General features: G+C 44.0%; 3 protein-coding genes and 1 pseudogene across 5 annotated transcripts in view; all 4 read right to left on the bottom strand.

Moving 5' to 3' along the window:
- LOC139658576 (microtubule-associated serine/threonine-protein kinase 1-like) overlaps nucleotides 1-24,294 on the bottom strand; it is a 45,935-nt gene extending 21,641 nt beyond the window's left edge. Inside the window, exons 1-7 of the mRNA XM_071536703.1 lie at nucleotides 24,256-24,294; nucleotides 23,628-23,659; nucleotides 7,169-7,257; nucleotides 6,551-6,626; nucleotides 5,563-5,635; nucleotides 2,732-2,892; nucleotides 1,091-1,166 (exon numbers count right to left, since the gene is read on the bottom strand). Coding sequence (XP_071392804.1) covers nucleotides 1,091-1,166; nucleotides 2,732-2,892; nucleotides 5,563-5,635; nucleotides 6,551-6,626; nucleotides 7,169-7,257; nucleotides 23,628-23,659; nucleotides 24,256-24,294 — 546 coding nt within the window. The remainder of the gene's footprint in view (nucleotides 1-1,090; nucleotides 1,167-2,731; nucleotides 2,893-5,562; nucleotides 5,636-6,550; nucleotides 6,627-7,168; nucleotides 7,258-23,627; nucleotides 23,660-24,255) is intronic.
- Nucleotides 24,295-44,679: 20,385 nt separating this feature from the next.
- On the bottom strand, nucleotides 44,680-49,119 carry rnaseh2a (ribonuclease H2, subunit A). Of its 3 annotated transcripts, none has more exons than XM_071536705.1 (9): nucleotides 49,067-49,119; nucleotides 48,536-48,672; nucleotides 47,819-47,890; nucleotides 47,484-47,610; nucleotides 47,292-47,379; nucleotides 47,005-47,142; nucleotides 45,837-45,924; nucleotides 45,409-45,532; nucleotides 44,680-45,081 (listed from the first exon to the last, which is right to left on the bottom strand). In XM_071536705.1, exons 2-9 carry the CDS (start codon nucleotides 48,660-48,662, stop codon nucleotides 44,919-44,921), a joined length of 927 nt encoding a protein of 308 aa, XP_071392806.1. In that variant the 5' UTR covers nucleotides 48,663-48,672; nucleotides 49,067-49,119; the 3' UTR covers nucleotides 44,680-44,918. The 3 variants fall into 3 exon arrangements, with proteins under 3 accessions (XP_071392806.1, XP_071392807.1, XP_071392808.1); XM_071536706.1 differs by having other exon boundaries at nucleotides 48,536-48,667; nucleotides 49,067-49,101; XM_071536707.1 differs by lacking the exon at nucleotides 49,067-49,119 and adding an exon at nucleotides 48,860-49,017.
- A 2,563-nt stretch (nucleotides 49,120-51,682) lies between these two features.
- LOC139658581 (transcription factor SOX-10-like) lies at nucleotides 51,683-53,780 on the bottom strand. Its single transcript, XM_071536709.1, has 4 exons — nucleotides 53,605-53,780; nucleotides 52,813-53,084; nucleotides 52,389-52,470; nucleotides 51,683-52,316 (listed from the first exon to the last, which is right to left on the bottom strand). Exons 1-4 carry the CDS (start codon nucleotides 53,763-53,765, stop codon nucleotides 51,683-51,685), a joined length of 1,149 nt encoding a protein of 382 aa, XP_071392810.1. The 5' UTR covers nucleotides 53,766-53,780.
- Nucleotides 53,781-67,422: 13,642 nt separating this feature from the next.
- Nucleotides 67,423-69,352, bottom strand: LOC139658552 (ATP-sensitive inward rectifier potassium channel 12-like; annotated as a pseudogene).
- Between the last annotated feature and the right edge of the window lie 2,737 nt (nucleotides 69,353-72,089).

Here is a 72,089-nt window from a genome sequence, read left to right as displayed (position 1 = left end):
ATGTACACAAACAGCTCGCTCCTCTATACACTGAGTTGAATAGCTGAAACAACACACCTCCAGGCATTTTCACACACTACAGTGTCCGGAGTTTACCAAAAACGGTGCAGAAAACAAAATAAATCCAGACGATGGCAGCCCTGTGAGCGAAAATGGCTTGTCGATAAGAGAGGTTAGAGGAGAATGGCGAGACTCATTCAAGCTAACAGGAGGGCCAGAAGTATATAAATGACATATTAGTACAACAGTGGTGTGCAGAACACACAACTCATCAAACCTTTGAGTTGATGGGCTACAGCAGCAGAAGACCATGCTGAGTTTCCCTCATGTCAGATAAGAAGAGGAAGATGAGGCCACAGTGGGCACTTGATCACCAAACCTGAACTACTGACGAGTGGAAAAATGTTGCCTGTCCCGACAAATCACGGTTTCTATTTCCACGTGCTGATTTACAGTCAGAATTTTGTGGAAACTGCATGAGTCTGTGGATCCATCCTGCCTGATGTCAACAGCACAGATTGGCGGCGGTGGTGTAATGATGTGTGGGAGGTTTTCTTTGCACACATTCGGCCGCTTATGGAGCGTCATTTGAATGCCACAACGAACCTAAACATTGTTGCTGACCAGCTGCATCCCCTCATCGCCATAGTCGACCTTTTTTCAAATGGATGCATCCATAGGGAAAATGTACAAACATCTCAACATGGCTCCAGGAACATGACAGTGACTTTAGTTTACTCCAATGGCCTGCACAGTCCCCAGAACTCAACCCAATAGAGCACCTTAGGGATGTTCGCAGTATGGAAGTGCTGCCAAAAAAATCAGCAGGAACTGTATAAAGCTATTGAGTCAGCAGACGATCCCGAGAACCCGGTGGAACATTTCCAGGATGTCGCCGAATCCAGGCCTTGAATAATTTACACTCTTCTGGCGGCAAGAGGGGGTCCGACCTGGTACTAGCAAGGTGTGCCTAAAAAGGTCATTGTGTGTTTGGATGTGTGTGTGTGTGTGTGTGTGTGTGTGTGTGTGTGTGTGTGTGTGTGTACAGACGCACAGTGTACACCTGTGCGTTTGTTTGTGCGAGGCTGACCTTGGGGAAGCGCTCTTTGTAGACATGGTTCATCATCACTATTTCATTGTCATAGCAGGATGGAGAGCGCCCCGGGCTGCAGAGAGACAAACACAGGAGAGAAGGAGCGTAAGATATAAGACTGGCAGAGAAAATGAAAGAAAAGCAAAACAGACAGGGAAGGGAGGAAAGAGAGAGAGAGAGAGAAAGAGAGATTCAATTCTGCATTTTTCACTTGAATGCAGGAATAATTCGCAGCTTCCCCGCATCTGTCCATCCTGTCTGTGCATTATGCTAATCGTCCAATCAGAAATTCAGTGCGCTCCGTCTCTCTAATGGATCCAGTGGCGTCTCTGCTCCTCAATCACAAGTATGGGTGCAGACATCAGAAACAAGCACACACATGAGCAGAGTCACACACACACACACACACACACACACAGACACAAAGCAGAGGCAAAAGCTATTTGCAGCCACGAAAAAGGGCCAAATAATATAAATACACCTATTTTACATAACAGAGCAGAGAGAACCCACACTAGGCTGGCTTGGTTTGACATTCAGAAAAGGAGAGGATATTATTAAACAATGTTTTCTGGGTGAAAGCATTACAGTTTAGCTTGGTAGTACAATGCGATGTGAATAGCGATAAGGAGGCAGGTCACAGGCCATTCTGTATGTTGAAGCGCCACTATATAGGAGCAGTGACATAGGGTATTATCTAGGCCAGCAAACGCTGAGGAGCTTAATATGAAAGAATGAATGCTGATGAGTGTAGTGTGTGGTTAGTGAGGGCACGCTGCATCCAGAAGGGAGGCTGTAATAGGTGCTGTTGAAGGGGCTGTGTGGGGAGCCGAGCCCCCCGGAGGCCCCGGCTAATGGAGAAACAGTCGCACTCTGGAGACGCCCAGAGCACCGGAGGGTGGAGGGCAGCGATAATAACACCGAGGGTAACTCCAGAAGCATTAACAACACGTAGCACACCAGCAGAAGATGAGACACTTGAAGAAAATGGTATGCAGCATTGGGAAGATTTACATAAGCAAGAAATATCTTTTGAACTCTGTGGGCTCAATCTGATATTTTGAGGTAGAAACCCCACAGCAACTGATTGGCCCTGTTTAGAAATCCTTGAAAAAAATACTTTTTTAAAAAAAAGGGCTGACAATCTGATTTTCTGTTCTTGTTTAAACGCAGCCATAGAGAATTGAGAATCATAGAAGTCAATCAACGCTCCAAAAATTTTGAATTGTAGTCTGTTTATTTTTCTTCACCAGACACTGGGGGAAAATCTCCACCTTGGCAGTTCAGTTATACTATGTATGGCAGTACTTACTGTATACAACAACCCTTTTAGCAATGTTAGCATCACTTATGACAATCATTCGGCACCAGTAGCCACAAACAAACCCGCCTAAATCACTGGTCTGAATGATGAATCATGACTGTGTTTTACTTAACAAGCAAAATGTCACAGTATCCCTTCAACTGTTATTAAGTGACGAAATTCTGCTAGGTCAGAGGTTAAGTGTCGCTTCCTGCTAATATACAGATACAGTCATAACAATAGTCCTTTAATATGGCTGCTGCTCTCAGGTAGCTGTCACTGTCCTTCCCCCCCACACTCCCTCATCTCTCCCCCTGGCCTCCGTGCGCTCTGACCTGAGGCTCCGGGAGCGAGGGCGCACGTGCGGCGAGCGGCGGCCCCCGTCGTCATCGGTGATGCTCTCGGTGCTGCCGAAGTGCTTGGAGAGGAAGTGCAACTCGTCCATGGTTGGCTGGAAGGGCAGCTGGTGCAGACGCTCCTGAGACGAGCTGGACGACTGGAGAGAGGCCAGAGACAGAGGGGAGAGACGAGGTTAGAAAGTGAAACTGAACTGCTCTCCATTTGGGGGGTTTTAACAAGCCTCGGCTGTACTTGCAACATCAATAGTCCATTTTATAATAGGCAGTGATAGAAAAAAGATAGGACAACAAAAACAACAGAGTAAGAATATGCAACTGATATGGTAACCGTCATACAGAGAAGAGAAGAGAAGAGAAGAGAAGAGAAGAGAGGAGAGGAGAGGAGAGGAGAGGAGAGGAGAGGAGAAGAGAAGAGAAGAGAAGAGAAGAGAAGAGAAGAGAAGAGAAGAGAAGAGAAGAGAAGAGAAGAGAAGAGATTAGAGGGAGAGCAAAAGGTGCACTACAGTGTGAGTGGGCGGAAGGAGGAGAAACAAAGAGAAAGTAAGTTAAAAGGATAAGCAAGGAAAAAGGAGAGATGAGAGGGAGAGAAACAAGGCAAATATCCAAAAGGAAGGAGTGTGGGAGTGCAAACCAGAATAATGCAGATTGAAAAACAATCAGAGGGAAAAAGACCTGCAGGGAATGAGAAAAGTCACACCGAGTAAAAGTCGACTCCGGGCTTAAGTGTTCGCTGCCTCGAGGGGTTAACGGCACCGCTCTTAAACAACAGACTTTTCTGCAGCGCGGCGGGGAAAAACCAGCCGAGATCAATGGGAGGATTAATGAACACATCTCCCAGTGGGACAGCAGGGTTGGCTTTGGCCACACAATGATTTCTGCTATGGAAATCCATTAGAAAACTCAGTTCAGCTCAGAGCCACTCGTGGGCTGCAGGACGCGCTGAAATGATGAAGTCCAGTCAACAGAATCAATTAAGAACGTCTTCCCCCGGAGACAGAGGGAGACGGGATGTGTCATTGTTGGTTTTCACTGATGAGGAAAATCCCTTCATATTCAATAATCTCCTTTCATGCAATCACTATGAGCAGTTTTGTTTCCCTGTACGGTTTTCTCCTTCCCACTTCCTCTCTTCCCTCCATTTTCACCCCTTTCTGTTTTCTGCTCATATCTGCTTTTTTGCATAAATATTTGCCTCACATCTAGGTAACCCCTCCACACACACAAACACACACACACACACACACATCTCCTTTCATCTGTTCTGTTCAGTATGCGAGGGTCCTGCTGTAACTAATCAAGCGAGTAATGGCCCGTGTAAGAACCAGGGGAGCGCTGGAACCTGACGTCTGTACGGAGGGGAGGGAAGAGGAGGAAAAAAAGGGAGGAGAGGAGGAAAGGGGCAGTGATGGAGACGGGGGGAAGAGAGCGTCGACCTCATCCGCCGGCGTGTGAGATCGATGAGTGTGCGCCTCGATATGTGCCGCCGGGAGGAGGCGGCGGCACGGGGGGTGCATGGGAAATGGTTGGCGAAAGAGACAAACTGTGAGAAGCGGGGGAAAAATGGCAGAGGAAAGGAAGGAAGAGAAGAGAAGGGATGGTGTTCAGTGCGGCACAACGGAGTGCATTAAGAGTCAAAATCTCTCCTCCACCTGAGCTTCCCTACAAATCCAGGTCCATCTCTCAAATGAACTATTTACCAAATGGCCCATGGCAAAGTGTTCATTTCTCTGGATAGTCTCGGTCTTCAAAAACATCTCTCTGTCAGACACAAGTGAACAATTCTGCCGTTTCTCCATCTGCTTCACAACACCGCTTTACTTCCTCCCACACTCTTTGTATTTGTCTGTGTTCCTCCCTCTTTCTTTTATCATCCATCTCCCTCTCTCTGGGGAGACAGTGATGGATAGAGGAATAGATCCTGTAACAGTTTGTGACTGCGAGGCAGCATTACAGATTGGTTACATATCTTCTCCACTGCCCATCCTCCCTTTTTTTTCAGAAAGGCCAACTCATCAGCAGCAGATAAATCCGGTTGATAATATCTTAGCAACCGATTAGTTATTTTTAGTCCTGCTTTCCATGGGATAGATGTTCACTTGCGCTAAGGTACTTTCAAGTATTCTGTTGAGACAGTGTGGAGTACAAAGTCAGAGGAACAAAAGGGTATGTTTGTGCGTGCGTACGCATGTGTGCGCATGGCATTTTGCTGCTAACGTGGCATGTAATCATTTCAAAGCCGAACGAAACAAAAGTAGAACATCCAACTTCACAGAACATGAATTTACAAGCAGCATGGCACATACTGATTTTATGCATGCTAATGTATGAAAATTAATTCTTCAAATGAGATACATATTCATGCACAGGATACAAAATTAAATTTAAATTTTTATCTACTTAGCGATGGGTGAAAAATCTAAAATGCACCAAAAATAAGTTGTTGGTGTTTTATTTTCATGACTTATGCAGCTAGATTAAAGAGAAAAGATTAAAAAGAAAAAACTGATTCCAAACTGTATTACTTTTCTCCTGTCCCTCAAGAAAAATAAAGGACCTGGAAGATAGCAAAGCATTCCATCATTATGAGTTTTCACTTGTCAGGTCATAGTGTGGAAAACATGAGAGAAGTTTATCTATGAAAATAATATAACCATGAAAGAAGTCCCACTTTAATTTAGCTGATGCAAGTTTTGTGTTACAAAAACAAACCTAGTCAGCTCTAAAGAACAGGCTACAGTGGCTGCTGCAGTACTTAACGCAAGAGAGACACAGGAAAGATGCACTGTGGTGCGGACATGTGTGTTTACCGTTGAACTGGGAGTATTGGTGCCATATCCCGAGGACGGCAGAGAGGCCAGGGACCATCTCCGGCCATCAGCCCTGGAGAAAGAAATCGAAAACAAAAGTGGAGGAAAAAAAGGAGAACAAATGTTAGAATCACAACCGATGAAAGTTATTTCTCTCCATCACTTTCCACAGCCAGAACTCCAATTTCAGACTCTATTTTAGTCTTTCCGGACAACACAACTAGTAGTTACGCTGAAGCAATCCCACCACCTTTACACCCTTTCAATCTAGCCAATTACACTCTCGCTCCTTTCATTCCTCCCCTTCCCCCAGGCCTTTTTCCAGCCACCCCAGTGTCTGACACGTCGTCGGAGTGAGTGATGAGGGATACGGGTTTGGGCAAAATCCTGGCACCTCGCCATCCATCCATCTCAGCCTAATGTCACACCGCTGTCGCGCGGGCGCTGCTGCTGCCGGGCGGGAGCAGCACAGGACAAAGGCAGGGGGACGACTTTACACTGATCGCTGGTGTAAATAACTCACTTTCACTTTTAGAATTTCACTCTGGGTATGTGGAAAAATTATATCACTAATTATACTTCTGTAATACTTCTGTGTAATGATGTGTGGTGTCTTCCCTTGCAAATAAGAGTCACGTGTGAAAAACTAAATATGAATTCAAAGCACATGTGCTCTCTGGACACATGTTGGTTTTCACATGTGAACAGTTTTTTATCACATTTTACTTCAGATGTAACAATTTCAAGGGTTTTTTTTCCACATGTGATTTTTTTTTCACATTTTCACCTGACATTATATATGTCAATATTTTTTTCACACATTTCACATGCAAAGAGACTATTCACAGGTGAAAATGTCAATGGGAAATTTCATATTTTCACATATGAAAACCAACATGTGTCCACAAAGCACGTGTTTTTCACATGTGGATTTTCACATGTACCCTTTTTGTAAGGGTTAGTGTGTAAATAAAGGAGGGATGCCAACCTTCTAGAAGAGGCGAAGGAGAAGTGGGCGGGTCCACTGGGTGAGAAGTTGCGCGGGCTGTCCAATGGACTGCTTCCTGTTAAAATACATACAGACATGAGAAGAAAACAGAAAAAACACTTTGCGGATTACTGGGTAGGATAATCAAAATTCATTGCGTTTTAGGTAGCAATTTTAGTCGGCCCCGCGGTATTCAGCCAATCTCACACTGAAGGGAACATTATATTCCTAGTAGCCAACGTTCAGAATAATTTTAGGGCCCATGGTAATCTTCCTGCAAGCAGTCGGTAATCCAGCCTTTGAAAAGCACTGCTATGCATTATAATGAAAGCGACACCACTGCATATATTCACTCTTACACCTACAGTATTTCCAAGACACTTACACTAAGCACTGTGTGTTGGGCGCCTCATCCTTGACATGTAAGGCCCTTTACTTTTCCTATAATACAATATAATCTTTTATTCTATTTATCTCAATACAATTTCTATAGTTCAATGAAGAAAAATGGGAAAACGATCCCAGACCGCAGGCACTCATGAAGGTTTTAACTTAAGAAAGCCTTTATTAAAACGTTTTAAAAAACACCTTTCGCCTTCTAGCACTCTCTGTACTCACCTATGTGTCCGGGCAGTGGAGAGTGCGGTCGTGGCAGAGTGGGGGACGTACTGGTCAGGATGAGGCTTTTCCGGTTGCTGGTTCGGCAGCTGCAACACACACACAACACAAACAGCACATCAACATCTGTCTACCTTTAAAACACAATCGATACCGGGCAGATGACAGCTGCCAGACACCGCTCTCAGGTCATCAGGTATACTGTGTGTGCACTTAATGTATTTATGTGTGTGTGTGTGTGTGTGTGTGTGTCAGGCCATAATACAGGGCTTTATTGAAGTCAGCCCACCCACGGGGGAAGAGCAACGGCAACAAAGACTTTTAATTTCCTCCAGGTCCGGCTCCGCGACACCCGCTGTCATGCGAGATAATGGCAGGAGCATTGAAGAGACGGAGGGATGGAGAGACAGAAGGAGAGGGAGAGGGAGAGAGAGCCGGAGAGAGGACAGGTAGAGACCATAATGACGGGTTGGGATTATTCCACCATAAAGGCTTAACCCTCCCTGTCAATGCCACCGCTGGATACACATACACATACCCACACACACACACACGCACACACAGATGCACGCAGGTTATTGTCTTACATTATGTGATACAAACAGTTTGCCAAGTGGGAAGTGGATTCTTCAGGTGTTATTTTCATGTGTGGATTGGGGTTTGCTCATAGGCCTTTCGTGAATGTCTTCTGTGTGTGTGTGTGTGTGTGTGTGTGTGTGTGTGTGAGTGTGTGTGTGTGTGTGCTTGTGTGTGTGTGTGTCTTAATAGCGCAGAGCAGCACCATGTCTGATAAACAGTGCTGCAAAGCTTACTCCACATTGCATCAGCTAGCATGCTGCTCTATTTCTATGCAGGTACAGCAAATCACAGGCATACACACACACACACAAAAATAAAAACACACACACACACACACACACATACACTAACATGTGTTCCACAGTGCAGAGGCCATTTTCATAATGCAGCCATGCATTTCAAATAAAAGGCAAAGCCACACTATCTATAATCTATATCCTCCTCTTCCACTCCTCCCACACCCTCCCTCCTTTATCTCTCCCTTTCTCTCTCTCTTTTTTCATGTCAGACTTCAGCAGTTGTTCCTAACACTGTGAGACATCAAACCCCTGGCAGGATTCTATCAGTGGCTGCCGTGCCTCTGTGGGCGCCAGCCGAGGAGAGGCTGTACTCAGACTTGCAGAACAGAAAGAGGAGCATATTGAAATATTTAAGGGAAATGCATTAGGTTTGGACGGGGGGGGGGGGGAGTGGCTAAACACCATCCCTTGCTACCGCTCTCAGAAGATGAGAGGAGACGGGAGAGAGGGGGAGAGGGGGAGAGGGGGAGAGGGGGAGAGGGGGAGAGGGGGAGAGGGGAAGGGCAGAGGGAAAGAGAAAGACAGATGAGAGTCCAACAAAAGAGAGAAAAGAGGAGAAGAAAGAGACAGAGAGGTAGAAAAGAAACGGGCTGGAGGTGCACACAGCCGTCACATCCCTCCTCTCTCTGTGTCATGCTCTGTCACTTCTCTTCTTCTCGAACCTGTTTGAAATCTTCCTTCATTTCACTCGCCTCTCTCTCTCTCTCTCAAATCCATGTTTTCATTTCTGCAATTTCGCCATCAGCCGAATCACTTGAGCATATTATTCAAGCTTGATAATCTTCCCTCTGGAACATATGCTTGCTTTTTGATTCACGATTCATCACATCTAGCCTTGACAGTGACTCGTCTAATCACAGCCATTCACTTTTTTTTTTTTTCCGACAGTGTCTAATGTAGCATGTAGCAGCAAAACACATATTAAGAAGGACTCCATCCTCCCTGCATTGTTTCTCTGTCTTTCTCTCCTTATCCTCAGTCTCAATAAACCCCTTCTCCATCTCCATCTCTCGATAACTTATCACTCGCTTCTCTTTCTCCCTCCTTCCCTCTATTCTTCCCCATCTCTGTCTCAGTATCCGCCGTCATTCTCCTCCTCTTCCCCTTCTTCCAAATTAACTCCATGAACCATCCTGACTTCACACTACTTCTTTCACTTATTCGTCATTCATTCTACCTCTCTCTCTCTCTCTCTCTCCCCTCTGCCCTTTATTGGGGTTAGAGAGTTGATTAAACCATTAAAGACAGTCACATGCAGAATAAAAGACCCACTAGGGGAAAACAATCTAATCTTCCCATAAAGCCAGAAGCCTCTTACAACCACCATGCTTTATAACATTATTATCTTGAATGAATGCTGAATCAGGGCATCTTGCCCGAAGCCTTTGCTCAGTAATAAAAAGTTATATATGAGTGCAGTTCTTTACTCTATACTCCTGCAGGCAGCTCATATTTATCATCAGTAAAGGTCACATTAAGAGTCCTGCTACTTGTATTCTTGCCAATAAGCTACAGCTATGAGGAGCAAATAGAGTAGCACTTCAAATTCAAACATATAAGCAGCAGGGTGGAGAGTCAAAGGTAAAATCCGCCCTGATACACTGTTATACTGTAATACATCAAGCTGTGATGTTCAATGTTATTTTGCGATGAAGTGTTGCAATTTAACTTTTTGGTGTAGCCACTTTCCCTAAACCTGCCTCGTCTACTTCCACTTTTAGTGATTTCCGACATTTCCCAGAATGCCTTCCATCGGTCCCCAGAGAACAGGCATGAACTTGTTGCATTTTAGCTGTGGGTTTTATGTACAGGTGGAGAGAATAGTGATAGCTATAGCATAGTAAGAGCAAGAGAGTGAGTTCTTCTGGTCTAGAAAAAGCAAGTCATGCCCCTTATGCAAAAAGCTACATGTATTTTAACAGTGTTTAAGTGTTTTGAGGTGGATTTTTCCTTTAAAGCCTTATTTTCCCTCTCTTCTCTCTTAAACCTTTACTTAGCAAAAGGGGAGGACTACATATTCAGGAAGGGTTTCACATAGCCCATCCCCCTTTTTATCCCCCATCCGCCCCTCAAATCACTTCCGAGTGATTAGGAGAAAGTCATGGTAGTAGCAGCCAGTGGAGGTTACCAGGACAGGAGCTGTAGGGCTGTAAGGGCTTACGGCAAACACAGATTCACTTGACTGGGAGAGGAAAGAGGATAAGAGAGGTGGGAACGTGTTGCTGGGAGAGGGCAGAGTGTGTGTGTAAAAGTGAGTGACAGTTTAAATCACTCTGTCATGGTTATGGTCATGCAGCCTGGGCTCATCCTCTCAATCTGGTTCAGAAGGTGTGTGTGGGTGTGTGTGTGTGCTGTGCATTGCCATCTTAGGATCGTAAATCTAAGACTGGCTCTAGTTTCGCGGTCAAATACACACACTGACAGTTCGCAGCCGAGCATTTGTGCGTTATATCATGCAGCACCTCTTCCTTTTTCACGCAGACGGTGACACTGGGGCCGAGCCTCATTCCATCTCATTCATTTATGCATAAACGAATGAGATGGAATGCTGAACCTAAAACTGAAGCTGCGGAGAAAATGAGACATTTTCCAAACCTATTCTGATCCAATTAGATTAATCAAGAAGAAATTCTTCCCACCCATAATGAATTGACCGAGAGCAAAGATGAAGCGGGACGGGAGGAGGAGAAGGAGGAGGGAAGTGAAGGGGAATGTACAATGTTACCATAGCAACACATTTAAAGTCACATTCAAAAGGAGCAAACACTGCAACATCTCCAACTGGTTTTTCTTTTTCACCAGAGCCCCCAGTGAAACACACACAACCTCTGTTAATAAAACAGTAGAGATGTGTGAGCATCAGACTGGATCAGCTCTGATCTATGGACACTGAAACTAAAAAAATATGATTTCACCCTGCAGTGCAATAGACAGAGAACCGAGGTATTGCGCGCCAGTGTCTGCTCATACGGGTGAGCCAAAGGGTGATTTTGTGACACAGAGAGGTTGTGTGTGTTTATGCGAGTGCCAGTGTATGTGTGTGTCTCATAATCCATCATAATCCATTGTGTAATCCATCATGCAGGCTCAATCTGTGTGTGACAGCGGAGTAGTGGTGAGGCGCGTAACGCTGTCAGTCAGATAGAGTGTGATTCATTGGGGTCAATAGCGCATGCTGCTACTGTGTGGGCCACTGCTGACGGCCGCCAGGGCCGAGGAGAAAGCTGCGAGCGTGGCCGGAGAAACAACTTTCTATATGTGAGAGGGAGAGGGAGAGAGAGAGAGAGAAAGAGAGAGAGAGAGAGAGAGAGAGAGAGAGAGAGAGAGAGAGAGAAGAGAGATGTCTGGGTGTTATGTTAGTCAGTGTCAAAAGGTGCTGAGCAAATCAATGTTTTTTGGAGTTTGGAGTTTTTCAGCATAGTGCAGGCTGTTCTTCATCCAGTTCTTTTGTTTGAGTCTCACTAAAAACCTCCAGAGAGAGGGAGCGAGGGAGGGAGAAAAAGAAAGAAAGAAAGAAAAAAGAAAAAAGAAAAAAGAAAAAAGAAAAAAGAAAGAAAGAAAGAAAAAAGAAAGAAAGAAAGAAAGAAAGGTGTGAAAGTGGAGTCAAGGGAGAGACTGTTGACACAGTGACACAGCAATAGTAAGAGAAAAGAGAAAAGATAACATAAACAGACAATGTCAAAGGTAACCGAGAGAGAGAGAAAAAGTGAGAGGCACAACACACACACACACACACACACATACACACACACACACACACTGATGTGACAGCCCAAGAGCCCCTGCCTGTGTCTCTGCTCCCAATAAGAAACCCAGGACTGTCATTGGCTGCGAGGCTCCGGCTGCCCGCTGTGGGAGGGTCAGAGGTTAAATCTGTGGTAATGACTCGTGCAGAAGCTTTGACGAGCAATTATCCCCCTGCAGGTCCTTGGCTGGCACCGGGCCATTAGTCTCACACACTCACACACACACACACACACACATACAGTTGCACCCATATTGCCCCCCCAAAAAGTCTCAAACTGTCTACACACTACAGCAATACAAGTAATACAAACAATAACCCTTTCACCCAGGTCGTAAAAACTCTATGACCGATGCATCCCTGACACTAATAATTTTGGATGTCATGTCTATAACTGAAGTTGCAGGTTAGGATCTAACAAATAGTCTAAGTCTAAGTGTCTATTAAACAAGTGGACCCATTACAAAAGATGCCAAGACTATTGTTTGTTCTTCCTAAAAAGAAGAAAATATAAATTTCAATATTATTTCATATACTAGTGCACACAATGAAGCATTGTCTTGAATTGAATGTGGACAGAATCACTGTATTCTGTTCTGGGAGCTTTGACCGGTACATCAGTACAAAGAGTGAATAAGGGACAGATGACTGGAGTGAAAAAAAAATCTCACAGATTTAGTTTCACAGGTATTCATTAGGCCGAACCCTCGATTAAAATTACAACGGAAAGTTTAATTGAAAACAGTATTTATTATTTATTTCTAAGAATAAACTGAATCTTTGTCAGTGAAAGCAGAACTCTTATTGCACCAGTGTCATTTTGCTGGTATTTTTACTACCTCGTCCTTTCTTATAATTTCCTTTTTAAATGAAATTTCAATTACCCGGCTCCACATCTTCCATTATCTCCGTTCACGTCATTAGATACATTTACAAGCCAAGGACAGAACGCTCTCTCATCTAAGCACACACACACCACATCCCCCCACCACCGCCCGACACACACATACACACACACTCAAATCAGACAGTGTTCAGACAGTGTTTAACTTCATTATGTTTCCATGGCCCTTCTTAATTATTTCCTAAATGACTTCTCATCAGGGGCCTGTCTTCTCCCCTGCTCCCGCGAAGCTGGGTCCACAAACAAAAAAGGCTTCTGACGGTTTCTATTATGGCCCAGCAGCTGAGTGGATTCATCATAACGGCTGGCCACTGATAAGAACGCAGCAGTGCGGGCGACGAGGCGTTTACCAGCTCCATATTACACACTATCGATTAAAGGAATGACCGATACACAGGGAAGAACCGGTGCTTGACAGCACAATGAGCCACTCAACTACCTGACCATGTAATAAGGATATGATGGAAGTAGGGAACATGTGTGCTTCCCAGTCATTATCCATTTTACATGCACATCTCCGCCTGTGACAGGTGTGAGTGAGTGCTTCTGCATGCATAATGTGTTTTAACTGGATTATTAACTAAGTGAGTGAGACAGAGAGGGACTGTGTGTGTGTGTGTGTGTGTGTGTGTGTTGTGTCTGTCAGCCAGCAGTGTCATCTTCTGCTCTAAGTGCTGACTCACAGGGCACACAGGACACCAGACCAGACCTTTCTGATCGTTACACCATCGATCCGCCCAGCCTCACTTCCCATCAGGTGACATCGCCCCGTCATTCCCCCCCAGACCTCTTAAAGGTCTGGAGCGAGTGCGTGTTTACGGCTGTGTGAAATAGTATGGAAATGGAAGGGAAAAAAAAAACGCTGGCCCTTTAAAAAGCTCCACGGGCTAACGGGCTGGTCGCTGAAAGTGCACGCTGTTACGCAACATCCTCGGTGCCTCCTGCCAGGGTCCGACCATCCGTCGGGATTTAGATGTAACGCGGCGTTGTATCCCCAACTTGGGGAAGCGGCCAAATGGAGCCGTGGGCAGATTTAGCTGTTACCATGCAATGAGACATTCGGATAGAAAAGCAGGAGATTGAGAGGATGATTGAGAGATGCTGACAGGCGGCAGATGAGAGGCAGAGAGGTAGATAGGTGATGGAAATGAGAAAGGAGAGGATGGGGGGGGGGGGAAAGAGTGACAGGATGAAGCTAGGATGAGGAAGGAATACAGCACCCTCTTGGCATCAGGGGTTGCTGGGGGCGTTAGTCACATGGCTTTCTTGTTGCTATGCAATGGAATACAGAGAGACATAAATAGAGGTTTTGGCTGTTATTTCCTAAGAAAGAGAGGTTAACCATGGACAATGCTTAGAGATGAGAAAAAAAATGTAACAACCGTAGCTTCGCAGTGGGTGACAAGACTAAGTGAACAAGGGTGAAAAAAATAGTTGAAGAGTGAAGATAAAAAAAACAGTGAGGCAGAGGAAGGAGGCCGTGGAAGAAAGATGGAAAACTAAGTCACCCAGTTGTCTCACCCAATTCAGCTGATTATTGAAAAACAACAATAATTTTGATGAATCATGCTGTGGCTGAGGGGCAATACTTAAGTCACAGTGGGAGCTTTTGTTTTGATCCCTAGCTAACTGGGTGATTAGGTGATGGACTGGCCGGTATGCTCGCTATGTGACTGATTGCAAAGTTGGCTGGCAAACAAGTTAGCGAACTGCCTAAATTACTGATTGGTTGACAAATTGGCTGGATGATTGGCTTGCTGGCTGATGGAGAGCTTGACTGTCTGGCTGGCAGACTGACAGCCTGACAAAGCCAACTAGCTCACCGGATGGTTAACTGGTTTAATAGCTGACTGGCTGAATAGCTGACTGACTGACTGACTGACTGGCTAGCTGATGGAATAACAAAGTGACACTGAAGTCTGTCAGGGCCTGGAGCTGTTGTCTAATCCACTCACAGGGGAGCCCAGCTCAGAAGGACACCCCACTGACAGGCTTCACATCTGGGGTGCCGTCCCTTAACTTGACATGCACCATTTCAGCTAGGATGAGGAATTTAAAAACCTACACCATCTATTTCTCATTAGTTTGTGTGTGATGTACTTTGGTGTAATGTGTTGCTCGAACACACCAGGTCGGTTAGCAACAACAATAAAAGCAAATTGTAATAGAGAATTCTATCTTTTGAGAACTGTTTTTTAGAATCGCAGAGGTCAAGGTGTGAAAATGACCATGACCTAAAACAAGTAACAAAATACCAAAGTTCCCTCGTTATCATTACAGATAATGAGAAAATGCAGTTTGTGTTCACTAACATGACATGCAAACATTTTACTGGTCTCAAAACACGATGCCAACACAGCACAGCGCTGAACAGAACACAATAAATATCTAGAGCTCTATTTTAGTCACCTCTCTTCTGTTCAATCGAAGGTGTTGTCAGATGTCCTCTAAAGGTGTGAAAGTGTATCCTGAGGCAGAGTGACACAGCAAGAAGGACCTGTCTGGATCTGCTATACGTGTCCCTATGTGTCTCTCTTCTGCCGCTTCCCTGTTTGTCTGTGCCAGAGTCTGCGTCTCGGTGTGTTTGTCTACCGGTGGCCGTTGCTATCTCAATTCTCTGCCGTGATGAGGAGACCTGTGAAGTGCTATGAATCACCTCGATCACGACATTTCACTTTGTTCCCACAGTGACCTTATTCACAGCAAATGATCCGGAGCCGCCACCTCATAAAGAATGAAACATGTACTTCAGCGAGCAGTATTCATTTGCATCAGTGGAGAGTCTCGCAGCATGTCTAATAGACATTAAAATGATTTAATCTGATTATGGCTAATGCATATGGATAAACCAGCGAGGCCGCAGCTTCCATCTCTTAGACGCACGTTAGAATGGAGATGCCAGTAGGAAGCTTAACTCAATAGAACGTCTGGCGTAATACTCCTAGACTCCCACTTCAAACTATGAGCGTAATGTGTTTAAACAAGCTTCACGGACTACCGACATGATCCGACTGTAAATGAAAGAGTCTTGCAGTTTTGTGACTAGAAGGTTCTTTACTGTGTGGCTTTTTCATACCAAACACCTTCACCTATGTGTGCAGGGAATGTGTGCCAGCACAGATAAGACATAGGCATGGGTAAGATAAAATATCCCCACAAGCATTTGATGGACAGCGATGTGTAAAAAATTGTCCAAGTTCAACATCAACTCAAATGACCACAAATTTTTCAAAATATGATATTATGGCACAGTAAGCTGTTTTGAACTGATATCAGAAAGACATTTATGTCCTGATTTCACAAAATGATGCGGGGAACAGCTACGGATGCCATCTCAACTTTCATTTTGGTATGATATTTACAACATTGGTGCAGGCCGTCATATCAACATCTATTCAACATCAAAATGTTTGCTGGGATAGGATGCGGCTAGCGCTCTGCTTCGCCTCCCTATTACTTCTTTCAATAGTAATGTGAAGCACTGTGTTAGGAATTAACATTCAAACAGAACATTACACCACTTTGTTTCTCAATGCTCCCATTAGCAATATGGGACTACAATAACTGTGTTATATCACTATTTCACATTAACAGTTTGACAAACAAATCCAAATGCAATAAGGTCTTTTGGTAATCACATAACCCTAAATGCACAGCATAAACAGCAGGTCTAATGAGGGTAATATTTACTGTATCTGGCAAATGAACAAGGCATTTCTAGTGATTAAATTGCACTCATTCACATGTCGCCAGGTTGGCATCAAACCAATGGCTATATATGAGAAGTTGTGTTATCATGTCATCCTAACATCAAAGACAAACCGCAAACAGTCTGTATCTTTTGGTTAGGGCCGGCCTGAACACCAGCCAATAACAGATGGCACTGTCATGGTACACAACAGGAGTAGAGCCTTGAGGGGCACATCCATGTTTAATTCTGGGCTTTCCTATACTGTACTCCACTGTACTGTTTCTTCATACATGTACATCCAGCCAAGCAACACAGCTGGTCAAAGAAGTGTTCCAAGTGTGTTTTATAAGCCCATGAAGTACTGCTTTATGAATTGGGTGCTAAGCTAATTAGCGGTAACCAAGGAGCTAGAAAACGCCTTTTAACTTCCTTCTGTTTCGACCTCATGTATGAACACTATAACACTAAAACATCAGAATACACAAAGCCATAATATTGTATATAATATGTTATAGCACCACTGCTTTACTGTGCCTATGGTTCATTTGTTGATGCTAGATAATTGTGGTTCATCATAATAACGTCTGCTGTACTACAGCTTAAAATACCCTGCTCACTGATCACAGCACCTTTAATAGATACTAGAGGTGTACTAGTTACAACTGGTGCAGTGAGCTTAGTGTTCTCATTTTCTAATTATTTCATATCTAATATACTGTTCCTACAGAGAGAAGGATCAGCAAGAAAACCGTCCATCAGCTTGATGAAGTTGGCATATAGGCTAATACTACTGAAATAGTATTATGATATAATGTAGAGCTGCTATGACTCATAAAGAGACTAAACAGTGTTAATCTGATGCCCCTCCTGAATTAGAGGCTTTTCGCTTTGCTTCACATCTGCAAAAATGGGCAAAGATATTATTTTTGATATTATGAGTGGGATAATGTGTACTGTGTACTGTGTATGAGTGGGATAATGTGTACTGTGTACTGTGTATGAGTGGGATAATGTGTACTCTCATGTTCTTGGCAAGAAAACCATACAGGCATCCACCACTTGTTTGCCATCCAGTTCCAGTGCCTTCATGTTTCTCTCTGTCTCTCTCCATCTACCTTTCATGTTCTCAAAAGTCAAAACAACAAAAATAAAATTGGAGTGCAGTTCAAAGTGGAGAGTAATAGTAAGAGAGAGAGAGAGAGAGAGAGAGAGAGAGAGAGAGAGTGCTGTATCGTCATGGGCTCAGTTAACCCCAGTGGGCTCCTCTTAAATGTAGGCTGAGACACTTCCTGAGGCTCTGCCTTTCATCCCACCCCACTCCCTCTCTCTCTGTTTCTCTCCCTCTAAAGTCTTGTGTCTCTTGCTCTCTGTCTTTTAGTGTCTCTCTCTCGCTCTCTTACTCTCTCTCTTTTATACTCCTCCCATAGCTGGATCTATTTGGGAGTGGGCTCAAAGCATCATCTCTTTAATTGCCAAAGGATCAGCCAGCCAGGGAAGCACAGCTTGGAAACACACATGCACAAACGCTGGCATAAACACATGCACAAATGCACACACACACACAAACACACACACATATGCAATACAGAGAGAGGGAGAGAGAGAGGTAAAAATAATAGCGAGAGAGATCCAAATGAGAGATAAATAACCTGATGCAAATTTAGAACTCAGAATTGATACAAGCAGATGCACACACACACACACACACACACACACACACACACACTGCTGTGCATATTAATACCAACACGGTGATAATCTCTACACACAAGCTGAGTACATCAGAATAGATGAACATTGTGTCACACTGGGCGCACATGCACGGAAAATACACACACTTCTGTAGCACACATATCACAAACAAACAATTTGAAGACACACAGAATACACACACATGTAAACACGCTAAGCCCGGACATACACACCCAAGCAAACAACACTCTGTACGGCAAACACACATGTACAGCCTCATAAGCCTCATAAGCAAACACACCTTTAAACAAACATGCCCACGCTCACACACGTGCTCACTCGTTCTGTCACTTTGTCTTTCCCTCTCACACACACACATTCACACGCCGTGTGGAGGCAGACAGGTTGTGTGAAGGAGGCATTATCCTTGTTCATATATAGCCTGCTGCTTCCCCCTAAGTCACTCCCTCCACAGTGAGAACAACGGTGAAGACTCAGACTCAGACTAATCCCCATGTGAGCAGATGAGATCAAGCCAGCGAGAATGAGGCACCGCAGGAGGGACTAAAGGGTCTGTGGACTGTACATGGAGGGCAGAGAGAGAGAGAGAGAGATGGAGATGGAGGCAGGGGTAGAGGAGGGATGAAAGAGAGAGAGAGTGAGAGGAAGATAGCGAGAGAGAGAGAGAGAGATGAAAAGAGACACAGGGAATAATTCAGGAAGCCGTTGAAGGGACGAAGTGAGTGAGGAGAGAGAGATGAAGGCAGATAGGGATGGGTGGATGGAGGGAGGGAGGGGAAATAATGGCAAGAGAGTGTGCGGAAGAGAAGGAAAGAGAGGAGCAAGAGTGACCGGCAAAAGAGCAAAGGTAGATGAGCAGAGGAGCGAATGAAAGGAGGGGAGAAAAAGAGAGAGAGAGAGAGAGGACGGCGCTACAGCACAGCCCAGCATTGGCTCTCCCCTACACAAGCACTCCCTTGACACTGACAATAATGCCTTCACTTCATAATGCTATCTCTGACACACAGGCCACTGGCCAAGCACACACACCTTCCAATGTGTGTGTGTGTGTGTGTGTGTTTGTGTGTGTTGGGATTGGTGAGAGAAGGTGAGGGGTGTATGCTTGCATCAAAACACGTGTCATGTCAATGTGTGTGCGCGTGCATGTGTGTGTGTGTGTGTGTGTGTGACAATCCATAATCTAGAACGGACTAAATCCTCATGACATGTGCGCCATCAGCATAAAGCTCAAACAGGAGATATAAACATATACATCCAACAAGACCACGGCCTATTGGAAAACACACACACACACACACACACACACACACACACACACACACACAGCTTAAACATACACACGCATATACAAACAAATATACCAAGCCTTAGTGCACATTCAAAACCAAAGCCGTGCATGCACATACTCATATCACAGGTACTAGGAGCACACGCTACACACACATACATATATACACACATACATACCCACATACATACAATGAATGCACTCAAGACTTGCACACACATGCAAACACACACCATATTGCTGGAGCCAAATGGAGACAGAGGGACAACTGTGAGACGGCATGATAGCTGGCAGGGACAACGGAAACATCAGAGAAACACACACACACACACACCGTCACACACACCACACAGCAACGCCTCCAAGGAACGACACACACAACAGTTACTAACAATAGCATCGGTCGCAAAGATTAACACAGACAGACACTGTTGTCGTTACCTTTTGGTGCGTCGAAACATGTTGCTAGCAGCAGAGGCTGTTTTGGCAGATGCACATGAGAGCGGCTGAGCCTCCACACACACACAAACACACACACACACACACAAACACACACAGAGGCAGTCAAGAGGCAGCGATTGCACTCCACACCAGCATGGCAGCCTCCTCTGGCTAGTTAAACACACACATACATACTCTCCGATGCCTCGCTGTTTCTCTGTACGCGCGAGTACGTGCGCTGGAGTGTGTGTAAGAGAAGAAGAAAGAGAAATGATGATAAAGGTTTGGAAATGTCAGCTGTGTCACAGACGGAGGAATTGAGAGAATTAAAGAGAGAGGGAGAAAGAGAGAGAGAGAGAGGAGGATAGAAGAGAGAGAGAGAGGGAACAGACTGCCTAGCATCCCTCTCGGAAGGAGAGAGGATTGTGGGGCTGCTCTCAAGGGTATCGTGCCAAGCCAGGAAGTGTAGCGCGACAGAGGAAGGGGAGGGAGGGAGGGAGAGAGAGAGAGAGAGAGAGAGAGAGAGACAGAGAGAGAGACAGAGAGAGGGAGAGAGAGATGCAAGTATATATGCATGTGAGAGGGAGAGAGGGGGGAAAAGAGAGAAGTGGCAAGTGAGAGAAAGCAAGTGAGAATGCAAGGGAGAGAGAGAGAGAAACAGGGAGAGAGAGAGAGCGAGGGACTGAAAGCCTATCTGAGGAGGAGAGATGAGAGAGCAGTGAACTGTAGACTAATGTAAATGTGAATGACAGGACAGAGGAACAGAGAAAAGGAGAGACAGGAGACAGGAGGAGAAGGGAGGGGAGGGGCAATGCCGGTTGGTCTGTGCGTGTGTGTGTGTGTGTGTGTGTGTGTGTGTGTTATAGCATACACATGAGCATGATGACACTTAACACAGGGGGAGGGTGGGTGACACTATCAAAAACATGGCCATTACATCTCCTCTCTCTCTCTCTGTCTCTCTCTCTCTCTGTCTCTCTCTCTTTCTATAATATGCCATACTGAATGAGCTCTGGCATCATCTATTTGCCCTAGATATCACAGGAGCTGTGCAATGCCGCCATACGCAGCCAAGGGAGATGTCATATCTTTGTGTGTGTGTGTCTGTGTGTGTGCGTGTGTGTGTGTGTGTGTGTGTGTGTGCACGCTCCCCTCTTCCTCCCCTTCCCTTTGAAACAAATCCACCAAATGTTAAAGCTGACGTGGGGTGACAGTTGCACAGCAGTGCTGAGGGGAGTAATTCAATAATGGATGCTGTCTCTAATGTGGGAGTCTGGATGGATGAAATATACATGGGAGGGAGGGGACAGAGGGAGGGGGGAGAGGGGAGGGGGGGGTTGGGTTGGGTTAGGGGCATATCACTGAGACACCGTGGGGGGTCATGGACAAGGACGGGTGGCATGATATGATGGAGGACGATGCAGTGTGTGTGTGTGTGTGTGTGTGTAAATATGTGTAAGAATAGTGTTTTTTTCCTCTCTGTCTGTCTGGCTTTTCTGAGCAGTATTTACCCCATAGGGACACAATATGTGATACCCCAGTTGTCCTTCCAGACCTTTCATTCTCATTCTGCTGCGAACGCCCACAGCGCACAAGACTCCAGCTCCACCCACAGGAGGAATGGTGTGGAAAAATCCTACAGCGCTAATGACATGCAGGGTGGAGGGGTGGAGAGAGGAGGAGTGTGAGGGAAAAGTGTGACAGAGCCGAGAGTGGGCTTCCCAGCTCCCAGACTGTCCTGCTGTCACATCTGCTGCCCCGCAGTACAGGTCAGAGGTCATGGACAAAACACACCGGGGACAGTGGCCTCACAGCGAACAGGGACACACACACACACACACACGTGCACACACACACTCGCAAGTTAAAGTGCACTCATACACAGTGCTAATTCAAGAAAAGGACACACACGGATATATGCACGCATGTACACACACACACACACACACAAGCAGGTGTAATTGAACACCATCAGGCTATCATTGCCAGACAGCAGCCCTACTCACATTAAAATGTATATAGAATACTGAATAGACAATCACACACACACACACACACACACTATACAGGGAATTATGCAAATGTGTCATATTTACTGCATCCTACAGGCAATTACCAGCACCCTCTGTGCAACAATAACAGTTTACACGATAAACAGACACACAACAGACTTAGGTGCTTCACATTCTGCTCACATAGAACAAAAAGTGGCAAGCCAAAAGCAGAATGAAGTAGTGTGGCTCTGGTCTACAGCCATTTCAGAAAGATTTCAAGGATTTCAACACTCCACATGATGACAGCAAAGTGTAAGCATTTTGTGGAAAATTACACCTCCCTCTAACTCTCAAAGGCAATTCAGGCTGCAGTTTTCGCTGACGTAAGACACTTTTCCGAGCTCTGCCTGATTTTTTGAAGAGCTTTTAGCGGCAACGGCCCAAATCCAACTTTAAGAATAGATGAGGAAATGCACTATTCATTTCGATAAAGGAACGCGTACAGACAAGAACTGAGCAGCAATTAAGATGCAGAAGAGACGCGGTGCCAGAGACACTTCAAACGAAGGTCACTCCGACTTGTTTTTCATGCCTGTTTCTAATAATGAGATCCATGCAGGTGTTAGCAAACTCATAGCACAGGTGTCAGTCATATTTCCGTGATACAAAGAGAGCGAGTGAAAGAGCGAGAGAGAGAGAGAGGAATGTAGAGATGTGAGTAAAAGAAAGTGTGGAAGTGCAGTTCAGCACCACGGACAGCGACACATACACTGAAAGATGCAGCAAATCATTACACAAGCGTTGGCATGCTGCATTAAGACACAAAAGAGACAGTTTCTCTTCCAAGTTATCTTCTCTAGTGCCTCAACGCTCCTGTCATTCCCCACTATTTAATGCCTTAATAAAGCAGAAACACCATAAAACTGTGTATAACTCAGTCATTCACTATCTTCTCTTAACATCTGACGGCTTAACTTGTTTCCGCGACACATCATGCACTCCCTTGCTCTCCTTTCTCTGCCCCCCCCCCTCCCCTCCACTCACAGAACCATGCGGGGCGTTGAGGTCACGGCTCTGCATTCCTGCAGCTAAACTTCCATTGCACAGCTCACTGGCGCAACAGATTGGGCCGACAGAGAGGCTCCGAGGGTGAAAGGGCTCACGCAAGGCTGAAGCGTGCTACAACACGATGACACGGCTCCCACCGCGGCCCTGATGTAAAACACCATGACTGCCCCATGACTTTCCATGATAAGGTTGGAGAGCTTCCATGATCGGGACATTTTATTCCTTCCTGGTTTGTTAATGTTGTTTTCCAGTTCAGATAACAGTCTGGTTTCCATTAGAGCTGTGCCTGCTGTCACCATACAATGTAGAGAAACAGCTGAAAGCCACCATCTAATGCAATATGTGAAACAAGTTGTAGAATACATTCTGGTATATTCATGTAATGTGACCTATTTGCAAAATTCCCTGCTATTCCCTGATTTCCCCTGAGAGCTGATCAAATTCCCTGACTTTCCCTGTCTGGAATACAGTGCTCTAGATTCAACAATATTCCACAAATCCCATGACCAGTGGAAACCTTGAGAAGAATGTGTATGTCTCAATGGGTGTGTCGCTCAGATCAAGATAGAAAACACACAATGTCACACAAACACACACACAACCAACATAACATGCATAACTCACTTGCAACTTTTTGGGATAGTTGCACAGAAACATACATGTATGCAGAAACACACACAGAGAAATAAACATAAACACACACGCGCACATACAACTGATATAAAATGTGAACTCACCTGCTACTTTTTCGGGGCAGGGGAAGATCCTTCTGGGGAGAAAGACAAAGAGAGACAGAAAAAGGGGAAGAGGGGGAAAGCAGAGACATTAGACTGGTCAGATCATTTTTATACATCATGTAATCTCTTACTGTACAACCTACTATTTACTATTTACAGTTTTGTCACAGCCTGTCATGTTGTGACTGTATCTCTACCTGTTTGCTCCTGTGAAAATGCAGAGGGTTGTGCAGAGGATTTATGCTGTAAGTGCGCTGATATAATTATGAATCAGTAAGTAGCATAACACCTCTAATGGTCCAATTTCAGTAATGTTTCATTACAAAACATTGTGAGTAGCAGTGATTTGGTTAAAGACTGAAACAGATTAAATGAATTGTAGCGGCATAATGGACTGAATTCTCCATTATCATCGTCATGGCATCTGTTGGGTTACTTATGAAGATTGGGGAATTTGATAAAGAACCCCTTATGTTTCCATGAAATGTTTTAACTTCTTTTGTTTTGAATGTGTGTCCTACTTTATATCTCCTCCTTATATATTTCACTATGTTTTTATGGCTCTCTATAAAGCACTCTTAGCTTTCAGATAAGGGCTATAAAGTGTATTGGTATTATTATCTCTTACAGTGTAGTCAAATTCAAAGCAGTGTGGGATGAGGTCCATCTCTGGTCAGCTTTGTGATTTCCCCACTAATGGTTAGGGTTGAGGTCCGGGGAGCAGCATGGAAGCTGATCCCTCGTAAGGCTCGGAGCCGGCTTCAGGAAACATCAGGCTGAGTGGAGCCAAAGTCAATTTAAAAATGGTTGCTGCTACATTTATGACATTGGGACACGACAGCAAGGACTGTGATGTGATTAGGATCCACTGGGACGGATCTCGTGGAGGATCGCTGCGCTTGTTGCCCATCTATCCCCGATTTGATTCCTCTTAACACCAGTCTCAGGTAAGATCGAGTTACTGTCAATTTCTATTGTCAGCCGGTCCCGGGCTGCTTATCGAGCAATTTGCTGCAGTCCAATTGCTTCGCTTTACAGATATTATCATTTGTTTCACTCAGGGAAGGTTTAATCATACGGAGCCGTGTCTGTGAAACGAAAGGAATCCGAGGGTGAAAAGTTGACAACAAACAAAAAGGAGAGAGGAAGGAAAAAAGAGACTGTAATTGGTTTTCCAGAGAAGGATTTCATCCTGTTAGCCCTGCAGAGTCCTGAATTTCATCTCTCTCTCTCTCTCTCTCTCTCTCTCTCTCTCTCTCTCTCTCTCTCTCTCTCTCCCTCTCTCTCTTTCTCTGCATCCCTGTAGAAGTAAACAAGCATTACAAAACCCAAACAAAGCCGAGCTGATGAAACATGACTTGACAGTTGGAGCTCCCATCTCCAAACAAACTCAAAACAAACTCCCTGCCCAAACGCACCCAATTTCTTCTGTAACACTGTGACATATTAATACTTGCCTTTGATAGAAAATATTGGGGAGCCAATGGAGCAGTGGGAACCCTACTGGGCCGCAAAGAAGCACCGCAGCGCTCCACACTGTGCTGGGCTGGGCTTTCCCACGGCATCTCAAAACAACCATCATCATCATTCTAATAACCTCCAATGGAATAAAGATGATCTTTGTACAAAAGTGCTTTTTGGGAAACCTAGTAATGATGCTGTAGGTTATGTGATTTTAATTGTATTTTTGCTTCTGTACATTGTTGTAGGTTTTCTGTCTTTTCCATTTTCATCATGATACTGCTATCGTGGCCAGGTCTCTTTTATAAAAAAAAAGAAATTAACTCAATGGGACACCCTGGTTACATAAAGGATAAATATGAGCAGTAGTGCAGCAGTCACATGAATAATAAGACTTGGCATTGGCTACACTTGACAGCTTTTTTCAATGGGAGTGACTTCATCCATCACAGGGGGCTCTTTCTGGGACAGCTAATGAGTTACATCATCAAGAGGAAGTGACCTCAGCCAGAGTGACTCAGAAAGGGCCCCACAGGTGCTGTGTGTGTTTGTGTGTGTGTGTGTGTGTGTGTGTGTGTGTGTGTGCGTGTGTGTGTGTGTGTAGATGGATGGGGTGTTAGGGGCGGCTAATGGATAAAACCCCCACACCTGCTCCCTCTCGCTCTCTCTGCCCAATATCAGCTACTGTACGTGTCGTTGCCATGTAACTGGTCACTCCAGTATTTCTTAGCAAGATATTCGACTCGATTCATGCGTAGAGTGACCATGACAACCTGCAAAATTCTCAACACGGCCCAATATGCAATTTTCCTATAAAGTGAGACTTGACGTCTCCACGCTGAAAGGCTGGACTTGTAACTGGAAAATTGACAGGTATATAAGAAGAAAATGAAGCAAATTTAAAATGTCTTGATAGGAGAAGCATAGAGATATTAACAGATTTCACAAAGTTACAGATTCATGGTAGTCATTGTCACCATAGACTTTCCTTTCTTTTTTATTAAGAAAGAGGAAAGCCTTGATGTTTTTTCATCATGAATGTGCATTCAGCAGCCCCTCAAATGAACACTTCTTGGCATTGGCATTTATTTTGACTCTATTTCACCTAATTCAGTGTATTGGCCTTCAGCCGTTGTCGATGAGATTGATCAGTCTCGTCTCTGGTTGACTTTTATCCCTCAGAGTGAAGCCTCAATCCATATAGCCTAATCTGTGTAAACACATTTATATCTAGGAAAAGAAGCAAATGCCAATGCTGGATGTGTAAGAAAAATATCAAAGTAGCAGATGTTGACATACAGAAGACAACTAAATAAGTGAAAAAAGTGCATACTGTATGACCCTGATAATAATGTTTAGGCTGCTGAACCATACATGAAAATGGACATGAGTGACATATATCATAGAATTGAAATAGCACAGCAGAAATATTAAAGCAATCACAGGCCTGGATAATCATTATTTCAGATTGCTCACTGTTGAAAACCATTTCCTGTCTTCCTGATTACAGATAACAGCCGCATGATGTGTGCCATCGTGTCGACACACTGGAGCCACACACACATACACACACACACACAAAGACATACACATTCACACACACAAACACAGGTGTGTGCACGCAAGCACACAAACATGCATGTGTACACACACACCACACAGTACTGAAAACACACTGCATCAATAGCTGCCTGTGGGAAAATAGGTGAGTGGGTGGAAAGGTGTGATTGCTCCATTCCCACACAGACACACACATACACCCACACACACACACACACACACACACACACACACACACACACACACATACAACTCACTTCTGCTGCCCATGAGAGCCTCCATGCTTACAGTTTTGCTGAAGGTAAATCACAGTAAAATGCTAATCCCTAATTTAAACAAATGGTTTTACAAAAGAGTGCCAAAAAAACAAGTGTAGTGAAATGTCACGACATGATGTGGGTGCACTGTATTTACTATGGATATGCACTCTGCAAAAATCTCTGAGAGAGATATTAAATAAGAGGTACTACACACATTCATACATTCACATAGATGTGTGCACGTACACACACACACACACACCTCTCCTTGGCACACTCAATCCATTATGCACAACCTCCATGCTATTATTTGCAATTAAAAGTAACAGCAAATCATTCCTACGCTACTCAGCCGCTTCTCTTTCATGAGATGGAGCCATTCAAAACAGATTAAAATATTATACAACTTTCTCTGCCTGGCGAGTGAAGAAAGGCTGTCACGTGGTTTTTCCATGGCTGCCTTGGCTTATATTTACCCAAGGAGAAAACGAAGGCCATTTTTAAAAAAAAAAAGAAAAAAAAAGGCCCCTTTTGTGTTAATATGCTGCCGCTCTGGCAGAGTCATGAGGCTTATGTTCCATTTCTACTGCCAAACTGACAGCTGATTGCAAGGCAAATGTCATGAAATGTATTCTTCGGTTTAATAGTCTACCAGCTGTCAAGTTTTACTTAATAGCGTTGACTTCATTGGTCGTGACACGGCAGCGTGGATTCATATAACGCCTCTGTCAAGAAATGTATCGCTGATTCTGTCTCTCAACCTTTATTACTTTCCGGTCTTGGGCAGAAATATAGATTAATATATTTTCAAACCTTATTGAGCGCTCAATTTGTCTAATCTTGCAACTGACATGTCCATTTTTGTGCTTGTACTTAAGGTAGGCTTGACTTATCTTGCCTGTATTGGTGTATATATTATAAGTGTACAGGTGTAAGTATTTGAAGTTATTCTCAAATACATTTGTACACTTTGCTCCCACAGTGCAAAACGCAGCCTTTCTGACAATAGTATTGACATCAGTGGGATGATATGAGACAGAAGAAACAGTGGGCATGGCAGTGAGTGACAGTACTTGGCGAAGTGAGCTGGTTCTTCTGGAGTGATCACACTCTTATCCCTAGTGCTTAGCATATTGAAAATGGGCACACAGCCCAGAACAAAATATTGGACAAATTATGCTAGAGTGAGTGTGTGTGTGTGTGTGTGTGTGTGTGTGTGTGTGTATGTGTGTGTCATAAGCATACTCCATACTCCTACAACTGAGAGGCATGACACATGAGGTATGACTTGTGTTTGTGTGTGTGTGCATGGGCATATGTGTGTAGTGTCAGTACGCTCTCATACAACTGCTAGAGATTGTATGATAATCTTCACTTAGTTGAGATGAAAAGAACTCATCTCAATTACACATCTTCTTCCACAGTATAATACAGCCAAATAAAAAGGACTGGATTGTGCCACACATCATCATGTTGCCAGACTAGTTAGGCTGATTTCCATGTATTGTGTGTTTCTTGAGGCAGACTGCAGCAAAATGAAAAAACGCTGTGATCAATTGAAGTGGTTTTATGCGCGAGGGGTTGGAATTCACCGGTGAGCGGTGATCATTCAGCTGTCTGAGCATAAAGGGGGCTGGGGCAGAGGTGACACGGTCAATATATATGAGCCGGTCGTGGGCATTCAAACAGCGGCTTATGACCTTATTCATCTGAAAAGCTGAGGCCAGACGAGACCGGCAGGAGAACTGGGTCTGATAGCATTTTCTGTATAACGACAATGACAGCCTGGACGCCAAATGCCACGGCCTCACTGTGGCGAGCCAGTTGTGCCACGTCGAACCGCCAGATTGAGGAGAAAGGGAGGGAGGGGAGAAATGGAGAGACGTGGACAGAAAGACACAGGGATGGAGGGAGACAATAAGAAGAGCGGGCTGGCAGGTAAAGAGAAAGGCTAAGTGTGGAAGAGAGTGGGAGACAGATGGACAGAGAAACAGAGACAGAGAGAGAGAGGAGAGCTGGCTGGAGGAGGGCGGCAAGATGGATCAATCAGGAAACTGTCAGCCAAAAGCACAGTGTGACGCTAGTGACCACAGTAGGTGACCATGAACACACACATGCACAGGACTGCCACAGTGTGCCTCAATCAGCACACCATCATATTAGTACTGTATATATTCAAATGCAGTATATAACATTATATGTTAGATATAATGCCTTTTTGTATGCATTGTAACATAGTTTTACTCATTTCAGTAACATTATTCACTATTTTGAGAACTCCTTTGTTTGAAATGCGGCACTAAAGTTGGAGGGAAGATACATCTTTGCACTCTGTTCTGTCTTTTTAGTTTTACTGTATATTTAGGCTATATAAATCTGATATATAAACCTGATATTTATCTTTTTAGATGACTAATCTATCTTATTATGGCCAGTACTGGTGTTCTTAACCTTTATCTTTTCTTTCTGTTTGAATTATAAATGCTCACTGGAACCAAGTACTCATTTGGTTTGCACCACAGTTCACAATTATCCATAACATCTTGTACTTTTTGAGCAGTAAATCCTGTAATATGGGAGGCCATGATGAATAGTCACATCAATAGGCACACTCACAGTTACAAGATTCCATAAAATGCTGTCAAAGTTTTCCTTCTCCAAGTGTTTTTGGTTCTTTACTTAATTATAGAGCAAACCATCCTGAGGTGGAATATCTATTATCTGTTTCCCCTGGGCGATGTTTGGCTTTCAGACATTGGCTACTATTGACTGCAGGTAATAGTCTGCATTAAACAGGAAGCATTGTCTTAAAATAATAGAATACATATAAATTTACATATGCTGATATACAGTCCAATCAATATTTAACCAGACAGTGGTCACTGAAGATACACCATGAGTTGACGAGAGTGTTTTGATATATGATGCATGAATGTTATGAATGTTCCCTCCACTATAGATAGAAATGCTTTTAACAAAAAACAGTATCACATACAGTCAGTCTGCAGCTTATTATTAATTACAAAAACCTTATCTGAAGAGACAGGAGGTTCCTCCATTTCATTATCAACTCTACATTTACAATATGTAATGATTACAATAAATGCTGTCACAGAGTTGTCAAGCAAAACACAAATGTTTATTGAGGACAGAAGAGATCCTCTGGTGTTGTAGAGATGCTCTTCTCCTCCATCAGTCCTGCTGACATGGACTGTTCAGAACATATAGTTCCTTTTCATCTGTGGCTCATAGTCCAGATCCTCCATGTATCTCTTCCTGGCAGGTCTGCGGAAGGTAACAGAGTCCTGGTAGCAGACAGAGTCTGGTGTGAAGCTCGGACGCCTGGTCCTTCTGTTTCTTCTGGATCTGGAGCTGAGGTCTGGCTGAGCCTCAGAGGTCGGTGTCACCGGTGGCAGGGTGCAGCGTCGGCGCTGTGGCTCCAGCTTCATGTGAGCTGCAGCGTCTCTGAAGCTCGGAGCGTCGAAGTACAGGTTGAGGGTGAGCATGCCCTTTCTCAGTTCTTCCATAGCGGCATTATATCTCTTCTTCTTGTATTTGTTCTTCTTGTTTTTGTTGTTCTTTCTCCTCAGCACAGAGCTGGAGCCAGAGCACCACTGAGCCCCAGATTTGAAGCCGGGGGTGAAACGCTGTTTCCTCCAAGTCCAGCCTTTGAAAAAGTAGTTCCTCCTTCTCACCGCACCACGGTGATTCCAAGAAGAAGTCTCAGTCTCCATCAGCTCGTATGCTCGCTTGTTTTACAACAGGAATTATTATAAGTGTTGGAAAGAAAGTTCAGCAGATATTGTCTTGTCTTGTTGTCGTTTCTCAGGTTCATCAGAAGTTCAAATGACAGTCAAATTCACATGATACAGAGTTCTGGAGTTCTGAAGTGGGACCTCATAATGACCTGATCATGCTTCAGGCATGGCAGGCATGGTGTGTCCTATAAGGACATATCAGTGTGATGTCATAAAGAACTTACTTCCAGTTATAATTTTAATTTACTATTTATAGTAAATTTATACTTACTATTTTACACTTACTATTTTCTTTTCTGATTTACAAAGGAGAAAAGGAAAATCAAGTGCTTTATAAATGTTGCATCTGCTATTTCTGACCAGAAAAACAAAAAATGCCATCTATTTCTGTTTTTCATTTGTGAATTTTGAAATGAAAATCAAATCAACCTCAAACCAGTAGCCTTATTCTTTACTGTTTTGCTTTATAGTAGAAACTGTGCAAGCCTATGATAGCAAAGCCAGATCACAAACCACTGCGTGCAGTTTGTGCTAGTCCTGAACGGGACTCACGAGACCCAGAGATCACTGTCACTGATGATTAGCCTGAAGCCTGACTCCAGCTAATCTTAACTACACCTTAGGTTTGCCCCTAAGTAGCTTCAAAAGTAAAAATAAAAAACAAAAAATAAACAATCATATCATGTTTCCACTGTCATAAATAAACAAATAAGCTATCATACGGTCACTATCAGGTGAAAACCTTGTGTCAACTTTTTCAACCGGCTTGTTTTTAGCTTGATGACAATGCATTTTTTACACCATCCAGCGGGTTTTGAAAGGGTTTCATATGCACAAGAGGTCAGAGAATTTTCTAAACCCATAAAGGATGCAACTAAAGTCAACAAGAAAATCACCAAAATTGGAGTTACGGGGTTTATCAGTGATATAACTGTAGTAAACACGAATACACATGTACACACACAAACACAATCTCTCTTGCTCTCCCTCCCTCCCCCACCCCTGATGTCTCTCCGGTGTGAAAGTGGATCCAGGCAGTAAAGGGATGCAGATATTCTAATAGCCACTTAAATGGGCTCTACTATGTAGCCCACAGCTGTTGCCTGCCCCATGTCTAGGCTGCCCTCCCCCCCTCCTCTTCTTGCCCCAAGCCCTTTCAGCCCACCCTGCTGCTGGTGGTTGGTCTTCTTCCCTGAGGGCATCCAGGGCTGTTAGGCCACCATTAGGCCCGCTAATGGGCCTGACAACCGCGCCACATCCTCAGCATTTAGACCTCCTCTGTCTGAGATATGGATATCGACCCCTCCGATGGAAATGGAGAGTAGGGGCGGGGGGGTGGGAGAGTCAATTGGATATGTGCATATGAGCATGAATGTGATGTACAGCACACACACAGACAGAGCGAGACAGAAACACACACCCACACCCAAACACATGCACTTTGTGTCCGACTCAAATTGACTGGACAAACACATACACACAGAGATGCACACACACACTCTGCATCTGACTAAAATCAAAGTCTAGTTTGACTCACAAATGAGCCCCCTGTTGGTGCATGTGTTTGCCGAGTATGATGAGTGCATTGAGTGCATTGTATGTTGGGGAATTGAAAGATCTGCTTTAGGTGTGTCCAATGTGTGTGTATATGTGTGTGTGTGTGTGTGTGTGTGTGTGTGTGTGTGTGTGTGTGTGTGTGTGTGTGTGTGTGTGCGTGTGTGTTTTTCCACACTTTTAGCTATGATTAACTTTAGAGAAATATTCCAATCATAAGGACGATTGAGCTCAGCAAACTGATTGAACATCTTCTAATTTACACACTGCACTCCAAACCTTAAAAGATACAGCTGCGGAAGTGGAGGGCACTTCAATGAAATTATCCCTGCACCTGATTAAAATTTTTCATTTTAACAAACCCCCAGGATACCCTTTACAAAATACACACACTACCTTAAAGCCATGAGCGTCATCCACCAAGTCCTGTGCCTGATGATAGCAATGAAAGAAAGGCAAGAACCCGACTCTATCTTTTTTTTTCCAACTTCCTATAGGCAACCTTTCAAAAGAAGCTTATTTATAGAGCAAAATACAACTGCACATAACAGTGATTCACCTGTGAATGACACACAAACACATAACTACAAGCTCACACACACACACACACACACACACACACACATCATATTCCTGCCTGGACAAACTGCACTCCATCTCTCCCTGCACTTCTACAGCCATAAAGAGGCAACAGTTCTCAAATGCTTTACTCTAAATGTCACTGAGATAAAGATGAGGGGAAATCTTCAACATACAGTCCAATAACAAGAGTGGTAGAAGTGGTAGTAGAAGTAGTAGACATTCATGTGTTCCTGAATGAAATGGCAACCGAACAACCCTATCAAAGACATAAAATCTGCCATTTAGTGGATGCTTTGATCCGCGGCTCCTTGCAGTACCATGAGTTCATACATCTACAGCATGGGCGGCCCAGTGGGAAAGGAAACCCTAACCCTGGCAGTGTTAGTGCCATGCTCCACCCACTGAACAAGGCCATTTGTACAGTAAATCTTCCTATTTCAGCATCTATAGTTTATGTCCAACTGATCATGAAAACATCTTGGCATAATGTGGGGTATAGAGTTATTTTACTGTAAATTAATTCATGAGGAAGCAGAATGGGTCTAGCAGACAATGGGTCTGCATAGTGAGCTTTGCCTGCTTCACTTGATTAGTTTCACGTGCACGCCCACACACACACACACACACACACACACACACACACACACACACGCGCGCACACACACACGCACGCGCGCAAGCATCTAAGTAAGCTTTTACCGGTGCGTCATCATGCCTGTCATAACAAAATAGATATGGGCTAAGTGGCTATCATGCAAATTGTAATAAGATGCTGCTCCATCCGCCCAGATATTCCTTTCAGAAGCCGAGGCTGAAGACATGGTTTGTTATTATAGACAACATATTATTATTAGTCTAAAACCGTCAAGCAGCAAGAGGGGTCTGTGTCACAAGCCCACTGAAAAATAAAGGTGCTGTCCGTCTTGAGAGAAACTCCAAAACTCCTGATGAAGGCCTTGCATGGCTGAAATGTTGCTGTTTTGCCCAGTCAGCGAATACATTTATTGTGCCCCTGACCCTTCTTTTTTCACTCTATAGTCTAAAACTGTAACTTGTTATTGCTAGTATTGTGTCGCTTCACCTTGCTTTCTCTAAACCCACATTGAGAGATATCCATTTCACTTATGGACCTACTTCAGAATATGTTTAGAGATGTTTCAAAATATACAAAGATTACCCCAGAACTGTATTTGTAGGCCTACATATAGATTGCATTCATTCAAAACACATATTGGAGACTGTACATCCATATAGTTTCACTTATTAACTGCTGAATGAATGTCATCTACATGTACAAATGCATTCACTGGCCAAATTTAGTACATTTTGAAAGTTGTGTCTAACCATATTCAGAAGTAAATGTGATTTTTTTTTTTTCATTATGAGAATTTTGAGCAGGGTGAAGGAGTAGTTTCCTACCCAACATCTTTGTTGCCTAGATGTTAGGTAGGAGACAGCATATTTACTCGCATTAGTTTTCATGAATGGCTCTGGTATGAAAACACACGGGCTTAAAGTTCTCACCTGCAGCCTCCGTCTTCGGATGATACCAGAGTCGTCCATGGCGCGTGTCCGGGCTCACACCTTCCGGAGAGTCTCGTGGCTCCAGTGGTTTCCAGGTGACGGGACACTGGACGGTCCCCCCGCGTGGCTCCGGGTCTGCGGATCGATGGCGCGAGAAAGCACGTGTTCTCGCGTGGCTTTCACTGAGGCAGCGCGGCCCCCGGGGTCCTCAGTTCACTGTGAACACTAATGTATGGCGAAGTAGCTGCATCTAACATCACTTGCCAGCAAAAAACGCTAATATCCAGTAAATGTCTGACTGATGACTTACAAGATATTAATTATTTAGTCAGTGAGATAAAATATTAGACACAGCTCAGAGGGAATATTTCTCCTAAATGCTCCCTCTTTTTTTTTTTACATATGGCTTCTAAATCAATTTCGGGAAAATGTTGCTTGATTTTCCTTAACTTCCTTAACTTAGGCTAATGTATGAAAAGTGCCATACTCAGTTGACGCCCACGACGAGCCCTCTGCTCGGCCCGAGCCAACATCCCATCCTGGCCGACTGACAGAGACTACTGACTAGGCTACTATCACTCTGGGAACTGCTGAATAAGCGAGAGGCTGCACCGGGGGGTCGGCGTGCTCTGAAAGCATCGTAGCCCCGGCCCCGCGGAGGCACAGATAGCGAGAAGAAATCCCCCCGAAGAGTCCAGTCCTTCAGTCCAAAGGTTATCACAGGAGAGATGCGATCGAAAAGAAGTGTGAACACATCCCCCCCACACACACACACACACACACAACCCAGTCCCAGTCTGTTTAGTGTGTCACAGTTGATGTAACACAATAACAATGGGTAATAAAGGTAGGTAACTCATTGCACTGTCCGTTCAGCACCACTTACAGCCTAAATCAAACTACTGTCATCCTTCAAAATGCTCCTTTCACAATAAGCCATGTAGCAACAGAAATCCTTCACGTTAAGAGATACATAGGCTACCACATGCAATACAATCTATGTGCTGAAAAGGCAACAGTCAAGCCAAGAAAGCGACAGTGCATGCTTGTACCCAGACTTCAGAGCATGCACAATGCACCTCAAAGTACGAATCACAATAATCGGACACGTCCACGCATCTTCAACACATCGGCGCATTAAAAAAAAAAAAAAAAAAAAAAAAAAGCAAGATCAACGGGAATCTGTGTCTTTCAGTACGAGCTGGCGCAACTCTATACGTCCCTGCGGTGAAGGCTGCACGCATCGGCAGTGAAAGCAGCTTACTCTCTTCGCATTGTCGTCCTCCGGGAGACACGTTGCTCCGTTTCCCGTGGCTTTGCAGGTGTGCCGTGTGGATTTCTTAAAGGTGTCATCTCGGTCTACTACGGTGTGATGTTGCTGATCTCGCTACAAGGCGCTGTGTTTGTTAGGCTATATAGGCTGCGCTCCATCCCCATCTCCTGCCACCCACTTCCTACTAAACAAAACCAAATGGCGTTTAACCCCTCCGCGACCAGAGGCTTTGCAGCTGAAGACGGCTTTATGACTTATGATGAGGGATTTTTGCATCTCTTATGTCGGTGTAATCACTTTTAGGGTACAATGTGGTGTACTTTAGTCCAAAATAGGGGTTCCCAAATGTTTCATGTCCACCATCTGAGATTTGTATTGTTAGATGTGACTGTATAAGTGTAAATACTGTATACCGGTAGGTGTGGAGATAATAACAGTAAGAAGGAGTGAACCTCTGATCAAAATATAAATTCCCTCATTCTTTCAGTGTCCCAACTTGAAATGCAAATAGTGAAATTAGACCTACTCCTCATTTTGCTGGGGACCACACTTTGGGAACCACAAACCAAAGGATCTAAATGCCAAAGTCTAATTGTGCTGCACTGAATTAACAGTCAACATCGCCTGTTTCCAGGCTTCTGTTGCATCCCAATGATAAATAGCATCACACGCTATGCATTATTCAACATTCACACCTGTCACACATGGGATTCACTGCCACATAACATTTCACAGCTCCTCACCCTCCCAGTGACTTGCATCCCTGATCTAAATGTTAATGAATGAACACTGGCAGAAACAAATTCCCACCGTGTTGATTTTCAAAGCAAGGCTCTGCCGTGCTGTTGATAGATTAACTAAAACTGTGTGGTCGCTGCAGATCTGACCCTATCCGGATCAATTCAGCATTCCTGCCCCCATCGAGCCCACGAACAGATGTGGGTCTATCATCAATAAAGGGAATGCAAGTCCTAATCAGCACTAAAGGGAAATGCCATTCGTTTTCATTCCCGCACAAATTACCACTGTGTGTTAGTGACTTAGCATTGTATAGTTCCCTGAGATACAGGACTGTGAAGGCAAGGTAATGAGAGTCAAGAGCAAAGTCCATCACTGTGTTCGCACAATGCGGTGCATTTGTCAGGATGATATTTCACTGTTAAACATTCTCATAAGGAAGAGAGAGAGAGAGAGAGAGAGAGAGAGAGAGAAAGAGAGAGAGGCCGGTCAAAGGTGGGCGGTGGGATGGATCAATGGGGAGAGAAGAGAAATACACAGCAGAGGCCAAGCAGCTGGTCCAGCTCCGGCTCCGGCTCCGGCTCCAGGACGGAGGCAGAGACAAGAGGGAGACTTAGTGGCTTTTAGCATCGTGGCCTTAATGTTCCCCGTCTCTCAGAGCAGACTGGGCTGGCAGGCTCAGGCACTCTCACCCCGGGATTTACTGCTGACAGATCGCTCTGGGTTCAACCAAAGCCCCCCCCCCCCCTCCCTCCTCCTCCTCCTCTCTGCCTCTCTCTCTCTCACACACAGAAACATTTAGTCCCCCCCCCCACACACACATAGACACTGCTCCTCTCATCTTCATTTGTCACTCCCTTTTCTTTCACCTAAATACATACAGCTGGCAGTTTAACATTGCTATAAAACCTTGATGGTTGAACAAAACAAGGGTTAGACTGATATATCGGTGCCAATATCGGCCTTCTATAAAAAATCTGATATTACACTGGTTGTCTATGGGAAGGCTCTGAGCCTGATGCAACATTCTGATCAGATTTGACACAGGCATGCTTGAGTTATCATTATTGTTATCATTCTGGGTTTCAATGGGGAGTTTTAGTGCTGTCAAGAATAACATTATGGGGGAAACTCTGAATGCTTGTATTTTTGGCATGAAAATGGTCAAATCATAACATATTGAATATCAATCCAATCCAAAAAATAACAGAATCAGCCATGTCAGTCAAACCCTAAACAAAACAGTGGAATAAACTGGAAACAGAGGTAAAGCAGGATAATAACCAAGATCTTCCAAAAAAGAAATCATCAATAAAAACAGTGTTGCGAATCGAAATGCATCAGTGCCGTCAGGTGGAAAGCGATGCTTTGTAGAGTGACCCAGTTACCAGCTTGTCTGACTTCGCCAGCACATTTAAGCCTATGCTGCTTTCCTTATTAATATTAAATAATTAATGAAGGCCCATGAATTTTACATCTTTTTTTTTGTTCATTAGGTACTGTGAGATTTGAAGGGGAGGGGCAGCGGTGTTTAGAGCTCTTGCACGGCACATTTCGAACGCACAAAGACTTTTCCCTGTATTGCCCCGTGCAAAAGGCCCTAAAAAAATGATGTCACCCCTTTCAGAGGATGCCCCGAGGGAGCTCACATCAGGTCAGCTCTCCGCAGCCGAGAGCTTGGCAGGGCTGGGATTTAGAAAACGCCTGCCGCTCGCACGATCCCATTTCCCCTTCCAAATGTCCTGGTAAGCCTGTCTCACAAGCGCCACGTCAGCCAGCATCTCCTCATAGGCGGAGAGTGCCTCCCCCTGGGTTTAACTCTGCTGTGTGTGTGTGTGTGTGTGTGTGTGTGTGTGTGTGTGTCCAGCGCAGGGTAATGAAAGGAGTCGGCATTTCCCCCTATTGACACAACTTATAATATGCAAGCATTATTCTAAGAGAAAGTCTCCCCCAGTGACTAAGCAGATCGATCGTTTGTGTGCGTATGCCATTACGCTACATATCGGTTGTGTAACACAGTACAACTTAATCAATGTAGAACTCAGAAAGTGTGGAACTAGTTTTCATTGGCTGATGTTGTGCACATTGTTGTGTACTCCTCCTTCCATTGATCTGACACAGTGGCTTTACTTTCAGGGTGCACACACTCAATAGCCATGGCATTTACAATCTACACTCTGCACATTAAATGAACCATGACCAATACACTTCTTTCTTCGTTTTCTCTCCCTTCATCCATGTCCACCTGAGACTTCTCTTCCCCCTCCACCTCTTCAACTCCTCCTCCCTTGCCTCTCTCCTCTATTTCTCTCTTCAATCTGAGAGGAGTAATCAGGTATGGCCTCTCTCTTGCAACCACACATTTGTACATGTATCCTCCACTTTAAGTACAGATTTCAGGGGGGAAACTGTATGAGGCAAGCAACAATTTACTTGTTTTCTAGCCCCCATGTTAAATTTGAACAAACTGCCCACAGCTCCGAATCCTCATCCCCCCAGCTCTCCCCTTGCACCTCCCTTTGGTCCCCCTCATCTCTTCCCATTGTCCTCCTCATTCATCCATCTACCCTGTTCCATCAACTGCCCCTTGTCCTGCGGCTCCACTTCCTTCACTACCCTCCTCGCTGAAACCCCCGACACCTCCCCTCTCCTCCTCTCTGCCCCCACCTCCTCCTCCTTGTTCTAGTCTTGTCTAGAAGTGGGTCACAGACTACAGCTGCGCTAAAAGCCTGGCCTGGGAAGAGGAGCTTCTCTAAATAAAACACCAGACGACCAGCAGTCTCAGGGGTGCCCCGTCATACATACATAAAACTAACAAAGATGGAGAGGCGAGGAGAGGAGAGGAGAGGAGGGGAGAGGGGAAGGAGTTCAAGAGAGAGAGGTAATATATATGCCGCTTGATCGGTTAAGTGGCTTTCTGCCCTTGTTGACTCTGTTCAGTGCAAACACAGGCAGAAAGCTATTTCCGCTAGTATTTATTATACCAAAACATCAGGGCTTTTATTCATAAAATATCTTTTATCTTATCTCTCACTTGAGAACAGTTTATTTTGTCTTGTGACCTGGTTAGCAGATTAATACATTTGTTCTAAGATACTTATATCAGCGTATTTATTTACGCTGAATGTTCAAAATATTAGGGATATCTTCCTGATGTTAAGTTTTGCACAATCCACATCTCAATTGTCTTAAAGCTTAAAAATCCTTCTCTTTATCTACATCTCCTCCTTTGTGACTGGTAAAGATTTAATAAATCAATATGGGATAATAGCTTTTTATCGGCATTCACCTCATCAGTGGACTTCATGAAAAGAGTAAGTGTCCCTAATATTTTGTACATTCAGTGTACACAGCCTCAGAAGAAAAGGAATGTTTCCTCCTATAAAACATACAGCAAGCACTGCTGTATGGTGAAGAAATATGAGCACCCACACTGCAGGGACATATAGAGAGGATGTAACACTTGATTCCTGTGATTGTGTCACCTTCACAACTGGGGTAGAGATCTGAGGTGAGCTTGAGTCATTTCCCTTCCCGTCACTGTCACATCGGCTGCAGCAGCATGGCAGAACCTGCTACATGTTCTTTTATACGACTGCCTGAGCCTATATGGCATTATATGCTTTTATATGTGCACTTTTATCATGGCTGGATTGACTTGCCTTTATTGTGTTGTTTATAATTCATGAGCAGCATGCAGAAATACCGTAAATGTTGCTTTTTGGTGTAATAGACAGCTGATAATGAGTCCCCCTTGTGAAAAAGGGTTCATGAAAATAGGATCAAGCCAAAAGAACATAGTAATTATTCAGAAAAATCAAAAGTTGACATGTGTAGATGCATTTTTCTGCATGTCACAGCCATGTATGCCAAAATTATAATCCATTTCTACTGATATCTACAGCTCCACCAGCGATATACTGAAACTTTAACTTGGCAGGGGAAAAAATCAAACACATTATGGGGCAATAGGGACACACGGTGGAAAAGATCTGCTATTACAATTCAAACAAGGCACCATCTGCTGAGGGGGACAAAGAAGTATGTCGAGGCTCCTGAGAGAGCTCGACAAAGATCACTTATCTCAGGACCAGGTACAACACACTCCGGGGAGACTGGAGATAACATGGCTGGATTTTACTTTGTTAATCCACGGCTGAGACGCAGCTTTAGACCAGACTGTTCCATTTGGACCGGACACCATGGGACCGCACACACGTGACGTCACTCGGCCAGTTGAGAGAGCTGAAGTCTCCTCTAATGTTAAGAGCACTTTACCCGGGAAAAAGCTGATGTTAAAGAATCATTCAGAGTGCCAGCTTGAAATGCCAAGCAGAGGCTTACGCATGGTAATTAATTAAGAAGTCCTGAAAGGTCAGTTATACAGATGATGACATTTAGAACATCAATTTTGCCATCTGATACTTTTACCAAGATGGTGAAGATTATCTTTGATTCGGTGCTCAATAGAACAGAATCAGCGACATTACCCTGACCTTTTCCGGTACAACTATTTAATTACAAACTACTGTTATTCCCTACACACTAAACTATACTAAACATTACATTACATCATGCATTTCAAATTATTTTCTGATTGAGGTGAATTCAGCACTTCAGGTAACTAACTTAAAATGGAGGTAATTGTGTGGGATACATATGACTGCATTCAGCCTTCTCAACCGTTAGATCTGGGAACTTTTTTTTTTCCTAGAACACTCTCAGCTGTCAATTAGCTCTCCCATCCAGAGCCCACTTTAAACTTGTGTTATTTAAACCTGGATGGCGATGTCATGTATGCCCTATGTTCAGACTGAAAGCCAATATATTTGGGCCCCTCTGTTTGCCTGGCGAGTCAAATAACTGAACAAGGCCACATTCATTGATTTGAACATCAACACTGGGGAGATGGATCAAGAAAGGAAGGAAAAAGGTCAGATAATTTCCGAAGATGTCACTCCACTATGCCTTCAGCGTTCATTTCTTGGAGCTTCCTCTGACTCACAGTTGAAGTATCTAGTATTTTCACGACTCTGTCACCACCACACACATTCATTCATGAATGCTTTCTGTGTCAATGGTGGAAAGGAGCCAGCTCAATCCCATTATCGCAACTAATGAGACGACGTGAAAAGAAACTGGGACTATCTAGGGTATCCGCCACAGGGATTAGAGACCTGTTGACTCGTCGTGACCTGGGTCTTGACGTTATTCCTGGCGAGGTTGCGCTGTCCTTGGTGCTGAAAACAGCCACAACTAACTGCACAGGTTTAGAGGGGGAATGCCTCTCAGTTCAAGAACTCATGTTATTCCTTTGGTGTTATTCCTTTTGATGTCATGATGCTGTTCAGACTGCACAGCTATCGCCTAGACGGTTCATAAGAAAATGATTTTGTGGCTTCACAGAATGTTAATGAGTTTTTCCACTCACCTACTTACCAAATGTGCTTTACTACATAATACGGATTACACTATAGTCAATGGGTATTTAACAAGGGGAAAGGTAAGTAGCAGTACTGCTGACGAAAACAAGTTGATCCATTTGATTGTTAGAGTTAATAAGGGGAATACCATCTGACTTCCATCTGACCTTAACCTCCCCGACTGTAGTGGAAAATCTACAGTATTCAAAATGTAAAACACTTCACAATATACAGTTTATAACACTTAAAACTGGAGAGAATCGAGAGGTAGAAATTTCTAATGCTGTTGGCTCATTCAGGATAGGTGACTGAAATTTGATTTGCAATATACCATATTAATTACCATATCAATGTTGTCTAAAGACACAATCTGAGCTCTTATAAATAAGAAGGAATACAACCTTATTTACTTAAAAATGTTAAACTACTTCCTAGGCAGTAGACATTTAACAAGAAAATATTTTTGTGGGTTTGCAGAATGTTAATTTGAGCTCTTTTTATTTTATTTTATAGTTTCTTAATCAGAAAATGTACTCTAATCGCTTGTATCTTGGGTCTTCTGGGTTGATTGATCTTCTTTTCAGTCTCTATGCAGCTCTATTCTCTCGACTTGGCGATGGGAAACTGTGTATGTTCAATAAAACAAACTAGACATTCTTGGGTAATAGGATTCACACATCTAGTCAAGAAAAATTCTCCATACATTCCTTCTGGCAGCCATCCTAAATTTAATTATGGCCGGTAATGAGTGGAAACAAAAAACCTGCAACTTATTCGATTGGTTGTAATCTGCTTTACCCCATGTGAACCTCAAGGTCACCTTAATCCTTATTGTCTGCTAAGACATCGCTATTTCATTCAGACAACAAAGGAGCCACTCTTGCACATTATCAATGGTTGACCTTGCATTATGAGATTGTTAAGGATTTTTTCCATGTTTTTATCTGTTTCAAACAAGAAAATATAGAGTGGAAAATGTATACAGAACAAATTAAATTGTATTAATTTAGTTTCTATTCAGTTTTAAAGAATAAGGAGCGAAACATTCATGGCATTTATTTAAAGTGTAGGAACACTTAACAGCACGTGGAAATATCTTTTGCAAAAATGACCCTCATGACTGACTGCATACCTCCAGCCTGCTGTACATGCACTCAGTGTATTCATTGTTTAAGCCCATTCCTAATTGTTGTTTACAGACCAGTGTTGACTGTCTGGAAGCCTCTATCCCATAAACGTCTCCATTCAGCCGCGACGGAACAATGGGACGGTGATCTAATAGAATTAAAAGAGGAAGTCTTAAACTGGAGAAGATCCCGGCTTAGCCCTCTCCTGTCCTGGGCTATCTATTTACAATCCTATTGACGCAGCAGGAGATGGGGCTACTGTGGGGGATTTGACGTGAGCCTGGGGGAGGTTCTAAAAGGAAGTACAGAAAGCAAGGATCAAGGCTGGAACCTGAGAAGACGTGACAGATCCAGCACAGCTACGTATCGGTCTGGTCAGAGAGATCCAGACGCCTCCTGCTGTCCTGCTGAAAACCCAAAGCCTAACTTCCCGAGACGGGCTTGCGGATTTTGCCTTCAGCCTCCTGACACCCCAGCACCATCACAAGACCATAACCATGGAACCTGTGGTCCAGACCGTGACCGCCACAGCCTCCGACAGAGACTCTTTCCCCAGGAGAGCTATGAGAGCAACACCCAGAGGAGCCTCGTCCCAGTTTGTAGGGAGCTCCATAATCATTCTGTCCTCGTTTGCTGTGTCCACCTTGGCTATGAACTGCGGAAAGAAGATCCAGGAGTCCAGACAGAAGCCCAATGAGAACTAGCAGCTGTGGACCCATGGATATGCCTTTTCTTGTTTTTTATTTAACTTTAGCTAAATGTATTTTTATGATTTATACAATGGATATCCGACATAGCCAGCTGCTGTTTGTGTTCCCGTATTTACATTCAACGTGTGTGCTGTCATACACAACCAGTTACCAGTGTGTTAACACTGGTAACTTGGAGAAAAGGCCTGAAGAGGCAGAAGAGGACAGGCCTCTCATGGGATGTGAGAGAGGTCAACAACACAACACTCCAAGACTGCTGTGATTTCTGAGAAGACGGATTGATCAATTCAATGCCAAATGTGCTTTGTTAGGTAACAAAGATTACTCTGTAGTCAGCTGGTATTTAGCAAGGGGAAAAGTAGTGTTGATGATGAAAAAACGGCTAATGCATTTGATTGTTTGTGATAATATAGGGAATACATCCAACTTCATCCTCCTTTTAAGATCCTAATTGTAGTAGACATCTATAGTATTCACAATACATAACACTTAACAAAACAAAGACAACAGAGAATTAAGAAGAAAACCTGGAAGATGTTTTGTTTTGGTTAGAAACGTCTAATGCTGTGGTTCACTGAGGACAGATGACTGAAATTTGACTCACAACATATGAATATATTAAGCTAGCATAAATAAGAATCCATACCTCATTTATTTAAAAGAAAATGCTAGACTACAGTTACCCAGGAAAAAATGCAATGCAAAACCCAATCAAAGAGGAACTGTTTCAGTGTCTGTGAAAGAAGCTGTGCTGCGTCACTAACGAATTTTACTCAAGTTGTACTCAGTTTCCATTTTGTATCTGCCATATTGTAATACTGTGTTTGCACTTTGCGCCCCTTCAAGTCAGCATGTGGAACAGGGTTGGGTTGAGAACTCATAATGGTCCAAGTGAAAGCGCTCCACTGAAGTGGATTGACAGTTTGACAGAGGTGTATTTTGTCAGATTGCCACCAGAGGGCAGTAGTGGAATTCAAGACCATCAATTCAAGTCTGTCCAAACCGCCCAAAATTTGCCCTTTTTGCTTCTGTGTACACAAGTTATGTGGTAACAAGGGCTATAAGAAAGACAAATAAATGAATGAGTTTTTAAAAAAAGTTTCTTTTATATATAAAAAACACAATGAGGACAAATGAAGGTCGATTGCCATTCAAGTTTGCATGGGAAATACAAACAGCACACCTATAAATTGTTTCATCAAGAAAGTCCATCCAGATCTGTGCCCGAGACTCACGTGTTTGGCTGTATGAAAATCTCAGAAGTTGGTGATGATGATGATGTGTGTGTGTGTGTGTGTGTGTGCCTTGTCTAATGCGTGTCTCAGAGTGTGTCCAGGCTCTGCAGCCTCCTCTCGGTGAAGAAGCGGTGTGTCTGGTGGGCGGGGTCCTGGTCGTTACTTCCTGCTGCCTGGCTGAAGTAGGACAACATGGACGTGTTGTTCTGCCGCCGCGCTGCCTTCTCCCCGTCCTCTTCGTCATCATCCCTGAGGACAGATTGCAAAACAAGACTGATTTTACACTGGGGGTTATTTATGACAGATCCTGAGGTCAACTGATTTGCACAGAAATTTGTACCAGTAAGCGTGAACTGGAAATCAAAGGGCTTGTTTTATATAGAACACGCACACCAACGAATATGCATGCATGTGTGCCTGCACACACACACATACAAAATCAATTATCAAAAGCATTTTTGTCAAGTTTGCTGAACTTCAGTGGTATTCCCATTTAACTCCCTCACTCCTACATCAAGCTCTTTTCCCACCCTTGAATCTATAGTCAGAATAAATCAGAATGTGCAGGCTCCTTACCAGTGGATGGTGACAGCCTTGCTGTCCATCAAGGTCTGTGCAGTGCTCCAGCTGAAGCGGACAAACTGGGAGTAACCAAACACTGGGTCCAGGTACTTCAGCATCCATGCTTTAGTCTTGGGGTCTGGAAACAGGAACAGGAGGGAAGTCAGAATACTCACAGCTCCCAGAACGTCAGTGTATCTAATATTCATCAGTTTTTACATGGATAGCTTTTTAATAGTCCATCTCTTGTTTAGAGTCTTTCTTGAATAGCAGGAGAGTGACAACATAAAAAATGGAATGCCTGATAATTATTATAATGCACTAAAATGTGCATTTTATTCAATACACTTCTAACAACAGTTTTTCAACTGGTTGTCATTAGGTAAGGAATAAGCGGAGGAGTTGGAGGAGTGCTGTTCACTACATATTGTTTCTGATGTTACCATTGGGGTATCCTGAGCCGTAGTCTGTATCCACCTCTCCCAGGTCCTCAGCAAAATTCCAGCCTTTTACAGCATGATCCCTGGCCACCTGAGGATCAGCGCACAACATCAGCAAAGCCACCGACTCAATTTGGACAGAGCTTAAAATGTGGACTTTTCAGTTTTCAGTGGCAGCCATATTACCTCCACAATCCTGTACTATGACCGTTGCTAAGTAACAAGCAAATCTATTCAAGCAGACATTTAAAATGTTAGGCATCTACCTCACCATTGCAAAGTTAAGGAGGAGATTATATTTAAACCTAAAGGAACGGTAGATAAGTTTGAAGGAAAACTAGAAGATGAACGTGCTCAGCCGTCCTCTCCCCTCCCTTCCCTACCCAGCACACAATTGACGAACAACACAGAGTGAAGCCCTCCTGCTCTAAAGTTTGCCAGATGCACAAAATTTACTTTAAAAAAATAAATAAAACATAGAGCACTGGTGCTATCAATATTGCAGAGATTCTGACATTTTATCTCACTCATTTATGTTCACCGAACATTGGTATTACGTTTGCTAAATTCAAACAAAATGTGAACTTATAAAACCTTCCTACAATGTAATGAGAAGGGGCAGTAACATGCACAAGCTGGTACATTTTTTTCTATCCATGGTTCTGGACACCAGGGTCTACAATTATAAAACTTCAAAGAACAAGAGACTGCTGGTCAAGTTACATAGTCACACTGTATAAGTGTCACTATAGAAAACTGATCTCAGATCACCAGTCCAGATCACAACTCCTGTTGTAAAACCTACCCACCTCTGTTCTGAAATGAACACATGAATGAGTAACTAAAAACAACCAGCTGAAAGCAAGGGAATGAATCGGGTTGCTTCTCATAAATTCCTTTCATTTATTTAAAAGCAAAGACCTTTGAAACAGTGAAAAGACTTGCTTTCACTGAGCCATTGCCCCCACTCACAGGATCAAATTCAGCACACAGATAGAGAAGTGAAGCGGATTCATGGTGAACAATCAAACTTCTGAACAAGTTGAAGTAAAAGACTGAAGACTGCAATATGGGGTGTGAGAGAGAATGAGACATAGGGAGGAGAAATTGTGACAAAATTGAAAGTGACAAAAGAAAGATGCAGAGATATGATTCCCTGGCGGCCACTAACCTTGGCACAGATACTGGCAGCGCTGACGATGGGGAAGAGGGAGTCGGCCTTCGGCCTCACTGTCACTTCCAAGCCCGGGAACCGCTGGGAGAGCTTCTGCTCGTACTTATCTGCCGGGCCGACTGTGTCCACAAACACCTGCAGGACGACAGGACAGACGGATGAAAGTTGTTGTTGCTCTGACACAGCAATATTTTATCAGAAACTACGACTCAATACAACACAATAAAAACGATTGATGATTTATGGATAAATTATTTATAGATATGTATTACTTTTCTCTATACCTCTTTGAGTTGAACCCCACTGTCCAAGGCATACTGTACTAGACCAATCGCTGCATCATGTGAAAGGGCGTTCAGGTTGTATTTTGCCCTGTGGAAAGTAGACACTTTGTTAGTGTGTGTGCAAAGACAACATGCCATATGGATAAGAAACAAAGAAAGCAACACTGTGAAACCCTGTATGTTTCAAAGTACCTCTGTAACATGCTGGTGGAGATGGTGTTGGGTGAGATAATCTGGAGAGCCCATCCCACAAAGCCTTTGGCCTCATCCAGTTTATGAAAGAGATTCTCTCTTTCTGCCTCTGTTAGTGTCTTTGAATCTGGTCAGGGAATGAAAAACACATTTCAGTCTGTTTGTTTTGAAATGTAAGTTGAAAATGTAAGTTATTCATTTGCAGTTGGTGATTTTATCTAATTTAACAAGGGAGATGGTGAACAAGTTCATCTCACTCTTTCCCCAAATTCTTTGGGATGATTTACAAGGAGGACAAATTATAAAGTTTTTGCTAAGAAAGTCAACAGGATTACCTGCCACTTTCAAGTCCTTGAGCTCCTCCTTTCTGGAAACCGGACAGAAACATATTCCATAAACCATGGGCCCTGGACCACATACAAATAAAACAACATGATTATTGACAATATACCATAACACATGTCACACAGTACAGTGATTGCTCACACAATGAAAGCTGCATTCAGGTTTGGGCAGTAGACAGCAAATCAAGTTTGTGGAAACAATTTCTAATGTGTTTTACAGTTGTAAATGCCCAAGCTTTGAATTTAGATAATACAATGTGAACATCAGAGTGCCACCAGACAGCAGGATGAATTGTTTTAAATATCATTATCTAAATAGCCTAAAGAGAACTATTGTCATAATTTTCAAATGACCCAACCAAGCACCACTGTAGATGAAACCTTTATTGTCCTAAAGGTATCTGCTTTACAAATTATGAGCCAACACAAAACACAATCAATTAACCAACTAATGGTGAATAAAACTGATGTCTTCAGGGAACCAAACTTTGAATATTAAAGTAAGTTCCCAAATTATTCTAGAGTGACAGATGGTTTGTGAATGGAACACCTTTGCCTGAAGCCCTTAGCTATGTAATGTAACCAAAGCATGCCCAAACCCTTGCAATATGAGGTAGTCTGAATAAAACACTGTAGGCTGTAGATTAGGAAGCTAAATGTCAGCTCAGCCCCCTGGAGAGACAGTAGAAGCAGTGGACAGCATCATACCCAGCACAGGCCCCCTGCCCGCCTCGTCAATGCCCAGACAGCAGTCCTCCTTCTTGCAGATATCAGGGATTTCAGAAACCAGACGGCAGCTCACCGAGTTGTCTGCTTCAAAGTCACCGAGATCCATGGCTGCTGCGCTGAAGAGGAGAAACACAGGAAATTAACTCTTTCTCCTATCAAGACTTTGCTCGTCAAATTTGGACTACTTCTCGCGGTACTTTCTCAACTCTCACAACTACAAAAGACACAGACACCTATCTAAATTTATGGTTAGCTCGTGTTCTCTGGCTTACTAACTCTGTAGCTAATGTTATTGTATTTTACCTGAAGCCAACCGCTAAGTTGTAACTCGTCTGAAACGTTAGCAAACGTTAGCTAATGCTACATGTTATTAAAAACCACCCTTAACTTCTGTAACCGAACATACGCTAATGTCTCATGTTTAAGTAACTAGCATATTCTCTAGGACTGCTAGAAGAACACTGTCCAATGTGTGTTTTTTGGATAAAACTGGATTAAGCTCATTCTCACCAAACGGGATGACAGGCTGTTCCCTCCGTGTTGTGATTCTGTCTGCTGCAGAATTTGGCGCCCTCGGAGTGACGCCACACTGCGGTGTCTGCTGGGAAATGTCGTTCAGAGTTGATAAGTCTGCCTACCACCCAATACTTAAAAGATACAGTACAACCTCTGTGGTCCTGCTATCTCTTTAATTCATCAGTGTGTGTATTTCTTGTTATTTTGTGTGTGTTTTTCTATCAACCATGAACTACAACAGTGTTTTCATTTTTTTTCCCACCAACCAAATTTCCTTGAGACCTAAACCAGGGGGGCTGCTAGGAACTCTGAGCTGACACACACACACACACACACACACACACACACACACACACACACACACACACACATTCCCACTTCCACCTTCCCACCCTTCAGTGACTACCTTACTAGGTGGCACCTCACCTCTCTGAAGGGCCTCCTCCAGCTTGAAGATACTTTCCCTTTCCCTCTAGCGACACTGCTGACTCACATTAATTTCAGCCTCAGTTTGGATATTGTAACCCCTCCATCCTTCTATCCCCCACACCCTCTTAACACAGTCCCATTCCAAGGAACTATCTGTACTTCAGATGCCCCCTGAATGAGTTTATACAGCAACTCTCCCTGTCTCTGCACCCAGGTCAGTGCAGACCTGCATGCAGCCTGTAGCTGAGACACAGCTGACTGTGAAGGCAGGGAGGAGAGAGGAAAGTAAAGGAAGGCCATGTACAAAAGTCCAAGTGTGTACAAGTTACTGAGCTGAAATTGGCCTTGCCTCTGGCTCTTTACACCCACCCCTTCTCTCTCTCTCTCTCTCTCTCTCTCTCTCTCTCTCTCTCTCTCTCTCTCTCTCCCTCTCTCTCTCACTGAATGGCTCTCTTTGTCTCGCTCAGTAACACGCAGTCCCCAGCCGATTAAATGTGGGGAATTAGTAGTCAATTTTAGCCTACCAAACACACAAACACACTAAACAGCTTAGGTTGGTGGGGCGCTGATCGTGTTGTTATTACAGTTCACACGTCAGCAGCCCTTTTTTTTTTTTTTTATTCACCTTTCACTTGCTAACTTTACCATGTGCTATCTCTGAATATCACTGCTGAAAAAAAATAATGACCTTACACAGGATTTTATAAATAAATTGATTTAATAGATGACAACATCAATAATATTTCAACATTGCTTTTTCTTGTAAGGAAGCAAAATACTCAGCGAATGTATAGCAAACACTTTACAAAACTATCCAGAATTATACAAAACGGAAGAAGCAAAGGTATGACACACAATGCATTATTACATACATAAAAATAACTACATGGTAAGAGGGTCAGTATAAAATGATACAGTATGCATCATGTAATAAAGGTAAAGCCTGTGGTAATGACCATTATTCACATTGCTGAAGAGGAGGAGGGCAGTTTGGACACAAAATGGGAAAAGCTGTAAAGAAGGAAACATGCTTTTGGCCTACATGCGGTGCAGGACGGTAGTACATGTGATTCTAATCCTTAAGTAGGACCCAAAGCTGGCCAATTATCTCAAGAGATTTGGTTGAGACTTTGTACTAATAGATTTTACCTCAGTAATTGGACAAATCAAATGTAATGCAACAAAAGAGGTATACACTTAAAAAGCATAAAAAAAAGAAGTCCAGTGACTAAACTGAAGGTTTAGTGCTATGAAATTTTTAATACCTTCAGCATTACTTGATCAGGTACCCAGGATAGTATTTCTCTATTACTATTGGCACAATATGAATAGAGTTGAGGTAATGTGTCCAAAACTGAGCGATATGTATGTAAGCTGAAATGTCTCTTAAGAGTTCTCTTTCCCTCTCTTTTTCCTTTTTTTTCCCCTTAAATGTTTGTTCAGTTCAATGAAGTCAACGAAAAGATGGACAGAAATAGAGACTGCATTTACGACAGATAAAGAAGGAAACCGAGTTACAACTGTCCTTATCTGGCCATCGAAACAAAACCCAGTGAACATTATTTTGAAACATACGACTCTTTTTCCCAAAGCAGTGGTGCGGATGTATAAGTGTAATATCAAATCAGTCACGATAAAGTTACACCCTTGGATGTCAACAACAACAATAAACTTACTACTCATATAAAATAACACTATGACGTCGAAAACATCTCCTTTAGTTTGGTTAATAAAATCTGATTATGTCAGTCTAAACCCAGCACTCCTGGGTCATATCATAGTTCATTCATCCATCCCACATCTGTTCAGCTTCGATGTGCGAAATCTCACTTGCCTACCTCTCGTATACACACTTGCTGTACATCTCAACTCATACACTTATGATGGCACACGTTTGTTAAGGTTTATTTATTTTGATTGGCTATTGACCATTGATTCACACTTTATAATGTGTGTTTGCATGTGGCTGTTTTTCAGGATAACTGTGTAAGGCCCCATGGATGCATCTCGCATTACATTGGCTAAACAAGTAAAAACTTCTAATATAACATCAATATGGCACGGGCGCACACATATACACAAATACACATACACACTTCCGCATTTATACAGACGCACACACAAACACACACACGCCCATTCGCACGCTTCCCATATTTCCCTCTGCTCGGCTCGGCTCCCTCAAGGTCTCGTGAGCGTGGTGTAGACCGGCTGCTCCCAGTGCGTGGGGCTGTGAGAGGGGGCCACGCTGGAGGGGTCTCCTATGGTGGTGTACAGGGGCCGCTGCGTGGGACCCATGTAGGAGAAGGCCGAGTACAGCCCCGGGGCCTGGCCGGAGTGGGCGTAGTACGCCCCGGGGGCCTGGTGCTCCCCGTACTCAAACTGCGCCCTGGAGGCCAGCGAGGGGAAAGCGGAGCCGTAGTGCGGGAGGCTGAGCGGGGTGTAGGTGACGTGGGTGCCTGAGGAGGGGGAGGACGAGGCCTCGGCGTAGTGGCTCCCGGACGCCGACTCGCTCTTGATCTGGGCCTTGGAGGGGTCCGAGGACGACGGGGAGGCCTGAGGCTGCTGCTGCTGCTTGGAGAGCCAGGGGGAGTGGCCGCTGGCCGCCGCCAGGGCGTAGGCGTACGAGGAGGCGGAGGATCCGGCCGCGGAGGCTCCGCCGGCGCTCTGCGGGTGGCCGTTGGGCGGGAGGTACTGGTCGAACTCGTTCACGTCGAAGGGCTCGATGTTGGACATCACCTCATGGCTGATCTCGCCGATGTCCATGGTGCCGAAGTCGATGTGGGGTTTGTTGCCGGATGACGAGGGGCCGCCGGTTCCCCCTTCGGCCCCCACACCCAGGCCTCCTCTGGACGCCCCTGAGCCCCCGCCCGCTCCTCCTCCCCCCTCCCTCTTTGCCTCTGCCAGTTTCCCAGATTGGAGCTCTGTCTTTGGGGTGGTGGGGGGCGTGGGCGGGCTGTGACCCTGACCTACAGAGAGAAAGAGGGGACAAATGGTCAGGTGAGCTGTTACATCAGACAGAGCAGCTCCAGAGGTTTGATTTTTCCTTCTGGCAATTACAAAGAGTAAGGAATTATGACAAAAAAAAATACTATTGAGGGGGAAAAACCTTCAAAATTATTATTTTTTGCAGAGGTTCAGATTTTCTTTTTGTTTTTATGTTCAGTGTTATATCCACTTGTTTGTTTGTAATGACGTTTTTTTCCCCGACCAAATCTCTCTTGAATGGGCTAAATATAAGCAAGAACACCGAGTCCAGTCGGAAACCACAGACATGGACAGCCAGAGGGAAAACCTGCGAGCCAACCTACCTGCAGGATGGTGGTGGTGATGGTGGTGGTGGTGCAGGTCACCCAGGGGAGACCCGGCCCCACCGTTATGCTCCAGATGCAGGGTCTTGTAGTGTGACTGGGAGTGGCTGGCCTCCCCTTCCCCCTGGCTGTCCGCCTCGCTGGCAGGCCCCAGTTTGCCGTTCTTGCGTCTTCGGGGCTGGTACTTGTACTCCGGGTAGTCCTTCTTGTGCTGCTTCCTCAGCCTCTCCGCCTCCTCGATGAATGGCCTCTTGTCGTTCTCGTTCAGCAGCCTAGGGGGAGGAAAACAGGGAGCGATTTTCAGCTCACAGGCGTTCCAGTTTAATGTGAAAGTACTTTTTTTTTCAGGAGATGTAAACTAATCTGTAAATAGCAAATATTAGTCACATCACATAGCATGCGTATTGGGTAAAAGCAGGGATGAAGTGGAGGGTAAACCCACCTAAACGCAATTAACTCATGTTTTTACACTGGTAGCCTATATTTTTGATTTTTTTGATTTTTATATATACATTTTAATGATGTAAATTCATAGTATATATCATAGTAAGCAGTGTCAAACTGATGGAGGTTATATGAAGTAGGATTTTTAAGGGGAAAGAACATGAACACTTTTATGAAAATATAATTGAGTTTTGTTTATACTGGTGGTTGTTGCCTTATGATGATCACCGACTGGAGGTCAAAGTTCGCCCTCTACCTCTACATCCCTGCTTATCATCACGCACAAACTACACAGGAAATGTACCAATATATGGCCACAGTGTGTGTTTTTTTTGTCCATATACAGACCTCCACAGTTTGCCAAGGGTCTTGCTGAGCTCCGCGTTGTGCAGGTGGGGGTACTGGTCGGCCAGTTTCCTCCTCGCCGCCTGCGCCCACACCATGAAGGCGTTCATGGGCCTTTTGACGTGCGGCTTGCTCTTGCTCCCGTTGTTGACGCGCACCGGCATGGGCACAAGTGTCCAGTCATATCCGTCCAGCACCTGGCTGACCGCCTCCCGGATGCCGATGGGGAAGCGGTCGTCTTCCTCCTCTGATTTGGCCCCGCTCCTGCCTTCCTCCCCGCCGCCGTCCGCCACGCAGAGCGCGGCCAGCTGCTGCGGCGGCCCGGCCAGAGGCGAGTCCTGGCCGCCTGGCGCGCCTGGGTGCGTCGGTGACAGCGAGTGGCCGTCGTCTGACCCTCCGGGACTCAGCTCCGCCTCGGACAGGCTGTGCTCCTCGCCGGACATTTTTTTTTTCTCAACCAATGAAAAAACAACCCCCGATTGGAAAATGTAATTTACAAAAAGTACAAGCTGTTGAAGGTAATAAAGACGTTTCAGCTGAATAAGATGTCTGGAGTCTGATGCGATCCCCGTTACTGCTGACTCTTCTCAGGCAAACCCATACTGCTGCGTAAAAGTCCCAAAATCCTTTCCGCCGTTGGCCCAGGTGGTTTGGAAATCCGTTTCACCAGAAGCACACCTGAAAATTATGTAAAGTTTAGAGCTTTCTGAACATAATTCAATACTAATAAACAAGTCAACAAAATCTTCTAATTTTCATAAGCCTGAATAAAACTGCCCTAAAGTTTAGGCCTTCTTGACATATAATGGTATGCTATTTTATCTGTGTGAGGGAGCTTGTGAAACAGGTGCTCTACCGTGTGTGTTTGAGAATTTAGCGTTTTAAATGTGGGCATATAAGAGACAACATATCACTAGCAACAAGTACAGGTTAATATCTGAACGAATAGAGCGCATCCAAAGAAGAATATTCTGCCCATGAAATATTTTGATTAGACTATAGTTGATGCAACGGCTCTTGAAATGAAAGCAACAGAGAATACAGTTGGCATCGGGTAAATATTGATAAGAAATAGTCTATTACCTTTTATCATAGAAATTTAGTAAAAAAAAAATTACATAACTTACCAATTTAGATTTCCAATGGTTCAACATGGGAGTGTGTGTGGCTGACTGTAGAGCCGATGAATGGCTGCTCTGTGTGGCAACACCGGAGCTTAAAGAGCGCCTTGTGAGAAGGACTGGGAGAAAAAAAAAGTGATTGAAAGTGGAAAACATTCCCAGAGAGGCAGCATTCCAACACACGGCTAGCCCCGCCCCCCGGCACACAGGCCGAGCTCCTATTGGCCCTCTAATTATCCTCCCGCTCTTTGATTGGAGGAGAGTAATATACTGTTAATGCCTGTCTGTCCGTCACCGTGAATATTTCCAATGAGAAGAGGTGAGATTTTACATCGGAGTGGCTTAAGTGACTCTACAGTGCAGCCATTTAGAGCCAAAAGAAGGCCAGCTTTGTTGGACGTGTTGACATGTTATATCAAACAAATAAACAATTATGAGGAGAGTTATTTGTGGTCAAATTATGCGACGTTTCTCAAAAAATCAGGATGGGATTGTATAGTTTGAATTTAGGGAGGGATGCATGGGAGGGCAACCCCACCTACAATCACTTTACCATGCGTTTTATACAGGAAACATATACCACGCTACACCTTTTGAGTTACAATCTGTATGATAAAAAAAAATCTACTAGGCCTACCTAGGTTACATAGTAAAAAGTAGACAGATAGAAGTTATATGAAAATATAATCTTCTTAAATTAATAAGTAATATTTTTTAAAATGTTCTGAATATGTAAAGGGCATGGTAAATAAAAATACATTGTGGTTGTTGGTCCATAGTTTACGCTCTTTTTTTTGTTACCACTACATCACTGGATGTTGGTTTATCCTAGTTTATATGAAAATGTAAACTAATATTAATTCATCCAGCATCTACATTTTTTGTCTATGACCATAATTAAATCGTTAATTGCCAACTATTTTTTCAAGAAATATTTGTAGGCTATACGCATTTCTGCTATTCTTTATCACAGCCCACTAGCCTGCAATATGATGAATTATAGTATAATCAATTGATGCGACTATTTCGTATCATTTAACTCGGAGGGCCCCGCACTCTCTAAGTTGGAAAGGATAAGGCATTGTGGAGCTGCTGTGTTTCAAAGTGTTTCAAATTAGAAGTTTAATTGATGAAGGGGATACTAACTTTATTGAAGCTGCTCACAAGATGCAATTGTTTCAATCACTCAACACCAGAATTTATTTAATTCGCCGATTCTACGGTCTAATTTTAGGCTGTATTCAGAGAAATTGCTGCTAAAAGAATACATGTAGATTGGAAATAAAAAAAGATGAGCTGAGTACTGTTAACATGAGTGTGGAGACTCTCCTCAATGAAAAAGCAAGTTACCAAATTCTTGTAAATAATTAATAATAATAAAAAAAATCTTATGTTGTTTATTTGAATTGTTTCGTGCTTACATCAAGGCTCTACCAGAAGAAAAGTGGAATTTTACACTGCATGATACACTCACAGTCAATTTGTACACGCATGTACAATTTGTGCCGTTAAGCGCGGCCTGGGAATGAAGAGAATGGGACTTTTACAGCATCTCACGCACACGCCGAAACACACGCACACACACACACAGGCGCGCACGCACGCACACACACGCACAATAAACGCAACAATAACCCCTGTGTCTCCCTTATGCCTCTCATGTTGAGTCCGTGTCTCAGTTTTCTCCCTCTCCCTCTCGTCTCTGTCTTTGCTCTCTTTGTCTCCATCTCAGGTGAATTGTAACCATGTGATCAAACGCCCAAGCCTCTCTCCATTAACCCTCGTAAATGAAAAAATGGGGAACAAAAAGCAGTTTTGTGCTGCAAACTTGGAAAAAATTGATAACAGAGAGCGATGTGTGCGTCTTTCTCCCCTTATGTCCGAGCATAGACAGTAGTGGCACACACATAGAAAATGCTCTGGCTCAGACGGGACACGCGGACCTCTCTCTGTATCCTCCTGCTCCGTCACTTTTATATCTCCAAACACCCCAACCGGCACCTGGATTCGGGCCTTGGAGGTGTTGATGGTGGGGTGGTGGTTGGGGGATGAGGGGGTGGAGGAGGCGGAGGGGGGGGGGGGGGGGGCTGCGACCTGCATGCTGCACCCCACCGACCCAACCATGCAACACTGCAGGATCCTGAGGCCTCCTAGGCTTGATGTGAGTGTCTTTATATACTGAGTGCAGGCCAATAGATGGAATTAAGGTTGTTGTGTTTTTCTGCAGAAAGTGTCCAGAGATGTGTGTGTGGTTCTGTCAGTTTTTCACTGGCTCGTGCAGGCCAGAAGGACGGAGCTGTGGTTATACTGTCAGTGCGGTGGGAGAGCTGTAAGATTCAGATGTGCCCCCCAAGGGAGTCTGCTTACTGTCAGAGCAATGTGCCGCTTTACGTGTTCAGAGGAGGTGTCTTTAATGAATACATTCTATTCTGAAATACAGTTAATTTCATTTTCCCCAATAGAATGTAGGAATATCGTGTTTAATCCACTGAGGTTTTACCCTTAAGAAAAATTACTATAATAGGCTATTCCCATAGGGATTTATAAAGTGTCTGTGGTTACTTTAGAATGACCTCACCGTATGAATTGTTATCTCCTATAGTATCACTATAATATTCCTATAGGGACTTATAGTATTTCTGCCGTATTCAATAGTGACTTTAACTTTATTATGACCTCAACGGATTTCATGTTTGTTTTTAATCTCCTACAGTGTAACTGTGATAGTCCTATAAAAGGGAGTTATTATGTCTTACTCAGTAGTAATATTATAATTACCTTATCGCATTTCATGTTTTTTAATTTCCTCTGGTATCACTGTAATAATCCTGTAATAGTCCTATGCGTAATATTTCTATAGGCCTAAAGACAATTTTGCTTTCTTTCAAAATTGTATTATAGGATAACTGTAGTTCTGTTTCATACGGGCATTGTGGGTGCCATTGAGAAAAAAAACAAATCTTATTGAAAAAATTAAGAAGTAAAGTGTTGAAAATACAAAAACTAAGGACATGGATTTTTTTTCTGATTTAAATGTGCGGCCGTCCGCATCTTAGAATCTATAAAGCAAGAACATTTATATTCAGGGCCAAAATGTTTTTCATAGATAATTTTGATCAAATATGAACAGGGAGTAAATAGTCAAATCAACTGTTTTTTAAAACTTCTTTTTTATTCTTTCTTCAAAAGGACCGCCGTGTCCTGAAAAGCTACAAACTATTGAAATGTTTTATTAGCTGAGATTTTTTTTCTCCAAAGATAATTTAGGATAATGTATTGAAATATAATAACCAGCGCTATTTCATTGAGTGACCTGGAAGTCTGGGTCTTATAGGCTATGTTGTTATAATTGTGTGTCATGTAATCCCATGTGGGATGGGCCATTTACTAATGACACGAAAATAAAATAAAATAATTTGATTGATTGATTATTGAACTGCAGAGGAGGGGAAAGTCCTTACGGCCTTACAAAACCTTTTCAAAATGTGACGTCTAATGTCCTATTTTAGGCCTATTTTAGGAAATCCAATTTCATGTTACGCAATAAAATTTATTTCCTTTAATGAATCAAATACGAAGAAATAAGTGGACTTTCCTAAAATGAAGTGAAGCGTCTTTTTTTTTTTTTTTTTAATAAATTCCTAATTCACCTCCCGGCAGGCCGCAGAAGGCTGTTAAAACGCTTATGAACCTTATTTTCGTTGCTTTAAGACAATTTAACAAGAAAGCCTATTATGTTTTTATTTGCAGCTATTAATAATTTGGTGAATGCATAGTTTATAACTCAAAATGATATAGCCGATTGAAATGTGCCTGTTGACGTTTGTTTCAAGTTTGCCTGCAGGTCTTTTGTTATTGAGCAGGAGGGAGTTCTAGTTTTCATTCAAATTATGTAGCTGAGTCAAGGTTTCAGATACTTTATTTAAGTAGGCTATTTCGATTTCAGAGAACTTTATATTTTTATGCATCTCTACTGTATTGCATTTCAAATATACCACTATTTTATCTCTATTTGCAAGGACTAGTCAGTTCAGTGACAAAACATTTGATCACTTCATAAATATGATGACCTTTCAAACTTGAAACTATAGTCAACCTTAACAGAATCAATCAGAACAGAAGCAACTGGACCAGAAGTCACTTCAGCTTAATCTAAAGGGGTTAATGCAGTAATATGGACATCCAGCATTGATTTAAAGGGACAACAAAATTGATCATGTAGGTTTTTCTTTTAATTCATTGATGACTTTTACATAGATTGCCGTGTTGTTTTCTGTTTCTAAGACATTTTTAGCCTACTTGTTTCAAAAAGATTGAAACAATTCCCCAATATTCCACCTGTTACCCAAATTTACAGAGCAAATATCAGCCAAATCTAACTTTTAGATGATTTATTTCACTCTCATCATCCAAAAAAACAGAAACATTACATATTGCTCCCAAGCTATAACTCCCATGCATTTTCTGACATTTTCTGTGTTGTGTATGAGGCCATCTCGGGCCTCGGGGCAGCTGTAACTTGTTGGAAAATAGAGCTCACATGGTCCCATTATCCACAGGCAATACATCCCTGTGCTAACCTGCCATGTGACTGCAGTAATGGGCCTCTATGGCCGCACAGACCGCTGTGTCACAAGAGCCTCTTTCGCCCCTCTCCCGGGGGAGAGGGGCGAGGATGGGAGGACAGGATCTCATGATCAGGAGCGAGGTCAAAGAGTCACCCCTCAGGTGCACACACACACACACAGACAGGGGGGCAGCCATTTTAGTTCAGGTTTGTGTCCAGCTTCGAATTAAAAAACACGCTTTCCTCTGATCAGAGTAAATACATTTATTTCAGAGGAATGAGCGGCATCTGTTTATAGACTGGGAATTAGGTGATCTGATGGTCAGGTGGTAGAAGGTAAAAGAGAAAAAGAGAAAGAAGGAGAGAATGGGAGAAAGAGAGAGAAAGAAAGAGAGAGAGAGAGAGAGAAAGAGAGAGAGAGAGAGAGAGAGAGAGAGAGAGAGAGAGAAAGAGAGAGTATGCCCTTTTGCTTTGGCCTTAATATATGAACAACTCCCCGGGGAAATTCCTGAAATCTGACGATGGATAGAGAGAAGGAGAGGGAGAGAGAGAGAGAGAGAGAGGGAGAGGGAGAGAGGGAGAGAGGGATGCAGATAAGGGAAGCACGCACAGCGGTCAAATATTCACAGGCTGGGTCACATTCTGCATTAAACTGTTGTATAATTGGTGGAAAGCATTCATTCCCATGTCAATAGGCACATTGGGCAGAAATGAATGCCGTCATTTATCCCAAATGATGACGAACGCGACAATAGGCTCCGAAATTATATGTCACGAATGGCAGAGAGTGGGACATTAGCATATTTTCTTCTAGTGTCAGATATCGTTATTGATGCTCCTTGTCAGTTGAGAAGCTCTGTCTGAAATCTCCACAGTCCTGATGCAGTGTTTTTCCTCTTATACTTTGGTTTGCCTCTGTATTTCACAGTGTTTGAGTTGAACATTGTATGTAATTCATAAATGCCGAAGCCTCTCAGGGCTTTGTGTGAGAACCGGATGGGGTCAGATCTCTGCCTGCCTGCCCGGGGAATTCCAACTCCAAGACTCGGTTTCAATACTGCTGAACCTCATGTGACTCAAATGTTTTGACTGCGACTCTCACACTCGGCCGTACATCTTATTAACTGCTGCCACCAATCGATTCATATCCCTCTTCTATAATTAGAGCTGTGTGGTGATTTCACAAGCCACCTGGCCCACTGACAGAATCCCCCTGCTCGTCTTCATGCTTTGAAATCTTTTGAAACCAGAGAGGATTCAAGGGTCAAGGATGGACGTAATAACCACGGATCACAGAATGACTTGCTGCGGCTTAGTGGCTTGGGCCGGACGCCATCTTGAGTACTGGGATAAGAACATGTAGATGGAAAATGGATGAAAAGCTTCTTAACCTCTGGACCGAGACCCCTGATGGGACGTGGACCAGTGTTTCGAAAGGATACAGGAGATGGATCACAAGTTTACTTTACTTTTGAATGCGTGCTTGAAGCGTTGAAGTTCTTCCATACAGTCCCAGTAACTGTTCCCAGTTTTAACAACACCAAGGGATGCAGGTGTTTGTGTTTGCTGTTTACTTGACTCACCATCACGAGTGAGTTTTTAAGCAGCTGTGATTTATAGTCGTATGATGTAGCGAGACGCCGCCCGTAGGGATGAATAAAAAATGATTCTCCTATCTGACCTTTGTCACTCGTTTTCGCCCATTTTCACCCAGTGAATTAGTGCAGCTGCACCACACTTAAATGGGTCCCCCTCTTTTTTTTTTTTTTTTTTTGCTGGGAGTCTATGTGACCGACCATGAATCCTCTCTTTGTGTTCTGTCTGCAGAGTCCTCCCCCCCCCCCACCCCCCACCCTTCGCTTCTTGCCTTCTTCGTCTTCTTCTTTTTTTTTTTGTATTTGGGAAAAAGGGGGTCGAGGCTGGGTTGGCTTCGGTTTGCGATGGCGGTGGTGCTGGTGAGGTGGTGGTGGTGGTGGTAGTGGTGGTGGAGGGGGGTGGGGAGTGGGGGGGTGGGGGGGTAACTTGTTGGACCACATTCCTGTGCAGCTGTGGAGGCTGGTGCAGGGTGGGGGGGGGGGTGGAGGAGAGGAGGGGATGGAGGGCAGAGCAGGATCATCATTGCATTGCAGGGCACCATGAATGGCCTATTGTTTGCTGGTTTGCTGTGTCCGCGTCTCTCTCTGCCCCTACCTCAGTTGTAACTGCAAGAGAGAGAGGGAGAGAGAGAGAGAGAGAGAGAGAGAGATATACAGAAATGACTTTTAGAATTAACGAGAAACAGCGAGGAGAATCACATTGAGTGGGAGAGAGAAAGAGAGTGAGCAAAAGAAAGATAGAGACAGAGGGAGAGAGAGAGAGAGAGAAAACTAAATTGTGCATCTGACTCACATGCAGAAGGATGTTGAAACTCAGGGTATGATGATGATGAAGATGATGAGGATGATGATGATGGTGAGATGGACAATAGTGGCATTTACATCATGACTCGACGACTGTTTTGCTCCTCAGTCATACATGCCAGCACAGTGGTTCAGTCACGCTTTTTCACACATACGTGTCGGATGTTGACTGTCTGTTCCAATTGGCAACACTTCCAGTGCCCATTTTGTGCCCTGCAGCAGCAATAACACACAACAACAAGATGCTAAAATTAAGGATTGGAATTGCTCCTTCTTTTAGATATACAAATTTGACTGCACTGAAATATGTTTTTATGTCTGATTCAATTTATAAATGTTTTGCTTATATAAATGTATCTATATAAATATGTAATAGTGGTATGATACTTTTGGAAACCTGAACGAGTCACTGGACGTTTGTTTGTTTATTTTTGACAATTATGAAAGAAAATGTGAGGTTTTTATTCCTCTTTGTCTTATAACTTCTTGTCTGTATCTTCTGTCTCTCTGTGGGTTTGTACTCTCACACTAAACTAAACTAAACTAAACTAAACTAAACTAAACTAGATTATATAGATTAGGACCACAGGGACCCAGGTGAACTTTCAGGCATCTTTTGACCCCAGAGGTTTTCTTCAATCAACATAGTCATCCAAAAAAAGCAATTAAGCAAGAGCTTATGGTTCTGCATATGAGCTTGCATGCAGCTTCATTTGGCCCATAACAGGCTCCTAAACACACACACACATACACACACACACACACACACACACACACACACACACACACACACACACACACACACACACACGCACACACACCTGTCTTCATTAAGATTTTGTGATGAGTTTGTGTATTTGTGATTCTATGTGGGAAGGAAAGGGTAGACGTGAGGAGCTGGCATCAGATGTCATCAGCTCCTCACTTTTCACTGAACATTTGAACATTTACATTTGACCGAGGGAAAATAGTATTTACAAATAATTCTTGGGCATTTGTTTTATCCTCCTTGGACTACTAGTTGGGTGCAGTTTGGGGGTGAGTCAGAGAGTCAGGTAAGTTAGTTGTCAACCACAGAAAAGTGAACTAAATTGTCTTTCAAAAACGTTCTCATGGTAACTTATTCCTAAACATACTGGTACTCATGGTAAAGTCCTAGGAAACCCTTGCGGTACCATGCAGTACTGCAACTAGGCTAAAACAAATGGCAAGATTAATTTTCAAATACTGCTTGACCCAGGTCTAATCTCTTTCTCTGTATAATCTCCACTGTGCGGTTTATGCTTATTCATGCTTACACTGTTATGTTGACAAGAGCAGAGGCTAATTTAGGGGGTAGGAAAAGGGATGACATCACTGCTAAAAGTAATTAGCAAACAAATTTACATTTCAGCTCCCCACCATTGCTGTCAAATGTTAAGAAACCTCCCAGCGACAAGGAGGGGAAATATGCAATGTTTTGGATGAGATGTATCTGTATGTTCAGTGATCTGAAACCACAAATAAAGTAATATGCTGGTATGGAAAAAATGCTGTGTCTTGATTGCAAAAATAGCTACAGTATATCAAATGCAATGTGGAGCAATGTCTTAAATATGTATTTTATGAGAGAGAGAAAGAGAGAGAGAGAGAGAGAGAGAGAGAGAGCAGCAACAGACCTTCCAATCATGAGTTTTTCTCAGAACATTTAATTAGTCTGTGTGAGCGAGAGAGAGAGAGAGAGAGACAGAGAGAGAGAGAGTGAGAGAGAGAGAGAGAGAGAGAGAGAGAGAGAGAGAGAGAGCCTGAGGGGTCTGAGGGCAAGATGGCTGCATGAAAGACTCTGTTGTTGGCTGAGCAGAGGGAGAGATAAAAGGGAATGAGACAGAAAGATAGATGGGGGATTTTCAAGGAGAGAGTGAGAAATATGGAGATTTACAGCATTCTTCACGTCTGTCTTTTTTTTTCTTTTTTTGAAACACATGAGCAACCTCATTATTCTGTTGCGTGAAGATAACTCCGTGCAGTGACAGATGCGTGTAGATGTCTCACCCACTGTATATAGCAGAAAGATGTGAATTTATTAGTTTCACAGCTGAAGAGAGAGAGAGGGAGAAAGAAAAAGAGAGAGAGAGACACACACAAAAACAGAGACAGCCACATACTTATAGACAGACAGACAGACAGACAGAAGAATACAGGCTGACAAACACTAAGATCAACATACAGACAGAAAAGTAGACAGACAGGCAAACAGAATAACATACAGACAGACAAAACATTCAGGCAGACAGACAGAAAGTCAAACAGACAGACAGACAGACGGGCAGACAGACAGACCAACAAGCAGATAGACAGGCACACAGACATTCATATTGACAGACAAACAGGTGAACAAAAAGATAAGCAGACAGGTGTGCGATAGTCAGAATCAGAATCAGGCCAAGTAAGTCTGCATATAATTAGAAATTGAACTTGGTGGGCTACTCACATAGGTCACATTAAACATAACAAACACAAAAATTAAAAAAGTAGCGTACAAAAAAATGTAAATTAGAAATTTAGGGAATAGGTATTTTGTAGACATAGTATATAAAGGAAAGTAGAATAAATAGCATATAAATAAATAATAGAAATTTAGGAAGTCACTTTTTTTTTGTTCACTGTTGAAATCTGACTAATTGCACTGAAGGGAAGTAAAGAAGGAGAAACAAAAATATATGCAGATACAAGAAGGCAGACAGACAGTCAGACAGACAGAAGATGTTGCCCTGTGGTGCTTCCCAACCCAGTTTAGCCAGCCCTCTTCTGCTGTGTTGTGTTGTGTTGTGCTGTGCTGCACACAATGCTCCTCTGTCCCCCCCCAGCGAGCCGCTTCACGGCTCCACAACACACACAACAGCTCATTATGGAATCAAAGATCCCCCAACCGCAGCACTTAGTGCCTAAATACTGTCCCCTGCTGAGCACACACACTGCCGCCGACGCTGGCTGCTCAGCCCGCTCAGCCCCGGGGGACAAACAGCCAGTGAGGCCAGGGAGGGCACACAGATATACAGGGTGTCACACACATGAAAGCACACACACACACACACACACACAAACATAAGTGTACACACGAAGACGCACACACACACTCTGCCCTATCAGGCGAGATCCTAGTCGGTCATTAGCAGTCTTAAGGTCACACAGGTCGCCCAGCTGCTCTTTTTTCGGGATGTTGATGACGGGGGGGGGGGGGGGGGGGGGGACGATCTGGTTAATTAGCTGGCATCAGAGAGAAGAGCGAGGGAAAGGAGGAAGGGACGACAGCAGAGTGATGGGGAGACTGCTGGGTGAGGCTGAAATGGGACGAGACATTTAACGGCATCAGAGATGGGATGATTAGATTACAGGAGAGGAAGATGATTGCGGGAGTTTCCCCCTAGATTGTTTAGCTGTTACGCCTACGCAAAGTTTTGGAGCCGAGATGTTGTGTTTCCTCGTTTGTTGCCTTGTGATGAGGACAAAACATCAGAAAAGAGGGCAAAATTGTATGCCTTTTGTTATCATTTATCTCTCTTGTTAACTGTGGATCTTAGTGCAAATGTGAAGGAAAACAACAAGTATCCTGCTCACCGTCTCTGTTATTGAATTAAAATAATGATCTAATGCAGGAATGGGCAAATGCGCCATGGAGGGCCGAGAGTCTGCAGGTTTTCATTCCAATTCCTATCGCTACAGCAGCTCACCACAGATCTCACTGATTAGTTCCTCCTCTCTGTCTGAAGGTGTGCTAATCAGAGAAATCAGCGGCTGTAATCATTGGTTGAAATGAAAACCTGCAGACTCTCGGCCAGCTGATGTATCGTTTGTGCTTATCCTGAAGTACATAGAAGGCTTAGACTGCTGCACCACCTGTAGTCTAGCCAGAGAAAGATAGAAAGAGTTCCTCAGAGCAATTTGCTTGAAAACATGTATGATTTTAGTTTTCCTACAAATTTGCATAAAAAAAGAAGTTTTCTGATGTCAACTAAGACAGAATATCTACCACTTAACCTCAGAAAATCTGTTTGGGATTTAGTGTATCCGCATAGAAAATAATGCTGTGATATTCTACAGCATAACTTCAATGTATCCAGCTGATATCTAGGTTCTAATATAAGGAGAGTAGCATGGCATAGCACTTTAGCACAGTTCATCACTGCGGTGTCCTGGTCCACCACTTGAGGGAGCCTGCACAACAGTCAGGAACACTCTCTCCATCCTCTCACATTAAGAGGGGCTTCAGTGCCTCCTGATGGTTTTACTGGTAAGTGCCTCTACACCCCCCACACCAACACACACACACACACACACACATACACTACCTCCCGCCCCCCCATCTCTCTCTCTTTGTCCCTCTCTTCCTCTCCGATGCCCTTCAACCCTGTCTGTCCTTCCTCAGCCCAGTTTGTCCACGTGCTCTCTCATTACCTTGCGTTTCATCTATTTCTAGCTGTCCTTCACTCTCCGGGACACACAAATATACACACAACCAAACAGAAATAATCTCAGCTGGGCCATTAAAGACTGTGGCAGTTATAGTTGAATTCTGTTCAAGAGCGTCCCGATTTGGGCTTTCCAAAGGAGGAATCACAGGTGAGGTGGGAGGGGGGGGAAGGAGGATTTGTCCTTGTTACAGAGATAGAGCAGCCACCCTGTGTTTTGGTCCAGAATGAAGCCAGCCAATGAGATGCGTGAGATTTCACCTGAGTAATCGCAGACAGGTGGCGATCAGCATGGGTATGGGGCTGACCGCTAACCTTAAACCAGCGGTCTGAGAGGAAATGCGCATAGAGACTCGACAGAGACAATTCAAGCATAACAGCAAATGCTGCTGTTTTATTAGGTGCTTTATTCATACAAAACAACACACTGTTACAAAGTGTCTACCTCTATTGATAAAAGTAAGAATAAAGTGCTTGTTCTTCATCTGTACATGTTAGATTGACTAATTGTTTGAGTGCTGTTTCATCGTTCAGGCTTTTACTTGACTTGTTTTCCAATCTTATTAAGAAATATAATGGACTTTGAGAAGAGCTCATTTATCAAACGTGAACAGTAACAGACCTCAAACAGGAAGACAGAAGTGGCCATAGGTTCTAAATACAGAAATTGCTTATTTATTTTTTACACTGAGAAAATAAATGGTGCACACTGGCAGAACTCATTCACCCAAATGAGCATTTTTGCCATGTTTCTTTTAAAGGAAGTGAAGAACGTTCTCATTCATAACATTTATCTGTATATGATGTATACATGATGTATACATCTGAGCTAAAGTGACCATTTTGAAAAAAACAAAACCAAAAGCACATCATATTTACAAAAAAAAATTTGAATGGAAATCAAAAATAAAAAGCTTCATTGTAGATCATACACAATGGCATATTGAATAAAACAAGAAAGCATGTTTTCAAAACGCCTCATGATTTCAGAGAACTCAGAAATAGCTGGTCACCATGTTTTCAAAGTAGGCTGCCGATGCATGTTATAATTAAAAGTGTACAATACCTGAAACCACAGCAAATTATGAGCTAAAGCTGTGCAGATTTTGTTACAGTTGCACAATTCTCCTTCTCTTTCACCAAACTTACAATTTAGATTTAGATTGTCCATCTTTCTTTTTTTTTTTTTACACTATTTCAGTACTTTGGTTGGATGCACACAGACAAAGAGAGAAAACAAATGGAAGGGCACATAGTTCATTCCAGCCATTACCCATTGATTGGCTTTAAACTCCTGACTCTCTGCTGATGTATAAAGGTAGGGCTGGCTGTAGTCTGTCAAAGTTAATCTGACTCTCTATGTCCAGAACACACAGCATCTCCACCGTCTGCTCCTCCACGAACCTTTCCTTGAACCCCAAGTGAACGTCATCTCTCGTCTCTCCCTCTCTGTCATTTCTCCCACCCGGGCTCCCTGTCTCCTCCTTCACATCCTCCTCTTCCTCCTCCTCCCCGCAGCACAAGGCTACCTCATTCTCGTAGCAGAAGGCGCTGGGGGAGTGGGGTGCCAGAAGATGGCGGGCCGCCCGCGGGGCAAATGGTGACGGAGACCGCGAGTACGTCGAGGTGGAGGATGAGGACTGCCCGCCGCGGCCGGTCATCTGGCTCAGCTCCCTGGCGCTGCACTGAGGCGTAGACGGCACCTCGTAGGTCTTATGGAAGCGGGAATAGTCCACGTGGTAGCGGTCCCCCTTCTCGAAGACCAGGGGCTCAAAGCGGTGGCCCCACAGGATCTCCTTGGCCAAGTAGGAGCTCCGGGCCTGAGTGGTCATGGCCGTGGCCTCCACCATCCCCTCCAGGATCACCACGATCTCAAAGTCCTCCTTCTGCAGGTCGGTGCGGCTCAGGCCGTACAGAGGACTGGTCTTGTTGATCTCGTGCACCACCACCAGGGGCGACACCAGAAACAGCCGGTCCAGCCCGTCGTCGTAGCCGACGTCAATGTCCGTTTGCTCTAACGGGAGGTACTCGCCCTCCGACGTCACGTGCGGCCGAATGAGCTGGGCGCGCACGTGGGCTTCCACGATGTGGCTCTTGCGCATGTTCCCCAGGCGCCACATGAGGCACAGTTTGCCGTCGCGCAATGCGATGACGGCGTGGTGCGAGAACAGCAGCGTCTGCGCCCGCTTCTTGGGCCGCACCATCTTTGCCATGATGGTGCCGATCATGAAGGAGTCAATAATGCAGCCCACGATGGACTGGACCACCACCGTCACCACGGCGACCGGGCACTCTTCGGTGACGCACCGGAACCCATATCCGATGGTTGTCTGGGTCTCGATGGAGAAGAGGAATGCTCCGATGAAGCCCTGGACGTGGAGGATACACGGCCTCCATTCGTCCACTCCTTCATCTACGGCGCCCTGCGGTTCCCCTTGCCCCAGTGGGGTTCGGAGGTCAAAGTCACCGTGGGCCAGGGCCACGCCCCAGAAGACCAGGCCAAACATCAGCCAGGACAGGAGGAAGGTGGTGGTGAAGATGAGCAGCATGTAGCGCCAGCGGATGTCCACACAGGTGGTGAAGATGTCAGCCAGGTAGCGTCGCGGTTTGTCCTCCATGTTGTTGAACACCACGTTGCACTGGCCGTTCTTCTTCACGAAGCGGGCTGCGCAGGCGGCCAGGGCCCAGGCCCAGGTCCAGGCCCAGGCGGCAGGAGGGGGAGGTACGACGACCGTTGTGGATGATGGGCTCGCTGTTCACTCTCAGGGATAACGTCCCTCTTGCTTCTTCACTTCCTGGACACTCTCCTCCTCCTCCACCCCTCCTCCTCCTCCTCCTTCACCCCCCATGCGGGCCCCTGCCAGTGTCTGCTGCGTCAGAGGCCCATGGCCGTTGTGGAGGCCCAGGGTGGAGATCTTCAGGGCATCTTCATCTGTGGATACGATGCTGTATCTGGAGTAAAGTTGGGAGAAAGTGAGTTGAGGAACTTTACATTGTGATAATAAACGGATGGAGTTTTGGTTTTCCTCCAAATAATAATGGGTAGTCTTAAATATTTCTGACAACTGCACTATAAACTAAGGAAACACTTGCAGTCATTGACATTGTTCCCATCCCTTGTTACCTGTTGACTCGCACCGCTCCCATGGCACCAGTGATCATCAGGCTGTGTCTGCGGGGGCAGTAATGTAGGTTGGGGCGGGCAGTTCCAACCATTAAAGTACTGTAACTGGACAGGGAGGCAGTATGGACTCAGGTCTGTCTCACAGCAGATATCAGCACTGCCTCCTGATGATACATTTTCTGAGAAGAAAGGGAACACAAAGGATAATTCGTCACCCTTCAAACCTCAGAGGTTTCACACGTTTGATATGTACAGGGCAAGGACCTTTTTCAAACCAATCACAAAATAAAACAAACAAAAATTAGGTTAACAAGGGCTGATTCCTGGACCCACAACACCAAACATCACCAGAATCAAAAATCCCTCACTGCAAATTTTGGCCATACCCTCATGCATAAAGCAGAGCAGACAGTTATGCGTAATGAAAGCATTTCGATTAGGTCCTTGCTAGTGGTTAGCCTTAGGGACCTTCAGGCCAACTGGGGTTGGAAAACCAGACAGGCATGGAAGGGCCAAAGGTCTAAAAAAGAGATGAATCAGTGGCAATCTACTGTTAGAGGAACAATTGATCTGCGGTTTGGCCTCATGACAAGGTTAGAGGGTGACTTCACTCGGCTTATTATGTCAGCAAGCTGGGAACCAGGAGAGCCAAAAAGCACCAGGTTGCATAACCAATAGAAGGTCAATCGTACGCAAAACAAAACGGCATTAGTGCTTTACTTTTTATTGGTGCGTGCATCACTCTGGCTGACGTGAGCAAGCTGAAAGCGCAGCATTAATCAAGGCAGTAATGGATTGTCTTGGGAGTATTTTTGACAACTGCATTTTAAAAGGCTCTGTTCAATATCGCTGTGATGTCAATAATAAGTACAGGCACTGACACACACAGAAATACACTTAAGCACTTATGCATAAACACAAACAGACGCACGCACACACACACATACACACACACACACACACACAGATTTTGATGGGATTCAGTGTCATGTTGTTGTGTGGATAACTGTTGTGTGATGCTGCTGGACTTCTTTTCCCGATACACCCAGGACAGATGTTGTGAACTGGCTGCTAATTGGCTAGGTGGATAATCCCAGGATAATCCCAAGAGGTCAGATGATTACGTCAACTCGGTCACACTCACAGCTGGTCAATCGCATCTATGTGATATCATCACCTTTTCTTGAAGGCTTCTTAAAGAGGCGAGCCAACATGCCGCGTCACACAGCTCAGCCCCATGGCATTGCCGCTGACATCATGAGTGGGATCAGTAACGGATAATAAAGTTCACAGTTCACTATTTGGATCAGGAGGTTTACAACGGAGGCAAGTGAGTGAGAGATAGTGTTGTACTGCAGTTACATTTTACTGAAATCAATCCAGTAAGAACAAGAGCCATTACTCATTACAAGAGTCAAGAATATGATTTTGTGCATGCCAACGCTGGTGTCTGCCAAGCAAAACTGCAAAATCTATTAATAACTGATTCAAATGTCAGTATGTCTATTGCTTCTCAAAGGCCTAATCCATAATTGCAGTATGCAGTCCTATTGAAACACTCTCACCCCACTTGTTGCTTTGTTTGCATAGTGATTTATGGGATTGAAGGTTGAAGCACTGAGAATATCTGACAGCTAAACGTGAGTTTTTGTGTACTTTTGGGGCTATAAAAGGTTTATTTTATAATTTATGATGTTTGTAAACATTACACTAAAACAGAACTTGCGACATTTAGAAACTTCCATAAGGCCTATTTTCATTTCTATTTTCCGTCATAATGTTCAAGAGCATACGTGAATGTGGCCAAAATGTAGACGTACAATTAATTGTATGCATAAATAAACAAGAACAAACTTTTGCTGAGAAGACACTACAACTCGCGCACCCAGCTGTTGTCAGCATATACCTGGACGATGGCTTTTATTTTTTTCTCAGCTGACAGGAACCGCTAGTCCCTGAGGGGAGAGTTGCAGTAATTAATGGTTGATCATAGTTATTAGCCGTCTCCATAGGAACCTTTCTCCTCTGTACGGGGCTGATTCACTGTGTCGTGTGTGTGGTGATGGTTTATTATGTGACACAACTGGGAAGGAGGAGGAGAGGAGAGGAGAGGAGAGGAGAGGAGAGGAGTGGAGAGGAGAGGAGAGGAGAGGAGAGGAGAGGAGAGGAGAGGAGAGGAGAGGAGAGGAGAGGGTTGACATGTCGCGAGTCTCTCTTGAGGGAACCCAGACCTCAGACTATTCACACACAGACCAGTGAACACACACAAACGCACACTCACACACACACACACACACACACACACACACACACACACCGACTCCATTCACTCCATCAAGAAGCACACCAAAACCTCTCCAACACGACAGGAACAAACAGCAACACATTATGCCAGGATAACCTCAGAGGAACGCCACAGTCTGACGTATCTCTCTCTGCTACGTCAGAGGAATCAAATCAACATACATTACAGCATAATCCCATGCAAAGAAAAGTATAGAGGAAGCCCTTGTCAAATACCAGATTACTATTTCCTTAATCTCCCAATCCAAACAACAATATGAAAGGTAGATGGCGGCCAGTCGTTGTGCGACCTGATTTAAGCCCTTTTGTTTAATCTGAGACCCGATGATCTGAAAAGGAAGGGGGGGGATAAAGGCAGGAAGGAAGGAAAGAAAGAAAGAAAGAAAGAAAGAAAGAAAATGCGAGGAAAGGAGGGAAGTGTATGTGGTGGGAGGGAGTGTAGAAAAAATATAGATGAAGATGAAGAGATTATGGCATCGCAGGATGTCACCATAATATGTAATGTCATTTACAGAAAAAAGGAGA

The sequence above is a fragment of the Centroberyx affinis genome, unplaced genomic scaffold (genome assembly GCF_046629955.1).
Source record: "Centroberyx affinis isolate AG114_WGS23_722 - 3 ecotype Tasmania unplaced genomic scaffold, CSIRO-AGI_Caff_v1 ptg002929l_1, whole genome shotgun sequence".
Taxonomy (NCBI): Eukaryota; Metazoa; Chordata; class Actinopteri; order Beryciformes; family Berycidae; genus Centroberyx; species Centroberyx affinis.
The sequence above is the reverse complement of the archived record's forward strand: the minus strand, read 5'-3'. Positions and strand labels throughout refer to the sequence as shown.

Excerpts from the sequence above, each read along its gene's own strand:
- LOC139658581 (XM_071536709.1), bottom strand. The coding sequence starts at position 53,765 with ATGCCGGTGCGCGTCAACAACGGGAGCAAGAGCAAGCCGCACGTCAAA. Across the intron at positions 53,085-53,604 it reads ACCCTTGGCAAACTGTGGAG|GCTGCTGAACGAGAACGACA; the intron begins GTCTGTATATGG and ends TCCTCCCCCTAG. Across the intron at positions 52,317-52,388 it reads CTGGCAGAGGCAAAGAGGGA|CGGCGGCCCCTCGTCATCCG; the intron begins GGGGGGAGGAGG and ends CGAAGGGGGAAC.
- rnaseh2a (XM_071536705.1), bottom strand. The coding sequence starts at position 48,662 with ATGGATCTCGGTGACTTTGAAGCAGACAACTCGGTGAGCTGCCGTCTG. Across the intron at positions 47,891-48,535 it reads GGGCAGGGGGCCTGTGCTGG|GGCCCATGGTTTATGGAATA; the intron begins GTATGATGCTGT and ends TATGTGGTCCAG. Across the intron at positions 47,380-47,483 it reads TCCACCAGCATGTTACAGAG|GGCAAAATACAACCTGAACG; the intron begins GTACTTTGAAAC and ends TACTTTCCACAG.